This window comes from Lytechinus pictus, unplaced genomic scaffold (assembly GCF_037042905.1).
Source record: "Lytechinus pictus isolate F3 Inbred unplaced genomic scaffold, Lp3.0 scaffold_19, whole genome shotgun sequence".
Classification (NCBI taxonomy): domain Eukaryota; kingdom Metazoa; phylum Echinodermata; class Echinoidea; order Temnopleuroida; family Toxopneustidae; genus Lytechinus; species Lytechinus pictus.
In genome coordinates, this window is record NW_026974140.1 from 16,156,073 (window position 1) to 16,225,281 (window position 69,209).

A 69,209-nucleotide genomic window follows, 5' to 3' on the forward strand; every position below is an offset into this window, starting at 1 on the left:
GACTCAAGTTTTTTAAATCAATTACTCAAAGAAACATCCATTTATTTTTATTACAGTATAAGAAACATCATGTCTGCTCCATAACTGCTACAAATTAGCGATTAACAAGATTATATAGGCTTAACTATCATGTCTTCAATCTTCAATGCATTGTAAATATAATGTCTTAATCTCTTGTCGTTACCAATTACCATACCTGTTCAAAGTTTATTTAATTACGTGGATACCACTTCAGAACACATTGGAAAACATGTGCACAATTCCTCTCTTTAATTCCCTTTCACGTTTTTATGTATAGGACATAGATAATTGCATTTTGGAGTACAAGTATTTCAACGATCTTGATATCTTAACTTTTAGTCGATTTGACAGTCCCATAGGCTCAGTACACCAACCTAGAAATGTTCTTTCCGATGAAGTTTTTTTCTTGATTCATGTTCCTATGGGGTCCTAGAACAAATTCAGCTTGGTTGCCCAAACGGCAACTTTGGGCAATTTTGCTAATTTGCATAAATCCAAAATGGCCGCCAGATACCAACTTAAAAACTTAACTTTGGAGCCCCTTGCACGAAAATGATGAGGAATACCTCTTTTTAGGGGTTTTGTGGTGTGAAGAATCCATATCTATTATCAATTTTGCTATACAAGGTAATCTTCAGGTCAAATTCAAGATGGCCGCCGCCAGACGCACTCTTGAACAATTAAATGTGAACCCGTTGCCCCAGAATGATGAGTAATACTTCTTTTTAGGGGTTTTGTGGTGTGAAGAATCCATTTCTATTATCAATTTTGCTATATAAGGTCATCTTAATGTCAAATCCAAGATGGCCGTCAGATCGACGCCATTTTAGGAAATAAATTTTAGAACCCTTTGCCCCAGAATGATGAGCAATACCTCTTTTTAGAGGTTTTGGGGTGTGTAGAATCCATTTATGTTATAACTTTTACAATATAGGATCATCTTCAGGTCTTATTCAAGATGGCTACCAGGTGTCATCTGGAAAGCTTGAGCTTATGACCACTCTTCCCAGACTAATATATAGCAGCTCACTATAAGATGTTTCAGTGATGTGTAGTATTCCTCTCGAATAAGTTCGATCAAGGTCGAGAAGTTTACTCGATTTCCACTCGACCTCAATGTATTCAGGGATATCTTCTTCCTCGTTGTCTTTACCATCCTGATCTAAACAATGCTCAAAGACCTCTCCCTTGATATTCTCCATCTCGACACTTCCATTATTTCCCCATGGTGGCACTTCCTTAGATCTCATCTCACTTTCCCAAGGACATTTGAGTCACTATACAGATGGAAGAAATAAGAGTGCTCTTTTCGACGTGTACAATAACATTTCTGTCAAGGATTATGAGAGAATACCAAGAGCTGGTGAAGTTATCATAGACCATAAGTTCTCCATCAGTGATCACCAGTAACCTGCCTACGAGAGATATCATGAGGAGCAAGAACAACAAACGGAGGCTGGCAAGCTTGTTGAGTATGCCTACCATCAGTCTAGGCATGGATCTAGTGGTATGTCCATGGTCTAGGGTAGCACACAACAACGGAGATACTTGCTGATGGTGTGCTTGCTCATGATGAGGTAGATATCACCTTGATCTCATATGTCTTGCAGCAAGCTGTGGTCAGAAGGTGCTTTGTGTGCTTATAGCGATGACACATACATTTTTGTCCTGCTTGACTATTGGGTTAATCAGGCGGAGCTATAGTGCAATGTACAAATCGAACGGTGAGATGGTACAGTACTGGATATCAATACAATCTGTGTTGACCTGGGACCAAAATGTTTGCAATTGCTTGGTGTTCATGCCCTCAGTGGATGCGACAAGAAATCATCCATACAGCAAAGGCAAGATAAGTGCACTCAACACACTATACTTGCCAGGGATTGTCAAGGTTTGGCTAAGATACTTGGAAAGGTAGGGACCACTCTCACAGATCTGATGGGAGCAGCAAAACCCTTCTGTCGTGCTATGTATGGCCATCAACCACCAGACGAGTCAGCTCGCTTCCCTCTCTTCATCAAGAAGAAAAAGAATCCTAAAGTAATGGCCCTACCTCCAACATCTAATAACATGTTGCTGCATGCGCTTCGAGCTCTTTTGATAGCTGTAGATCAGTACCAGCCCCTTGATGAGCCCGGGGATATAGCTCAATTTGGATGGGAGATCCGAGATGAAATCCCCATTGCTGTCATTGCTCTAGGTGTCCCTACTCCACCTGAACTGATTGATGTAATTCGCTGTCAATGTACATGATGTAGGTCAGAGGGTAAGAGATGCAGCACTGAGATATGTGGATGCCACAAAGAGCATTTGTCATGTACGACATTCTACAGTTCAGGTAAAGTGGAATTCTGCAATCCATCCACTATCGTTCACAATCATGACAATGTCAAAACTGGAAATGACGAAAGTGTCGTGATGGAGGATGTCGAGGAGGAGATTTTGAGCCTTGTTTAGATCGGGATAGTGAAGACCGTGAGGAAGCTTAGATGATATCCCTGAATACCTTAGGGGCGAGTTGAATTAAGAATGATCAAGTTAGCTTCCCGAACTTGTTCAAATTAGGAATATGTTTTGTTTTTTGCTCAAAGGCTGTACAAAATTAATATGTAATTTCGTGACAGATGTTCAACAAATTTTGAGCGACAAAAAGTCACGAGGAAGTGTTTACCGCTGTTTGAACCCTTCCAAAGAGGTCCTATCAGTCTCCGAAAAGTGATTTCAGTAATATTTTTTAGCTTAGGTCTGTCAGCCATCTTACTTTACGTTATAGGCCATTTACCCTGCAGCAGACCATCTTTTGAAAAAGAGAAAAACTTACAGAAACACCACCTAAACCCCTTATTATAAGTTGTTATATAGTACTCTGGGATTAGTGATTCAAAAGCTCAAGTTTCCAAAATGACATCTCGTGGCCATCTTGAATTAAACCTGAAGATGATCCTATAATCAAAAAATTATAAAATTAATGGATTCTACACACACCAAAACCCCTAAAAAGAGGTATTGATCATCATTCTGGAGCGAAGGGTTCAAAAGTTAATTTCTCAAAATGGCGTCGACCTGGCGGCCATCTTGGATTTAACCTGAAGATGACTTTATATTGCAAAATAGATAACATAAATGGATTCTACACACCCCAAAACGCCTAAAAAGAGGTATTACTCATCATTCTGGTGCAAGGGGTTCAACTCTAATTTTTCAAGATGGCGTCTGGCGGCCATCTTGGAGTTAGCCTGAAGATCACCTTATGTAGCAAAATTGATATTAAAAATGGATTCTACGCACACCAAAACCCATAAAAAGCGGTATTCCTCATCATTCTGCTGCAAGGGATTCAAAAATTCAGTTTTTAAGTTGGTATCTGGCGGCCATTTTGGATTTATGCAAATTAGCAAAATTGCCCAAAGTTGCCGTTTGGGCAACCAAGCTGAATTTGTTCTAGGACCCCATAGGAACACGAATCAAGAAAAAAAACTTCATCGGAAAGAACATTTCTAGGTTCGAAAAATGTCTAATCGACAATTTTTAACTAGCGCGTGGAGGAATCATGTATGCTTTGATGTACTGAAACTTTGTAATAATCTGATTTGGTCGTGTTATGTATGTTTTTGTATTTCGTTAAATCTCATGAAAAAGGAACAGAACACAAATCTTATTCTAAATCTAAATGAATAGATGTGTCCACATGGTCGAATACTCTCTTTTCCCTCCAACACGCCTCTCATTCCATATTCGCCCCATTTTCATTTTCACTTGCGTATGAAGAAGAAGCGTGTTTTTTTAGGGGGGGGGGTAGTGGTATCTCAATGAAATTTAGAAAAAGGAGGGGTTTTTAAAATCTTTTTCTTCAGTCTACGCATCTTTTGTACCGATTTTCCTTGCATATTCGGCTGATTGGGTTTACCTTTCTATGTTTTTTATCATGTCATTTCAATAAAGGAGGGAAGTATCCCATTTTCCTCTACAAGATATTTTTATGTTCCTGCACTATATTATGCTTGTTTGCAAGTCTTCAGGAAATTTGTTCTTTATCTAGAACAACAACTTCCTTAAGCTGCTTGGCTGATATTGCTGCAATTGTTCATTTATTTATATATTTCCCATCCTCTTTTGTCTTACTCTTTCCTCACTACATCCCCCATCACACACTCTCTCTCTCTCTCCATCTACCTTTGTTCTCCCTATCTTTCTTCATTCTCCATCACCATGTCTTCCATTCTCTGATGTCTATTTATTTCTTCTCATCTCTCTTTTCATTCCGAAGCAGATGACATCTTAGAGCTAGCTGCGCATCTCCCTGACCTTGTCCTCCAAGCTAGTAACAGCATCCAAGATTACCCTGCCGTTCAGCATGTTGAGAGTGTTGTCATGTTCCTGGATATCTGGGGTAAGTTTTTAACTCTTTCTGATTCCATGAAGTTGGCTCCTGCAAATGTTTCTCTTATATATCAAATATAACGTCAAACATATAACTTATCCTAGCCTTGACCCATCACATGATTAAGCCAAACCATGTCACCATTCTACCCTTCAGATGGGGGCAGTGATTTTTGTTTGACGAGTCTATGATATTTACTTATTTTGGTTGATGTTTTTACGTTGGTGTTGATGATGTTTTTACTATTCTTAGTTTTCTTTCAACTTCACCTTCTCCGTCTTATTCCCCTTTTCCTTCTTCTTGTTCTTCATTCCTCCTCTTCTTGTTTTTCCTGTTCTTGTTCTTGTTCTTCTTGTTCTCCTTCTTCTTCTTCTTCTTCTTCTTCTTCTTCTTCTCCTCCTTCTCCTTCTCCTCCTTCTCCTCCTCCTTCTTCGTCTTCTTCTTCTCTTCTTCTTCTTCTTCTTCTTCTCCTCCTCCTTCTTCTTCTTCTTCTTCTCTTCTTCTTCTTCTTCTCCTCCTCCTTCTTCTTCTTTTTCTTTCATGTCTTGTAATTGTGTAACATACCCTTGGTTATTTGTGTCATTACAATGATTTGACTATAATTATGTTAAGCCAGTTCATTGGTTAGTTATAGTTTTGTATGTATTTTTATTGGTATTAATTTTTATTCTCAAAATAATGGGACAATGCAAGAAGCCCTTGTCGGACATTATCTACCATCTTAGTGAAATGCAAGCCAATGAACACATACATGACATATAGCTCCAGAATGATCGAACTTTGTTCCAAATATACCCCTCCCGATGCCCCTGGGCTAAAATAGAACGAACAACAATAACATCCCAGCAACAGTTGCTTTACAGTTGACATGTTGTGTATTGAAATCATCTCAGAATAGAAACGTATAACGACAGAGGTTAAAAAGCTATAAGAGTTAAAAGAAAATATACTTCTATTCCTGGATATTTTGTGGTGCCTCTGTCGCCAAGCTGTTGCTTACGATAAAATGCATTTGGCGGAAATGTAGAAAGACGAGACGATAAGATAGAAGAGGTCCTCTGAAGGGGAAAAGCACACCAGTCCATGGGTAGGCCCACTGGCGGATCCGGGGGGGGGGGGGGGTGGCAAAGCTGGTTCGTGCCCCCCCCCCCCATTTTGAGAGGTAAAATTAGAATTTGTAATGTAAAAATGCCGTTAAAACGGAAGTGTGCCCCCCTTTTAAAGTGAAGACCTTCTTTTTTATTTTGCTTGTAAAATTTTTTCGTGGACGAAATGTCCTTATATTTTTTGTTGAAAACCTTTTTTTTTGTTTTGCTTGTCATTTTGTTTTCCTCGGGAAAATGTGCCCCCTTTTTGGAAAATCCTGGATCCGCCCCTGGGTAGGCCTACCCCTCCTCGGTGTCAATGGAAATATGTTGTAACTTGAAGAAGGTCTACATCTAAATTACATCCTTTTGTAAACCATGAGAAGTTTCAATAGTTGCATTTTGGTATCGAAAATTAATTATGCGTTTAATTCAACTCAGAAATCAAACTTGTTTGGAATTAGATATATTCAGGCAGAGAATGTCAGATTAAACGAAATCGTTGATAACCGCTATTAATAATCCTTTTCTTTGCCGTGAAACGATTTTACCTTTCTTTTCCCTCCATTTTGATCTTTATTTGAATGGCATATTTTAATCTTGATATTTGTCCTCGAAGTGATATTTAGGAAAGATGACATTGGGATCTTCTATTTGGCAGAATGTATTAGCTTGCCAAATTAAAGATATAGGTCTTAAGGGGGAAAAAAATCAAGGATATATACAGGACAATTAGAAAGGGGTGCAATACAAACTAAAGGTGACGTCACTTTCGTTCTCAAAATGAATAACGGAGTACTAACCAGGCCTCTCTTTTTGTATACTTCTTTCTTCTTCGCTCCCTTTTCTTCCTATTTAATTTCTTTTCTCCTCTGATTCCTTATTCACGCATTAGTGAGGTAAAACAATTGAAAGAAAAGATACCAAAAAGTCATTTTCTGAGGGGGAAGGGGTATCTGAATTTCAAACAAAAAATATCACATGTCCAAAAAGTACAATATCTGATCTTTACTTTGATACCTCAATCACAGAAAATGGTAAAGAAATAAGAAAGTTCTGTTTCTTTGAAATAAGGCTTGTATTTTACATAATTTCATTTAAAAAATATGTTATCCCAGATTCCCTATTGTACCTGTAGCACAGTTAACAAAAGACTTTGTGCATGGCTGATCGTCAACAAAACGGATAGCTAATTAAGTGCGACAGCTAGCCTGTAAAACGTTTACATTTTATAAAATTGTTAAAATTCAAGCATTATTTTAAATGAACAGAACTCTGTTATTTCTGGACTTTTTTCTGTGATTGAGGTAGCAATTTAAAGAACAGATATTGTACTTTAAGATATGTGATTTTCTTTTTGAAAGACAAATTACTTCTTGTTATCCTTTCTACAGAGTGTTTTACTCACGCTCGCGTGAATAGAGATTCTTGTGAGTGATACCAGGTAAAATACTAAATTTTAAGTTTTACAATAATATGTGATTTGTCTGTTGTATTTGTGATAACTCGTGTTTAAATCGTCGACAATTTTCGTTTTCTTTTTTTTTCTGGGACGCACTGTATAGTCAAGCGTTGGTGCGAGCGTTGGTGATCCGAGCATTGGTCCATATCTGTCATCATGTGCATTAAGTTCACCGAGTTAATTATCTGACAGACTAAAATAAGGAGAAGTGACCATGAAGGCGTTTAATCAACATTTAACAACTTACAAGTTGTCAGATCTAACTATTTTCCTTCTTTTTATTGGTTGAGAAGCGCAGGTGTCTTGCTGTTACTATGGTAACTGTGGGTAATGACTAGTCAGTGCTGATGAATTTCATAAACAGTTTCCTGGAATTGTAGACCAACACTTTCTTTCTATACTTTTTAAATGATGACGATGATGATGGTGTTGCTGTTGTTATTGATGATGATGATGATGATGGTGGTGATAATGATGATGGTGGTGATGGTGATGCTGTTGATGATGCTGATGATGATGACGACGACGACAACGACGACGACAATGATGATATGTATTCAGAAACAGAACTGAAACATGATTATGATTATCTCTATCCATTAATCTCTTGCTAATTCTTGCTTTTACTTATTTCCTTGATAATCATCCAGGTTTTACCTCACTTTGTGAGAGACATACAAAGCTCAATCTTGGAGTTGATATCCTGACCAAAACCCTCAATGACTATCTAGGTCTCATCGAGAATGCTATCCTCAAGAACGGTGGCGATGTCGTCGAGTTTGCAGGTAAGAAAACGTTCGTAACCTTGTCCTAATAATGTTCCTTCTTAAATAAAACATGGGGGTGGGTCGTGTGGCTATATGAGTGCTAGTGATTGCATAAAGACTGTAGGTTACTAATTTTTATACGATAAAGTTGTTCATGTCAACTTTACCGAAGTGCAGCGGATAAAAAAACAAGGACCATATTCAACATTTTTAAATATGATATTTAATCAATTAATTAATTAATTAGATTATGAACAGCTCAGTGATTGTACTCCAAGGGGGGGGGGGCATGCAGGGGCATCCCTCAGTGTGAAATCCCTTGTACTATGAGCACATGTATCATTTGAATATAGTATTGAGAGATGTATGATTTGAACTTTAACATCAGTGATGTTTATTGGTATTAAACTAATGATGCCCATCACTCGAATGCTGCACGCGAAATAATACTAAGTGTAATATTAGAGAATTGTATCAATTAAAAATGAAAACAGTTCCGAGCACGTCCTGTTGACATTTTAAAGCGAGTGTTTGTTCTCGAAAAGAAAAATCACGATTGGTTGTTTATCTGACTGTTCTACAAGGATGTTATGGAAAGCATTATAATAGATCACATAACAGTCGTGTTTCAAAACGAACACATCTAAACCATCAAAATAAAGAGTGCAAATGTTTACATTATAATAGGCCTACATCATCATTCTTAAGGTCTATCAATGTAATTCTTTGTAGGCGTGTCTGCAATAAATTGGTCATTTGTGAAATATTTTTCGAATTATTTTATTGATTAGTTCTAATCACTTTGTGTTTAAGGCGTGCCTAGAAGATAAGTTATAAATGCTGTTATCTCTTTAGTTATTATTGTAGCTCCTGTAGACTGTATAAATTTAGTTTAATGTATTTCATTGTAAAGCGCTCAGAGAATCAAGTAATTATTATTATGCGCTTAGTAAAACTAACATTTTTATTATTACTAATTATTAACAAAATATTTTAATATTCAATTATTTCCTAAAATTCACAATGTCATTATTAATTATTTTGTGTGTAATTCATAATTTTGCCACATTGGCTTGCTCATATTTTGCTATAATTACTAGCAATGTATTGTTATTGCTTTATTTTGTACTTATTATTTTTTTAAATTAATTTTAGAAGGCACAAATATCAATCAAGAAACGATGAAAGTAAAAGTATGTGTAAACTGTAATCATTATTGTAAGCTATGTGAGTTAGTGATAAAAAAGACAATTATTTTGGTAAAACTGAAAAGGTCGAAGTCTATTTAGATTTGGATCATTAATATTGTTGGCGAACAACCAGAACAGGCTTATATATTAGACAACGTGGAACAAACGCATATTATGTTGATATTTTAAATATTGAGGCAAGAATGGCAAAGGATTTTATTGTAACAAGACACAACGTCAAATAAAATGAATAAAGGGGAATTCCCATTGCATTTTGTGTCTCGTTATATCGGAAAAAGGATTATCGGCTTTCATGTCATTACGTCTATTTGTACATTTTCTGTTTGAAAACATGTCCTTGTACTTTTTTTTTTCTAAAGGAAGATCTTATCTTCTTCTTATCAGTTATTAGTATAGCAAGTCCCTTATTATCATTCTGTGCAAATTGTACAAATCTATTCATTTTGTTTTGATGATGATTGGCATAATGCCTTGCCTGCCTACCTGTTTATATCTCGACATAGTAATGACCAATTAAGGACTCATTATTGGTTGGAAAAGTTCATGGGGTATGGTAGATATGTGATGATCCTAATAATATTTCTTGATATAAGAGCGTCTTTTGTATGTATTCAGATTATGTTGTCAAACTAATGTAAATGTCAAATAAAAGTCATTTAACTGATCAAATTAGCGTGATGCATGACAGTTCCTACATCAGAAGAGGGAGAGAAGTAGAGAATGGGGAAGAAAGAGAGGGAGAGACACACACACACACATAGAGAGAGAGAGAGGGAGAGAGAGTGGTGGTAAGATAAGGGGACAAGATAGAAGAGAAGACATTGATAAAAAAAAACAAGAATATGACTATTGACATGCAAATAATTTTATGACTATTTTGAAATTATTACATTTCCATTAGACTTCATTATGCTTGCATACATGCATTGCAAGACATGAGTCTTTGAGGAAAGGTCATTTTTACAGTGGATATTACTATACTGGCAGGTGTTTTACCAAAAGAAGATGCACGTTTGAAAGAACCAATTTCGTATTTCATGGCCCTAAAAGAATTGTACGGCTATATTGTAGCATAACGAGGTGATGTGTAGAATTATAATTATCATCGTTCACCTTCTTTTATCCTCACTCCCTTTCTTTCTTTCTTTCACTCTCTCTCTCTCTCTCTCTCTCGCTTTCCTCCCTGTCACCCCCCTCTCTACCCCACTCTCTCTATCTCCCTCCTCAACATTTACCTTTCATTCTTACAGGTGATGCCTTACTGGTAGTATGGGATGTTGATTTATATGGCCAGAGAGCGGCCATGGCTCGTGCTATACGATGTGCAAGACAGATACAGAGGAAATGCCATGATTGGACAACAGACTCGGGCATCTCATTGGCCCTCAAGATAGGTAAGGGTAGCGTTTCATGAATAGTCTGTGATTTTTGATTGGCCAAGAGAAAATACGTCTGTGAAAATCACTCACAAAACTCTTCATGAAAATAATGATCCAATTATTAGTCTTAAATCGATGCTAAATCAAAACCTTTGTATGACCTTTCATTTTATGATGTGTGCTTTCATTATTTTTCTATCTAAATGTCAATGGTAATGGAAATCGAATAAAAAATTCAGGTTATAAAGTTTAATCTGAATCCTCAATAGTTCAGGCACGCCGTTGACCTCCTTATAAATCCGATTATGATATCAATTAAGGAAATTTACGATTTTGTTATCTGAAATTGATATACATTTGAAATAGAATATCAAAGGCGTAGATCATTGTGGGTGTTTCCCCCAGATGAAAATGAAAGCAAAAATTTTCAATTAACAAATTTATAAATTTACATACCAAAATCTCAAACTCGATGCTAAATTCTTTTTATACCTCTATGTTATATATCTGTCAAACATTTGGATCCACCAAGTATACGATCTATCGAGAATAACTAATCCTAATGTTTACTTTTTTGGTACACTTTGGAAATTAAAAACGTTACATAAATTATACTTCGGATAAAAAGCAGATCTCCAACATATTCTTTGTGGTAACACCTAGCTGTGTAATTATACAAAATTAACTTAGGAATGGCGTTACCTCTGCGTTAATCGCTTTACCATGCATGGCGGCGCCCATTTCATTTGAGGATCGGAATAATGTTTTGAAGGGGGGGGGGACTTTTCCTTCACCAATCTCAATACTCGCACATCATTAATCATTATCTCTTTTTCTGTAATGTGTTTCCTGCTTGTTTATCTATACACTTCCCATCTTATTTTTCTTTCCTCTTCCGCACAGCTCTGGCAGTAGGTCAAAGTTTCATCACTTACGTTGGATGTCGCTCGTGTCGTCATTACAGCACTAGTGGGCCAGCCGTGAATGAAGCTAATAGAACAGAGAAGAGATGTAGTAGAGGAAGTATAGTCCTAAGTCAGCAAGCATGGGAGGCCTGTCCCGACAGAACAGCTATGAGTGTGGAAGAATTACCCGAAGGAGAAATAAAAGTATGATGATTTCATGTCCACAGAGGGTCTTTTTCAAAATTGTTATGAATATTAAGTTGTACGAATACTTACTCACCCCCATCAAACCGAAGAAAATCGTATAGCATTCTTTTAAAATGTTTAAAACATTTTAAGTAGACTATACTTTTCTCCCTTTGTTTTTATTGTTATGAATGATAATCCCACCGCGGTCTATAGCGTCCTCTGGCAAGGCGTTAATCCACACTTTGTCACTCTCGACCCAGGTGCTAAATGGGTACCCGGTAGGATGCGAAAGATAATGTATGTTTGAATTTTTTCCAGCGCCATAATGAGGAATGCTCCCCAGGGAGTGGAAATTGTGCACTTTTCGTGCTGGATTGAAATGAATCCAATGACCGGGTAATAATATGCTGTAACGCGCTTTGAGCCAATCTGGGAAAAGCGCTTTATAAAAAAAATTGGATATTATTATAACGCTTTTAATAAACATGAAAAAAAATAGTTTTATTTTCAAACGATGTTGGGACTACAATGAAACCTATCTTTTTAATAAAAAAAAACACGATAATGTAATGTATAGCCTGTTAACGTATACGCATAATGGGAAATGATTATCACGATCTGTAAAACACTTTATATTTATTTTTTGATTAAAATAATTTGCAATTTTGAGATGGGTTTGTCTAAATAACTAATTTATTAGTGAATATCTATTTGTGCAACCTAAAATATACCTCGAGTTTGACGAACATGAATCAAAATTTTTCCAAATTATTGTTTAAAATTGACTATTTTTTAGAATGCATATTCACCAACACATTGATGATTTTGATCATGCTTTCTTATTATAGGGGCATTTCAAATTTATAATTGTTTTGATTTCATTTCCCAGCTTTTGTCTGTCGAGAAAGAATGGGCTGAAACAGAACTTGATCCAGGTATATATGTATTATTATTTTTTATATTGTATATAAAGATTTATTCTCGATTTTGATTTGCTATTCCTACCATAAAATTTGCTATTTTTGGCAATTTATACAAAGAAATGATCTTTCGTAATTTCCTTGCGATTCGAAAATTATTAAAGGAAGGTGGAGGGGGGAGGTTAAAAACCGTCTTTGGAAATTCAATTCCCAAATTCACTTAAAATATACTATCCTTCAATAAGTTCAATGTCAATTAAAGAATTTTCGAAAATGTCTCCGTATTCAATTTGATCTCTTCGTTCCCTCACTTCATTATGTTTTTATACAATTCATTAATTTTGCCCCCCCAGAAATTTCCTGCGTACAGTCGTTTGTAGCATTATATTTATCTGCATGATTATTATGCCAACTTTGCATCAAAATCAAATTTATATATCACCTATTTATGAAAACGTAGCATCGTACTTTTTCTCAGAAACATCGAGGTAAAATTTTTAACTTAATAAGTGACGTCAACACGATCCATTTGCAAAACAATAAATAGTTATAGGAATGAACTTTTGTACTTTTAGACTATATAGGTTCGGTTTTCTTTTCTCTATTTTAGTCCGAAAAGATTTTCAGACGCTCCATGATGCCTTGAAACAGGGACAGGTAATGAACTTATTCCTCTTTTAAACACTTTCTATATCCCTTCTCCGAAAACATCAGCTTCTGCTCAATTTATTTCCAATATACCCTAATCGATTGAAACGCGTTTTATTGATACAAATTTCTCCGCCCCTAATGAAGCGAGATGTCTTCTTTGAATTGCCGATATATTGGATCCCTCTGGTAAATGTATCGACCAAAATCTCATTGAAATAATGTACTTTTTATGAAATAACTGTATGTTCACGATTTATACAGAAAAACACACAAAATTATGGCATGTTTATCAAATTAGGATGTTACATTTTTAATGTTAAAACAGAAGAACGATCGATTTTAGAAATCGTGATTCAGCTTATGATATTTTGCTTATTATGTTATGTCAAATCTTTCTCTTGGCTTACAATACCGATATGTCAGTTTAGCCTACAATCTTGGTTTAGGGAGTGGTTTTACGAAGAGCTGTGAAATTAATAACGGGGCCAAGAATTGATAAAGAAAATATACCTCAGTTTATATTAGATCCATAAGATTTACATCATTCTCATTTCTTTATTCATCTTTTTGGACATAATTCACATATTTTTCAACTCGGATCATTATACACCACGTACCTACAAAAGATACCCTTTTTCGGAATTCTACGAATCAATGACGTATATGATAGGAAACGGCATGAATTTAACGGTATTGTTGTTATGCAATTTCCAACGGACAGTTCTCATATTCAGCAAGCTTTATTTAAATAATTCTTCATAGATGCTTTACATTCTAGAAGACGTTATCGTGTATGATGTTATTTTGATCGTAATATTTTTCTATAGAAACTAGAGCGTGAGCCTCGGATTCGGAAGATTAATTTCAAATCTGTTCATCGATCCAAGATGCGTCCCTTCATTGCACCTCCAGTTCTTAGCAAGGTATATTAATATCCTAAAATGATAATCATTGGAAGGAGATTCGGGGTGAGATGAAAGAAAGAAACACAAAAAGAGGAAGGGTGTGTGTGTTAAAGAAGTAAATAGGAAGGAGAACAAGAGAGAGAGAGAGAGAGCTTAATTAAATAAATTCATTTTTTGTACACTTATACAAGTCTTGACTATGAATTTTATCCATCATAATATGAAAAAAATATTGTATGGAATGAAGACGCCCGCTTTGCTTCAGACTTAATTGAAAAAAATTGAGTTAATGCTATATTGCTATCTTCAGTAGATATTAAGTTATTATGAGCGATCTTTTTAATTGTATTCAATCATAAAATCGCCTGGGCCTTATCAAAATTTCTTTTAAAAAGTTTAAAGCAAATGAAGACTCCTTATTTATTCTTAATAATATTGCAAGGACAGATTATTTTTTTTGACAATATTTCGCAAGATGTGAGATCACTTTTGACCCGACGAGACTGTTATCAATTTTCTGGTATTTTAGTTATGGAACATCATGCTTTTCACTTTCAGTTTGATGAGAACCAGTCTCTTGACTACCTATGTGAGATGCGTGAAGTGACAGTCGTGTTCATCAATCTTCACATGGACTCTGCGCATGACCATTCTACGTGTCTACAATCAGTATATGATAAGATACATACATCAGTATCACAGTTTCAAGGTACATACGAGTCTATTCATGCCATGTATCATTGTATGTCTGTCTCTCTTCCGCATCTCCTTTTTATGTCTTTCAACTACGTTCCTTATAAATATGCACAACGTTCAAGTAAACGCACAGTTCTCTCATTTGCCTATACATCTCTCTCTGACCTTTCCATCTTTTGATTGTTCCCTCCTATTCTCTTATTCTCGTTCTTCTTCTTAGCATTGTTATCATAATAATCATCATAACCATCATCATCATCATTCTCATCATCATCATCATCATCATCCTCATTATTATTGTTATTGCCGTAATTATTTTTATTGTTCTCATAATTGTGATAATCATTATTATCTTTTTTATTCTTATGGTGATGATGATGAGTATTATAAATCCATTATTATTTTTTAGAATTATCTTGGATTTTGTTATTATCATTCCTCATCATTCATAATCATCATGGTCATCATTATATTCTCTCTTTTTTATTTCAGTGCTTTCATCTTAGTTGCTTTCATATAAACTAGAGATGTTCTTTTTATGAATACAATGAATAGAAATTGTTTCCGTTTGTTTATCTTTCCAGGAATGATCAACAAGATCTTTGAGTTTGACAAGGTTAGTAAAAAACATTCAAAATTTCAGAAGTCACATTTTTATTAATAATTCGGAACGCAAAATGACAGAAATAAGCCAATTAGATTATAAAACACAAAAAATAATGTCGTCTCAGAAGGATCAGTTCTCTTGCTCATAAATGCTGAAAGTTATCATTTACTATCATGAAGGTAAAGCATAAATTCCAAACGTGTAAATTGTGTTTGAATCTACTACTTTCTTTATTACAGTATATTCAGTCCACAAGTCTTCTTATCCATGTTATCACTCTCATATCGATGCTTGCCTCTAAGTCCCTTGATAATGTTCATATCAGGCACCTTCTCGCCTTGTAAACACTCTCTCCATGACTCTTGGCAAATAAAGTCACTCTACATCACAGTCTGGCCTTGCCTTGGCTATCACTTTCACCAACCTCTATACACAACCAACATAAAGACATTCTATTCTTAAATGACGACCAAAATTAGAAATTCGATTTATTGAAATGTGATTTATCGGTGCAAACGTGCTTGCTTTCATCGCGAGCACGGCTACACGCGACCAATCGTTTGCTCCGAACTCGACCTAAATTATAAGAAGCGCCATTTCAGGTCTGAGTGTATTCGGAGGGTAGATTGAGTGAAAGCGAGATAGAAAAATTGGCAAGATGTGGTAAGCTATGACGTCAATTGACAATACCCAATCTCAAGATCCCGAGATCCATATTGCTTGAATATGTCTCCGTCTTTTTATTAAAAGCGGGGATTTAACAAAAATTCCCCAACCGTCATCTGGATGAAATAGATAAACACTAAAAAGCGCGCGGAAATAAAGTACAGCCAATCTTAATATAGATTCTCGTCTGCGCCGTGTCTTTTTTATTAAGCTCTCACAATAAGGATTTATTTTTGTCAGGTTGATGGATGTAGTGGAGGCACTTTTCTGTATTTCTTTCAGGGTACGAGTTTCTTGGTATTATTTGGTCTACCAGGGTTTAAACACGAACATGAAGCTTGCCATGCTGTTCAATGTGCAGGTCAAATCAAAGATGTTGTCAGTTCAATGATTGAAGTCAAGTAAGTTGACCGTCGTATCATCAGTCTTTCTTCCCCCTCCTCCTATATCATATTATTTCTATCCCTACTGCTCTCTGTAACATACATAGCATATACATTGTGGGATGCTGTTTAAATCATAATTTTTCAAAACTCACAAGAAAAGGTTTCCCTGAATCTTTGGTTCTCGTAATTAATGAAACAATGAGTCAACTCGTGTTATAAACGGTACGTAGAACACAAAAATACAAGGACGGATAAAACTCCCTCAACAGTAGCCCCCCGTAAAAATAAAATTATCCTGAATCCACCATTTATCTTTATGAAAGTGTTGTTTGCAATATCATTACCATTTCGAACATAATTTCAAACTCCACGTTAGATGGGTTGAAGTGATGAAAACGAAAAATAAATATAGAAACATGAAAAGACAAAATTTATCAAAGATGTTTTTGTATGTGCTAAAAATAAAATTTATCATTCTTTTTGCTGTTTTAATTTGCCTCTTTTCTAACAGGCAAATCTCTATAGGTGTAACTACTGGTAAAGTGTTCTGTGGAGTCGTGGGCCACAATGAAAGACACGAATATACAGGTGAGTGGGACAGAGGTTCAATACTTTAGGAAGCAACCTAGAGTTAGATTAAGTAAAGTCATCATGGACACGGGATGGTCGCGTACTGATACTGGACAGACAAAATAGGAAACATCTAATAAAAAACAAACATTGACCTTGATACTCTTAAAGTGTGAAAGAATATATCTCCTGGTTGCAACTTCGGCTATGAATGAAATTTATTTTGAACTGAATCTGAACTTGAAATAATGTTCTACTTGTATTCATTTTTTTTTAATGTAGTTTTGTTGTTAAAGTTTCTCTTTATTAATGTATTGTAGTATATGTCCTCCTTTAGTGAAGACCCAGTCGAATATCTGTAAACAATATCATGTTGAATACTGTGTAACTTGCAATGCCTCAACAGATGTATGTATATGCTTCCTTGAAAAATTTGTTTCTTATTATGATAAAAACTTTTTAGTAAAATATAATTCGCATAAAAAACATGGAATTCTTAAGAAGCCTTGGATGACAACAAAAGTCTTAAAAATAGTTAATAAAAAGAACAGAATGTATAAATTATATTGTAAACATCCTTCAAATAAAAATAAAATGAACTATAATAGATGTCGAAATAGTGTAAAAAATACATAAAAGAAGTCAAAAGATCTTATTGTTTCAATGATTTCAATAAACATAAAGGTAACATGAGAAAAACTTGGAATGTTATTCAAAATATTCTTGGTAAATTTAAAAACAAAACACCTGCTAGTTTCAGTGTAAATGGGCATGATATATGTGATAATAAAGATATTTCTAATTCTTTTAATAACTTTTTCATAAATATCGGCCCATCTATGTCTAATAATACTGCTCCAGCTGAAGGTAGTGAACTTTATCAGTCGTTTTTACCAACTCCATGTGTAAATACATTGTACTTTAAGCCTGTTACCGAAAATGAATTGATTAATATTGTGAGTAAAATTAAGAAGAGTAAAAGCACTGGTGTTGATAATATAAGCTCTATTGTTGTAAAGAAAGTCATATTTTACATTGTAAAACCCTTACTTTATATTTTCAATCTTTCTCTTTCAACTGGGGTAGTTCCTACAAAACTTAAAATAGCAAAAGTAATTCCAGTGTATAAGAAAGGAGACAATCGAAATATATTGAATTACAGACCTATTTCTATTCTACCAATATTCTCAAAGATATTAGAAAAGATTGTATTTACACGTGTTAATGATTTTCTTGATAAAAATGCAATTTTAAGTTCATGTCAATATGGATTTATGAAAAATAGATCAACTGAAATGGCATTAATTGATTTGCATAATTATTTGATTTCCTGTATTGCAGAAAAAAATCACACAATAGGAGTATTTTTAGATTTAAGCAAGGCTTTCGACACAATTGATTATAGTATAATGCTTTATAAACTGAAAAATTATGGATTTCGTGGTCTTATTCTAAACTGGTTTGAGAATTATTTAACAAACAGAAGTCAAATGGTATTTTTTAATGATGTTAATTCAAGATCAATGAAAATTCTATGTGGAGTACCACAAGGTTCAATTCTAGGTCCGCTTCTTTTTCTACTTTATATAAATGATCTCTCCAACTGTTCATCTCTTCTCAAATTTGTACTTTTTGCCGATGATACAAATATTTTGATTAGTCACCATAATATTATAAATTTACAGCTTAAATGTATCTAAATGGTTTAATTCAAATAAACTATCTATAAATGTAGAAAAATCTGTATACATGTATTTCAACAACTCTAAAAATAACAGTCATGTGGATAATCTGCTAGTTCAGATCAATGGACTTGATATAAACCATGTTACTTCTACCAAGTTTTTAGGCGTGATCATTGATCAAAATTTGACTTGGGATAGCCAAATTCTTGCCGTAACTAAAAGGACTTCAAAAAATATTGGTATCATCGGCAAACTACGTTTTCTCTTACCTAGGAATATTCTTATTTTGCTGTATAATACACTTGTCTTGCCTTATTTAAGTTATGGAAACATTGTCTGGGGAAATACATATCCATCAAAGTTAGACAAACTTCTAAAACTACAAAAGAGAGTAGTTAGATACTGTACTTTATCTGATTTTCATGCCCACTCTAAACCTTTGTTTCTCAAATTGAATGTACTTGATATATATAAGCTTAATAAATTTCTAATAGGATTAATCCTCTTCAGATATGTAAACACATCTTTACCTGAAAATATTCAATTATTATTATCATTCAATAATGAGATCCATAATTACAATACTCGTCATAAAGAGAAATTTCATATATTCAGATGTACTAAAACATTTGTTTCATTTACTTTTAAACATACTGCACCCCTATTTGGAACGCACTTCCTCAAGAGATACGTCAAACTAGTAATTTCAATGGTTATAAAAGAAGATTAAAGTCATATCTGTTAAAGTTAACACATACCTAATCCCTATTTATATACTTTTTCATACGATGATAATTCAACTTTTCACTCCCTCTTCACTTCACTTTATGTTTATTTTGTAAAATTCCTTATTTTTGTATTGTTTTTTATAATTATTTACCTTAAACTATCCATTGCAACAATGTTTAATTCCAGTTTGGGACACAGCCTTGACAAGTTCAAGTCCCTTTTTGAACTTTTGCAGTGACCCATTTCCATTTGATTTTTTTCTGTATATGTGAAATCAATACCATTTCTGTGTTTGTATAAATTGTATTGTATCCAAATGTAAATCTTGTAAATTTGTATGTAAATCTTGTAAATTTGTAAATTTGTATGTATGAATTGTATCTTTTTATCGAATGGAATGAATAAATCTTGAATCTTGAAATTGATTTCAAGCTTTAGGGTGAGGATTGTTAGAGGGATGATGGAACGAATATATGGGATTACTATTTTCTATATATTAAATTTTGCAAACAGGGCCCATAGGACCTAGCGAATGCATAGTATATAATGATTTAGTATTATATTTTTCTGTTTGAAATGAATACAAAGGCATTTGGATTTCAATTGTAATAGGCGTGATGATAATGTTGTACTGCATGTGAATCTATTTCACATAAATATTAATTGGCTATGAAATAGCTTTCATTTATTTAGAATCATATTCTTGTTGGAAATGATGCAAAGATATTTGAATTTGAATTGTAATCGGGGTCAAGAAAATGTTTTATTGCACGTAAATGTTAATATTTGACATAAATATATTAATTGCTTATGAATTGGATTGAAGTTATAATGTCTTTAATTATTCAGGAAGTGGGAGATCGAGAATGTAATTGAAAAAGACAATTTGCTATCCATATATTTATATCGCAATCATAAAGCATTTTTATTTGATTCATTCCCATTTATTAATGCAAATATTTTAAACTGTGAAACGGACAACTTATCCTATTACTCCCAAACGTCATCTCTTGCCTATCTATCATGTCGCACTTCATCTTATCTTCCTTAACGCCATTCTTAATCCATCTTCATTAGTGATCGGACCTAAAGTCAACATGGCCGCTCGTCTGATGATGCATTATATCGGGAAGGTCACGTGTGATGAAGTTACCAAGAAACGATCAAGGAATGACTCTAGAGGGTTCATCAGGGTTGCTAACAAGGAACTCAAAGGCATCAATGATCCAGGAATGGTTTGGGAGTACACAGGAGCAGGGTGAGGGATGAATGCATTTTATGATAAAAAAGATATAGAATAGGAGAAGACTATAACTATAAGATAAAAGTATGTTGTATAAGATGGTTATAATAATGATCAAGTCTGCAAATGCTCAATAGATAGTAGCTAGTGATACAAATTATGTGCTATACAAAATAAATTAGTATAATGAAAGTTCTTTCCGAAAATTAAATTGTCGCTGCAAAGGAATCAGATAATAGTGGGCAAAGTTAAAGGATACATATATTAATTCATAAGAGAAAGGATTTATGTTAATGTTGACGTAAATGATGAAGAATTCGGATACCATATTTCAAAAATGAATATAAATATATCTTTTTATATTATAAAGCAGCTATTTCTATTTATATGAGATTCTACTTGTTATCATTATTATTTCTTTCAGGAATGTTGACAACTCTATTCCAGAGTATGGACATCCTTTACTATGTAAGTTCAACCATTTCCTTAAGCAATTCAAAATTTTCAGACTCGTTCACAGCAATTTTTCAACTTTGTAAAAGAAGAGGGATTTTTTTTATAAGTTCAGTCACGTTTCAAAGTTGTATTGCTATACAGGGGCGGTGATACTGGCAGAAAGGCGAGGAGAGAGTGTCCCAACAGTAGATTTTTAAACATAAATTGAAGAAAAATTGGAAGAACATTTAAAATGTGGAAAGGAAGGATTTGAGAAGAGATGGCTTGTTTATGTAACTACGCAATACATGGTTGTTTTTGTTTAAAAAAAACAAATCAAGCACTACCAATGTGTTATCTTGCAACCCTCTTTTTAAAATATTCTCGCGCCACCCCCGTGGTTATAATATCTGTACAATTTTAAATCACATTTTTTGTTTCGAACAATGTTATCAATGTGATAAAATTGAATAATGTATGCTACTGAAATTGGTATATTTGTTGTATAAGAACATGTTGTTTTTCTTCATCAGCATATGTGGAGGAATTTGAGCAGTGCTGGAAGTCACTATGGAGAATGGCTTCCCTAGCAACGAATTCATCGAGTACTATCCATCAACCAGCTAGGTTTATAGTCATTGGGGGAGACCCTGGGGTCGGGAAGACAAGACTACTACGATCTGTCATGGATACAGCGAAGGGAATGAATATGGCGTAAGTATAATGATGAATGAATACATATAAATCTGTTAATTTCTCTCTTGATGATTTTGGTGAATTACCTCAGATTTTATATGCCTTAGAGGAAATAGATCAAACTCGTCTTAAAAAACAAGATTAAAAAGATATCATAAAAAAGGGAAAACTATGAGGTAGATTTTATCAAGCAAAATCATTTTGCCCACGTTTTGCACTACCCCATCACCGTGTGATGCGGTCTCTCTCAGCACCACCCGCATGCAATACAAACTTATTTAATCCTTTACTCGAAACATATAGGCCGCTAGCAAATTATCATACATGAGTATAATAATTTTGATATAATAATTTTATATAAACTATAAATCAGTGAACTTGTGAAACAAAGCCATAATCAAAATACTTTGAAACAACCTTAAAAAAGTCTTAAGCTCGATACAATTCTTGAAGATCTTTTCCTCCCAACTTTTTACAGAGTATACACATGTCGACCTAGCGTTGGTCAGTCAAGTACACCCTACCATACAATCTGCTCTGTAGTACTCCAACTCCTTGATCTCCAGGATATAGGGAGCCCTCAGGAGAGGGAGCATAGGCTCCAGGAGAGATTTGAAGACACAGAGCTTTTCTGGCATCTTTGTCTTCTTAATGACCTACTTGGAATCCAGGTATTATGACACAAAGTTTATATCGATATTCCAGAATTTAATTTTAAGTAATATAGTAAAGGTCTGTGAGTCATGTTTCTAATACTATAATACTTTCTCACCATTAAAGAAAATACACCACAAGGTATATACTTCAGTAAACTCCCAGATGTTTTCATGCCACATTTTGAAAACTGATCCTGAAACTCCATGTCTCTTTACATGTCTATGCCAGTTGTTTGAAGACATCACTATTCTTGTGTTTATCTATATAATTACTTTACAAAATGATTCTCATTAAACTTCCTCAGATCCCAGTAACAGATGAGATCGCTGATCTATCTCAACGAGAGCGGACTCAGGCTCGTCATGCCGTCCTTGCCTACATCGTATCAGAGGCAAGGAATAGAGATAGCGCAGGAACCCTCATTGCCATCGACGACGCACACTACATTGACCAAGATTCATGGACTTACTTAGAGGCACTGCCATCCAAATACTGCCTGGTTGCTTTAGGTAGGCCTTCCTTTAGGAGCTAGAAAACTATGTTATCCTCTCACAACATTAACTTTAAAATTTTTACGGTGTATGTCGTTTGATTACTCTTTGAATCAGGTATTTTCTCCAATAAATCTGGGACTCGGGTCTGGGACAATCAATATTGTCAGCTTCAGATTTTCAATCGCCAACAGACCCCCCAAAATCGTTTTCTTTTATTATTGAATATTTCACATTCTTCACCCTTCCAGGTGATGCTCTTTTTTACAATTTTAATTTAATCAAATTTATCAAAGTTGATTGTCTCGGCACCTTACTTTGGCTCAATTGGCCATGACTCTATATAATTTGAATGATTGTGAATGCCAGGGTTAAAAACAGTTATATTCAAAACGAAAGAAAAGGACTTATCATTACAAATGATAAAAACGTCATATTTGCTAGCTTTCCTTCAAGGTTCTTGATTTCTTTGATAAAGAACATGTGAGGATAGGTGAACAGAGCTCCTTATATTCATGGTTTTGAAAGAAGCATTGCCGACAATGTCTAATCACGTTTCTTTTCTTTGTTCTCCTTCTTTTTCTTCAGCTATGGGAAGTTTCAGACGTGATGCAGAGGTACCTATCGCAGCCTCCAGGATCCTTCAAGCCAGGAGCACCCTCCATATCAAGCTCCAGGGCTTGGAGCCACAGTGCATGGAGCCTTTACTGTGTCAGCTCCTGGAGATGAATAGTGTTCCAAGAGAACTTACCATGTAAGTAGACTATTATATCAAGGGCTTCACTTTAGTGTACAGTATATGATTCTTGGACCTCGATGAAGAAACAGAGCCATTATATTGATAGCTCTTAATAGAATGTTTCATTGACAGGTATTCCTTTCAAGTCATGATATTCATGTTTTTGTTTAAATTTTTATTATGGTAAATTAAATCACATAGAAGGAAAAGAAATATAACCTCTCTGTTAGGCCATTATTTGGCTATTCTCAAACTATGATATTCGGAAATAAATTATACATTTACTTTGCAAGTGGCCACAATATTTGTAGGAAAACCTGTCCAGTTGTGAAACATTACTTTCCAAATCAACATGAAGACGTATTGGATCTGTTTTCTTCAGATGTTCTTATTGGATACTTTTGCATATAACTTTGATGTATTATTGTAATTATTGGGTTGACTAGTTTAAGCATTTGATGATAATTTAAACATCATTTTATAGTATTCATCCTAGGATATTATTATATGATTCCTTTAAAAAATATTCACAATTACATGATAAATAATTTTCAACGAATTCATCTTTAAAAAAAATAAATTTCAGCATGCTAACCTCCCACCAGCCCAATCGTATCAACCCATCTTGGGTAAACCAATGTGTATTCAACATGCTTCATCATCAACAATTAGAGCTATACACTGAAGGAGAGAGAACAGTCTGTCGGGTAGCTAAGGGGGTCAGGCTTATGGAACTGGATATCCCACCTTCTCTTAGAGGTAGGTCTTTTCATTTATCATTCTTTGCATGAACAGGTACCGTAGCTTGTAAATTAATTTTAAGAAAAATGGGAGTGATTCATCAACATTTTCATCCATGTTGTCAGATCTGACTTTTCTTGATTTTGATTTGCCAAGAATCCCTGTTACTAAGGTAACTGTCACATAAATTGGACTTGTCAGATAAAACATCTGACAAGTCGTTTTATAAAACGCTCCCCAGATCGCTTAAAAGTTTATTTTCATTGATTTAAATTCTTGAATAGAATACTTCCTATCATATTTTTAATGCAGAAAGAAATATATTATAATGTTTTCAAATGAAAAATAACACATTTTTGTTCGTTTATAGGCTGTATGATAGCATTCATTGACCGTCTACCCGAGCTACAACGAACCACAGTCAAGATCATATCCGTGGTCGGAACATCCTTCACGGCGAACATCATAGCCCACCTCATGCCCAACGTCATCCAAGAGAAGATAAACCCTACCATCGGATCACTCCAATCTGCTGGCATCCTGGTCTTCGGCAGCGGCGGAGCGTTGCCGACGGTGACGAAATCAACGACGATGACAGCAGGGTCACTTAGGTTCCAGTCTGTGACACTCCAGGAGACAGCTTATGCACTCCTGCTGGAGAAACAAAGAAGAAAGCTCCATGAAAGATATGCTACCTACCTGGAGAATAATCATCTATCTGGTAGGAAGGGGGAGATCAGTTCTCCTGGTGGTCTCTCTCCTGCTGGTATCAAGAAACTACTTGGTAGGTCATGTTTCTTACAATATGATAGCATAAAGGCATTGTTCCTCAAAATATCAATTGTCCTGAAAACTGTGCTCTATCAAAATAAGTGTAAAGGCTATAAAGGAGAGTATAATAATATGATGCGGACAGATAAGTATTCCTGGGGATCGTATCGTCAAAATTTTTAATCTGACAACTTTTCAGATCTGACTACTTTCTTTGAATTTGTTTGGCTGAGTGCTATTCCTGTGGTAACTGTCAGATTCAGCAAGACTTGGTTGGATAAAATATCCAGCAAAGTCCTTTCATGAAATCCTCTCCTGTAATCCACACATACAAATTTGAGAAAGAAAAAAAAACCGAGAGTGGAAACGTCATGGACGAAACATCACATTACATTTTTGGCAAGCTGAGCAATTTAAAACCCGGTGACATTACAATATCTAGATATTTTAGAGAGAGTGGTTTTAACAGAGGATTTAATTGACATCTGATTTTTCCATATTGTATGAAAACATGATATATAAATTATATAAATGTTATCTGATTGCCCCTTTGCAGGAATAAAGACCGACTCTAAACAAAAAGATGACAACAGTAACAAGTAAGTAATCTAGGGTTCTGATTTTAAAGGTGAAAATAATGAAATTGTATGAAATGTTCCCATTTCAGTATTAATATCAGGCATTTGCTTTGTAAAAATGCAGTAGGTGAGGGTCAAAGAGTTTGATATCAAAACACTTTCCTCTGCGACAATTAGGAAAATATATTTTCCCTTTGAATGGGCAAGATATTGCATTCCTGGATTTCCCCTTGCTAAAAGTTTCACCAAGTTTTCACAAAGTTTTTTTCCCCACAATTTGAAGTAGTCAATATTTCTTTACTTCTCAAGAACTTCAGTGTTTAAGCATAGACCCGATCTCTTGCAGAGAGATCAGATGTATTCTAAATATAAATAACTATTATCGCTTTAAATAGGAAAGATGACATTCATGAATCACAAGACGTCTTTTCAGACGGCATGTAATACTTCATTTCAATTGAGGCTATTTGAATCAAAGACGCACTTTTTTTTACAAATGTATATCTATCTTGAAATAGCTTTTAACAACTTGAACTTCTAAAACGCAATCTTTATTTTCACTTTCAGCATACTTTGTAAGAATGACGAACAATCCTTACAGTCTGTATATCCACAACTAGTTACACATTGGAAGAAGGCTAACAATCTACAGAAAGCTATTCAATACATGGTCTATGGAGCAGAGTCGGCTGTGGCACTCGGATACAACATGCAGGTAAACTGAAAATAAAACTTTTCGAATCCAGATTTCAAATTATGCTCCAAGATATTTAATTTCAGTAAAGGTTTTATGCTATATCCCTCAAAATCAATAGTTAGGTAATATGATAAGCAGTTGAAAAAAGTATGACAACTTTTATCAGGAAATGACATGAAGCATCAGGATTTGTATCTTTGTTTTTCTCCTGCTAGCTTCTTTGATGAAAAAAAATCCATATATTTTGGGGGGTTCTAGATGAGAATTTATACTGTCAAAGAATAAAGCATTAGTGTTTGTTACTCTACACATCATAATATGGTCAGTTTTCTTTTTGTGACAGAGACAACATATCTGCCGAGGCAACACCTCCATGACTCACCTTCATAACTCACCTTTATGATTGATTAATTATATTATTTTGTTTTATTTCAGGCAATATCATTCATCTTTCAAGCTAAAAAGTTAAACCCATCACCAGTGCAACTGCGACGATTGGATGAACTAGCTACCAAGGTATTTATTTATCTGTCCAAATCTGATTTTAAGTTTTAGGGGTATTACCGAGCCATTTTGCACGAGCATCATTGTGTTGAAAATGGGAGAAATATTCTCACTTTTTAAAGAGGAATGTCAAATCATTTCAGCCATTAGGAAATTTTCATATTTGACAGTTGGGTTGGACTTCAGTTTGTGGTGTAATAGTTAGTTACATACGCCTATAATAAAACTTTCATTCGTCTTGCAAACCACCCAGGATGTCCATTATGCACTGTCTTGAGAAAATAACAGAAACTTTAAAATGTCATATGTTTATAATTTTACAACCAATATTATGTGTTTATGATTATTTGATTTTTTTATCATTTATCTCTTTTATTAAACTAAACTTATTGCAGGGGGTAACTTGTCATTGAATAATAATTTTACATCAATGTCTCTTTTTTCCCGAACAGGCCACTGCAAGTCTCCTCTTCACCAAGAGAAGGCGCTCTTCATCTCCTGGTGTAAGTATATATTGATGATCGTAGGGATATGAAAAAAAGTTTTTGTGTTATCAACTGGGGTAAACATATTCACCAAATGTATCCCATCTTTCTATTTCTAATTGCTGTTTCAAACAAGAAAATATGGATTTTCATTTTTTTTTTCTCGATTCGTAGGTATTTTTTATTTTCATAGTTTATTTATATGAACTTGTCAGCATACATTATTCAAGTAACAGTCCAAACCAGAATCAGCATTTACATTGAAATATATTGTTTTCCCTATAAAAAAAATTGTTATTGCACAACAAAGTCATAATGACAACACAAAAATAGAATAGTAACTAGTGGAAAGAAAGATATAACATTCAGTTGAGAAATGATCACATTCTGGTCACTTCTTAATCTCTGAATTTCCATGATTTGGTAAAAATACAATTTCCTTTTTGTCATACAGGGAGCAAAATTCAAGTGGAGGAACATGGCTGTGAAAGCAAGAAACTTTGAACGTTCACTCTCAGTTGAGGAAGAAGAAACAGACGACAAGGTCGATGTCGGAGGAGTGGGCATCGTTGACGTCTCTCCTGAAGAGGAAATCATCCCGTCTGATCGCTATCAAACCATCATGAAGTCTGCACGCCCTGAATTCACCGAGGAACCTCCACCACCACCACCCAGCCGCCTCGCAGACGACATCTCTCACAGATGCAACGGGAATGCAGATACGCATGCGCACTCTATGAATAAAATGGCGGGAAAACTGGCGAAGCAGACGGTGACGACATATCGAATATCCAAATATTACATCTATGCCGTCTGCTCAGTGATTGTAGCTTTCTGGGCATACCTTATCTTGAACAGAGCAATATCTACTGAAAGAAACTCAACATGACCAAAATGAAAATAACTTTGATCACCTTCTTACAATGGCTGAATGATAGTATATGAAATTATTTTAATTTTGTTGTAAATATAATGTAAATATCAAAGCAAGCAATATAGAAATTGTATATTTGTTTAGTGTCACATTTTTTCAAATGCAACCACTCGGTCTAATAATATTTTCCTTGTGCTATGAATGCTCCTACAATAATGATCAGATACAATAGATCAGGGCCCCGTCTTACAAAGATTGATTGGATCAATTGCAACTCTATGGAAATCTATCAGTGTCATAATTTTTTTACAGGAAATTTGTAAAATGTCCTTTGTATACAAAGGAGAACACACCAAATTGTCAAGAAATCAATGAATTTAAGGATATACATTCATATCTAGATATTTTTTTGAACAAACATGCATTTTATATGTTGACTTTGCTAGCTTTCCATAGTTGCGATTGATCGGATCAATTGCAACTCTTTGTAAGATTGGGCCCCAGATTTTAAATTGCATGACACACTTTCATACATAAATAGGTGATTTCAAGTTGGCTAATACGATGGGTTTGGGCGTTAAGGGCAAGAAAGTAAGCTGCTGAACCAAGTTCCAAAACAGCCATTTAGAAGATGACAACTAAATGTTTTTTCAAAGCTAAATACCACATGATATCAACCCTTCTAATGCTTGTTATACACCAACACCAGCATTCAATAACATACTTGAAATCCCCCATTTCAACTAAATTAAAGAAACTCCAGGTGTTACAAATAAGATTACTCATAGACCATTTCAAAGTGATTTTTTCATACTACAAGAAATCCTGATTGGCGATCCATCTTGAAAAATTTTAAATGCAAGACTGGTAAACATGTACATTCTAACAAAAATATATCCTGTCTTTATTTTGAGGGTTTTTCATATAAAAAAGCTAAGAAAATCTAAGGGTATGAGGATTTTAAGCGTCAACTGTATGTTAGTAGTATTCAATCTTGACAAATGGCATAACAAATGGTCCAATTACATTTCTATTTCAAAAGACAATTGAAAAATAGGAAATTTTTTTGTTAAACTGTGCTAAAATGGACATAATTACTTCATTATCATATTGATACGTTTCAGTGAAAATTTAAAATATGTATGTACTTATTGCACTGTGTGCTTTTAGGAAACAATATTTGTTTCATGTATATATAATGGCACCCTGAGAGTAATATATTATCCCCTGCAAGTATGTCTTCCATTAATGCCAATCAAATATGATATTTCATGTATTGAACCTGAATGTGTAAATAATTGTTTTTATTGAATTCAACAGGAATTAGTTATTCATTCTCTCTTCATTATTGTATTAAACCAGATTTTAAAAGTGTATTTTGAGATACTGCTTTTTTTCTGTCAGTTGTTTCCCATTATGTACCAAATCCCTATCATTTTACCATGATGGTATTCTCTATTATATAGAGTGGTACATCAAATTCTTAAAGGTACTTTTTTCACTCCTTCTGGTTGAAATAATGGAATGAGGAGAAGAGTGGTCACTAACCAGTATTCATCTTGTGCAGTCCATATCACACTATTTTCACACAAGTACCATGGAGATAGGAATAAAAAGTTTAATATTACGTTTAAATCTTACTTTGGACTATAGATGTATAATGTTTCATTATCTATTTCTTATCCTAAAGAGCACAGAACAAATTGAGACCTTGGTCGTATTTTCAAAATACATTACATTGTTCAATTTTATTCCAACATATATCATCATAATAGACATGTGTAAAGGCACACTTGCTCTGTCTTCTAAGCATTTTCAGAAAATAAAACATTCTCATCACAGAGAGTGCTGAATGTTCAAGGAATATGGCACTGACAAAATATGCAATCATTGAAACTTGGAAAATGTCTTAGCACACACTATCAAATATCACTACCTTTAAATTCTAAGAGACATGATTAAATCTGGTTCTGGAGACTTTCATCAACATTTGTCATGTGACAGCTGGTCAGTTTTCATGAATTTCCTTGATTTCAATTGGTTGAGAAGCACAGGTGTCCGACTATTATTTCTTATAATAGTGTTATGGATCCTCGTCATCTAAAATTTATCTTGTGGCCAATCAATTATCTTAGCTGAAAGACAAATTCACTCAGAACAATTTCAATAAATAAAACTATACAGGCCATTCATAATAAGGGTGAATATTCATCACTGTCACTCCAAACCCCACCCCCACTAATAGGTATTATTACTATCTAAAAATCATTGACTAACAGTGTATATCAGGAAACAAAATTATAAATATGAAATCATATCAAGATGAGAAAAAGGTAGATAAATATAACCGAAAACTAAACAAGGAATGACCATTAGTCTCTAACTTAATCAATTACAAACAAACAAAAGCAATAGGCACTGTGAACCAATAAAATTTCTGCTCTTCAAATTTATAATAGTTATGATATAAGCTTGGAATCATCATTAACTTCACATTTTGTTGAGATACAGAATAACAAGAATAGTATTTTTACATCTACCATTCAGATTTTATGTATCCTTACTGAAAGACAGAGGATGACATAATATTATATTACAGATGTAAAAAAAAGAAGGTATTTACAAATTCTTAAAATCTACATATAACAGGTTTATCTAGCTTGAAGTAAATATTGAGAATTCATCAAGGTGAAAAAAATAAGGGGGGGGGTAAAGAGAGAATTAAGGGGGGGGTGAGCATGATTGGGAGAGGAAAGGAATGGTAAGGCAGGAAGAAAGGCATAGAAAAGGTAAGAGAGAGAGAGAGAGAGAGAGAGAGAGATCAAGGTAGGGAAACAAGAGAAATAAACTAAAAGAACATGTTGCACATTATGCAAAAACATTCCAGAATCAAATTGATATGTGAGAATGCAATATTGCAGGAATCGACAAATCCAATCATGCTCATGACATACTCAACATATTAATTAGGTCTTATATCGCCAAGAGGATAGAATATCATCTAGATATCTAGAATATTTTGGATACAAAGTGTTGAGTGAACATTCTAATATCATTAATTTATGTTCACTTTAAATCAGTTGTATAAACAATTAATTTTAGACTTGCAGAAAACTCTGGTTGTCAAATAATGTTGCAATTAATAGCAGATAATCTTAAGAGAAATTGATAATAAAAAGAAACAATGAAACCAAAAAGTAGTGTCACATAAAAGAGTGATGTGGGTGATACCCCCCCATTTCCTCTTTACATATTTTTCTTCTTTTTTAAAAAGTGATATAGATAAGGGTAGCCCCCTCCCTAAACCTAAGTGACTAACACACACAAAAAAAATCTTCATAGAAGTCACATAGAAAATAAAATAACCAAGCCCATGTACAGCGTGAATACACAGAGACAGACATCATTATATTATAGTTTTGATTTCTATTTTCCAATGGTATTACAACAGGCTGTTATGAGATTCACTTGATCAATGTTTTCATAAACAAAAAATGATTTCATTTGCGGCATAATCACATGTCAACATTAGTTCCTATGCAATTACATCAACATAAATGAATTAATAACCAACAATTTGATACATTATGATAAATCTGCCAATTTATAGTGTAAATTAACAAAATGCTGACATGATATATGATAGGTAATCATCTTTTATGATAGGTAATCAATGTGGAGCAATGTCTTTGTCACTGACCTACAAGTCTATATAAACCATATTCAGAACATTTTCCATTTAATCTGTCAACCTGTAATCCTTCTCTACAGAATTACATTTCAAAATCTTTAAAAAAAATCATGCTCTGTAAACATGTGAGAGGTAATACATAAACATATCTTTTGGAAATAATGCACTTACCGGGTATATATTTTGCACATTTATCGGTAAAACAATAAAGCACTTGCAATTTCCTGAATTCGCTTCTAGAAATAAGGAGTATCATACCCCTTTTCATGAACATGAAGTAGCAGCATTATAGATGATCATATTCAAGTGAAAATGATACCTTTTTTATACTGTATTATGAGGTGAATTTTGGCATACATTGCAAACTATTCAGATCTCATTATCACCTAGCCTGGAAGTACAAAAACAAACATGTTTTGTATGAAATCTGTTCTCATGTAGAGAAATTACGAACCATACAGAATGACAACAAGATATATTCATTCATAATGTACATGTATGTATATTCGATTATCAAAATCATGAAATGTTTCAGAATACAAGTGGGTAAACCCAAAACTCACCCTCACGGAGGAGCCAAAAGACATTATAAATGTCAAATGAATCACTAAGATGGATATAAAGCATATTGGATAGAGAAAATGTGGATCATACAAAAGAGAGTACAAATAAATTTCATTCCAAATGGGGCCAAAATCAATCAAGACCATTTTTTTTTCAATCAAAAGATTTTAAAATAACTGCACATTTCTAGATTCTCCAATGCCTGATCCCTACATTTATGATGCCATGGCATCATCTTTGTTACTGTCGGTCACTAGAACGACAGTCACAACCTATGAAAGAAAACTGTGCGGACTCACATCAAAGTGAGGTTGTCTTGAAGAACAGCTGCTTTGACATTTGATGCATCTAATTTAGCAATGATATCAATAATTCAATCAATTCTTATATTTTCATTTGCCTGAATTAGATATGATTTCAATTGATCCTGAAACAAAGTAAATTGAAAATATTTCAGCCTAACAGTCTTTCAGCACACATCAATATCTTCTATGTAATAATCAGTACTGGTCCTGTATCAAAATCAATAGTCACTGGGATAAAGGTGTCATAATATCACATTCCTTAATCCTTATATTACTGATATAATACCAGCATGCCCATCGACATTAAAGGGGTACTCCGGGCTGAAAATAATCACATCTAAATAAATTGATTAAAATTTTCAAGTAAAATGCTAAAAATGTCATCAAAATGTGATAAAAATAACTAAGTTACTGAATTTCAAAGTTTAGCAAGTCATCATGAATAGGTGGGCTAAGGATGTCACATCCCCATTATCCTCTTTCTTATGTTATTGTATGACATCATAATCAGTTCATATTTTCATACATGTAAATATGATATATCTCCCTTATAATAATATATAAGTTGCAGCAATAAATATCTACTGCATTAAATTATTTGTCAATCCATTTTTGTGTGTTTTTGGAGGACAAAATTTGAATAAACAAAATTTCATAAAATAAAATACAACAGAACAAGTGGGGATATGACATTATCAGTTTGCTCATTGACTACTCTTGAAGACATGGATAGAACTGTTTCACAGAAATAATGTACATCTTTAAAATGTCATAACTTTGTTCATTCAAACCCAATTTCGATGAAATTTTAGTGTTAAGTTTTTCTGATTTTTTTTATCCGTTCAAATCATATTATCCTCAGCCTGAAGTACACCTTTAAATCATTATATGTATATAAGGGAGTAACTAAAGAATTATGAAGTAGTCTACAAACTGAATGGAAAAAGATTATTTGTTTAGCTTATTCCCAAAATTATCTCTTGATATAAAAGGCATTTACTCAGTAAGAAACAGAATAATGGAACAACATATTGGCCTTCTGTAATCGACTAACGGGTATATACATATTTTTATACTTCTAATAAATAAAAAATTGTACATCTGGTCCTCCAAAACATAACCAATACTTACAAAGATTATGCTTTATAAAAAAAGATGGAATATTTATTAGACTTTCTCTTTTAGTAGTCAGACCATCTAATGATAAACTTTCAGCAAAAATTCTTTCATTTTCATCTTCTGGTCTGTTTTCAGTCTGGCTTTGTAGTTGGTCCATCTCCTTTGTCTTCGGTTCCTGGTCTAACTTTTTGGGATCCTGGTTCTGGGTGTGGTTGAACCATCTGTTGAGGTAACACTACTGAGTCCTCCTTCTTTGCTCCTGTAAAATATAGGATGAATATGGAGCTTACAATTAAGATCCTTTCTAAAATATGTCATATCTATAAATTTGACAAAAGTCCTAGGAATAAGGTTTTTCAGAGAGACTGACATTTCAACAAGACATTGTACGCATATCATTACATTTAGGCTTTAGATTTTGTACTAATTTAAAGTCTTTGGCCTAGATATAAGAGGAGTTGGTAGCACAGATTTTTTTTTTTTTTTTGGGGGGGGGGAAAGGTCATATGAATAATTCTTGTGAGTGAATTTTTATTTTAGTCTCATATGCTAAATATCTTTGATAATAAAACAAGTGGAATGCCTCTGGCCGTCTCACCTGCATCACGCGATTCAATATAGCAGCAGTGCTGATTTTGAAAACTACTATAACTCGCACAAGATGTTCAGTGATACTTGGTTACTCTTATTTCCACGTTTTATGAACTAGACCAATACACTTATAGAGATATGATGGCAATTCAACAAATACCCCCAACGTGGCCAAAGTTCTTTGACCTTACATGACCTTTGACCTTGATCATGTGACCTGAAACTCGCACAGGATGTTCAGTGATACTTGATTACTATTATGTCCAAGTTTTATGAACTAGACCAACACACTTTCAAATTTATGGCTGTAATTCAACAAATACCCCAATTTGGCCAAAGTTCATTGACCCTAAATGACCTTTGACCTTGATCATGTGACCTGAAACTTGCACAGGATGTTCAGTAATACTTGATTACTATTATGTCCAAGTTTCATGAATCAGATCCATAAACTTTCAAAGTTATGATGGTAATTCAACAGATACCCCCAATTCGGCCAAAGTTCATTGACCCTAAATGACCTTTGACCTTGGTCATGTGACGTGAAACTCATGCAGGATGTTCAGTGATACTTGATTAACCTTATGTATAAGTTTCATGAACTAGGTCCATATATTTTCTAAGTTATGATGACATTTCAAAAACTTAACCTTAGGTTAAGATTTTGATGTTGATTCCCCCAACATGGTCTAAGTTCATTGACCCTAAATGACCTTTGACCTTGGTCATGTGACATGAAACTCAGGCAGGATGTTCAGTAATACTTGATTAACCTTATGGCCAAGTTTCATGAACTAGGTCCATATACTATCTAAGTTATGCTGTCATTTCAAAAACTTAACCTCAGGTTAAGATTTGGTGTTGACGCCGCCGTCGCCACCGCCGCCGTCGCCGCCGCCGTCGGAAAAGCGGCGCCTATAGTCTCACTCTGCTATGCAGGTGAGACAAAAATCTACCAACCTACCATAACATTTGGAACGCTGTCATGCCAAATAATTGTTTTTTCTTGGCCTCTAGAAGCTAACAACCGAGGCAATAAAAATCATGTTCAACCTTAATGTTACCAAAGTATTCATTTTCTATGCAACAGGCATATGGAAATAAGGTCCTCTTGTTCTGAGATGCAAATTTCATACTCATATTTGTCTTTTCAATAAATGAAAATTAAAAAGCAGTAATTGTGATAACAAATAAAACATGCTATTTCATCAGTAAGGAAAATGGGTGAAACTACAACAAACATGTCAACATCTGTTATAAAATCTCATGATGATTACTTAACAAACAAATGTTTAAATGGTCTGAATGATTGAATAATGATGATGACCAACTCATAACAATGCGATAAACCTTTTCTGTCTTCATTTGTTTATTTGCATGCAACATTCAACTTTTGAGTGAGCTCAGTAAAAATTCTGACTTGCATGCTGTTGCAGCACATTTTATTTGAAAAAATATGGAGATTTTGCTTTTCGGTTCATAAATTCAATGGACATAATGCATGTAACACACAGTGGAATAAAATAATCAACAAACTTATGATTCAATAGCCAGTACTTCTCAAAATATACAGTACAATGTATGTGCTTGATGTCTCATTTTTTTCAGCATTTAACACACAAAAAACAAACAACTTAAGATGTAATAATATGGTCTGCAAATGTTTTGCTCCATAAAAAAAAAAAAATCAAATTTGAACCGACCATAATGAATACATTAAAATAAGCAAGATAAACAAAAATATAGCATCCAAGCATGAAAATGATAAATTGCCCTTGAAACCAATGTGGAATTTTTTTTGGGGGGGGGAGTGGGTTCAATTAATAAATGGAAGCAAACAAGGTGGTTCACGAACCTCGGGTCTTGCCTGATTTCGCGATCAATAAAATATGCAATATGATCTTTTGACCCCGAGATGACCTTTGACCTTATCATCCTCATGAATATGTGTGTGGTGTTACCCAATGATTATTTGTACCAAGTGTAAAGACAATCAATGCAGAAATGAAGATATGATAGAAAGTTGAACGAAAACTCGAAAAAGGGATGGACATGACCTTACATCATTTGACCTTTTGACCCCTAGATTACCACATCATCTTCATGTACACACATGTAGTATTACCGAAGAATCATTTGTACCAAGTATGAACATAATTGATGACGAAATAAAGAAATGAGTGCAGGTTGAACCAAAACTTTAACATTTTGTAACAGAACAACAGACTAATAGGAAAAGTGATCACTAGGTCTCCGCCGAACTTTGTTCAGGCGAGACAAAATAACTCCAAAGAGAGTCCCATCACTTCATTTCTTGAAAAGCTTTGAGAAAAAATATCAACAATAAAACATACATGACATGAGTAACACAAATATGCAATGCATTACCAAAAATCTGTGAATCTTTTGCTACATTCTGAGAAGAGTTAATCAGTACCAATGATATAAAATGCTACTAGTGTCCATCCAAAATGAAAGTGCAAATAACAAATTTTGTTTGTGCATTAAATGCTACCATAACCACCATGAACATTGCTTGAATTGAAAGTGAAAATGAATAAAAGAGAAAATAAATGAAATAATATGAAATGAACCTACCCAAAAGAGGTTAGATATAGTTGATACCAGAATGGAATGAATAAATGTTAAACAGTTGTTTGGTGTCTGCTGAAAGAAAAAGGAAAGTTGAACAGATTGAGATGGGCTTCTGAAAACAGATAGGCGGTGAAAGACAAAGAAATTCACAGAAACACATTTTATTACATACTGCCTCCAGGCACTTCAAATTTATTTGTACAGCATCAAAACATTTTTCATTTTATGGTTTGCAGATTGGGATGTTCTGGATGAAAAATACCATTTCCTGTTTAATCACATTGATCATTTAAATGAATCAACAAGATTTGTTTCCTTCATTTCTTCAAGGTTGCAAAGGTAGCATCACCTGACTGATAATTGATAGGTAAGTATAAACTCCATGGTGAAAATAATCGTAGCACGAGAAGATCTATGTCCACCAACTTTCTGTTAGAAAGAATAGCAGAAACTTTTTTGAGAAGGTGACAGGAAAAGTGAGACCCTCTGTTGAGAGGGAGTGTGATTTGTGCCAGTTATATGAAAGGCAAAATGAAAAGATAAGGATTTGCTTTTATTTTATTTATAAATATTTTGCATAAAATTAACTGCAATTTTTCAAGATCTCAGAAGAAATATTTATATGAAAAAACAGCATAGAAAATATTGCATACATTGTATAAATAAAATCCTGGAGACATAGTACCATTGAAAATCAAAAAACAAAATGATATTGCTAAAATTCATATTTTTTGGCTATTTTTTTCTCAAGATGACTGCCATCCATTTGAAAATGGTATGGAACTTGTTGATTTTCATATACTTGCGATATTTGCTGCATGATCAAGTATCATCATTTTTTGTTTAGTAGTCATTTTGTATTACCCAGGGTAGCATCGGCATAATCTACATTGCTCTGCATGGAGGGCCTGAAACATATTTTCATATCAAGTTAGTTCATTGCTTTTAAATCCGGTTTTAAGAGTTGATATTAGTTCAGTGGTTTAAAAAAACAAAACAAACAGGGTTAGTGAGTGAGATTAACTGATAATTAGAAAGAATAATACTAGATTAAGTAAATCAGGGTCAGGTGATCAGCAGAGATCAAATCTGATGTGACAATACAAATAAGGCTGTTCTGTAATAGACTGAAAAAAAAATTGTGCCTTACTGATACCAGCTACTAAACATGCATTTTTAAAAAGCATTGGTTAAAAGTGAAGGTATTAATCAAATCAATTTCCTTTTTTTTTTTTGAGTAACATATCCCGGAGACCACGCTGGAAAACATGGTCTTTGATCTGAAAACAAACCACTGTCACATCTTACTTATTTCCTCAGTGAAAAAAAATGGAAGAAATAATAGAATATCTAACTAACCCCCAAATCCCCCAGATAACTGTGATCAATAATCTCCACACCACACAAGCACATACACAAAAATTAATCATTCCTTTCCAACACAAAGCCAACTATCTAATTTCAAATGGATTAGTGAGCCCTCTACTGCCCAAAGCATTACAGTATCACTAGACACACAGAGGATGATCTAGATCTTACCTTGTTTTCTGAGCTGCTACCATCCAATTCCTAACATACTCTACTAATACCCCACCTAGAAGGATCTGGGTGGGATGGTAGACTAAGAGAGGTATAGAGATGAGGGACAGATGATCATAACCAGCAAATACTATCTTCAACATAGGTATACCTGATAAAGAAAAATAAAAAAAAGGGAAAATCAAAATAAAATTTAAATTAACTGAAAAGGATAACCAGCAAATACTAATATATGATCGACAAAAATGAAATTTATTCTTTTTAAATTCATATTCAAAAGCCCAGTATCATTATATCACATCAGATTAATATCCAAATGTGAAAATAATTAAGTAGATCTAAAAGGTAAAAATGAGAGCGATTTCATTTGATTAAAGATGTGAGAAATGATATCATAATTGATGTAAAATAAGCATGGATTGACGCCCACTTTAGCATTAAACTTCAATGTATTGAAAAGAGCTTATGCGTTGAATTTCACAGTCTTTCAATATCCGTGCATTTCTTTCCTTACTCATTAATTCATCCCATTGAGGGATTACTATGACCGGACTTTACCTGGTCTTTAGTAATATTATGTTCTAAACGATTCAAAACAGCAATCATCTCCCTAAACAGAAGACTCAGCGATGCTCTGGAATTCCCATGCCTGAAATTTTAAACCGCTCGACATCGAGCCTGTGACACCTCGTGACATAGCGCCACCTAGGGACTATCCCTTGTACATGGAGATTGGAAAAGTTTCATCAGGAGTAGCGGTTGGTCTATAGCACGACCCTCATGTAAAATGCAATGGCTTGGAAGATGCAAATCACTTACCTAACGTTAATGATTTATGCGTCGAACAGAACATAATGGCTACGCTGTCGGCCGGGCTGAAGCCAAAGAAGGGTAATTGTGAAGATAGGAATGTGAGGAGAAGTAAAAACAGCTGCACCAATAACACTGAATGGGAAGAAGATGGAAATACGGAAATACATCAATCATTCAAATAGAATGGATGACAAGGAATCATCTTTTTTGAGCTGTTAAGTAAAAATAAGAGAACATAAATGAACTTTCTGATGTAAAATACAGCATTCAGAAGTCCACCTGGATGATGTAAATGGTGATATATTGATATTTAAGAGTCTATTAAATGGAACAATAAGAGTATAGAATAAGGGTAAATAGTCCCTTGGTATACAAACACTAAGACCATCTTTTTTCATTTTGTCTGATCTGACATGGTCTATTACCAGTTCACCTAACAACCATTTGGTCTAATTACCATTTCATCCATTTACCATTTTGTAAAATTTGCAAATATATGGTCAAGCACCTCTCAGTCTACATGATTAGAATAACTGTTTATGTAACAAATTCATTTGATGACGTATAAAACATCAACTAGACAAAGTGGAAATTCAAATATTAATTAAACTAAATGACATTAAGACCAAGTGAGCATTAGACCAAGTGATATTTTGGACCAAACAGTAAATGTAATGGTTAGACCAAATGGTAATTAAACCGACTTGGTAGTAGACCAAGTATATTTTACTTCATGAATTGGTTTGTAACATAAACATATTTCTTATTTTCCACAAAATTCATTTTCCAGACACAGGCTACTAAGTGACAGACGGGCAATTCCATAAAATGATCAACCTTTTTGTACATCTGACCCCCATTTTTCTCAAGTCTTACTTCACTTCATGAATGACCAAGTCATGGTCAATGAGAGAATATTACAGACTGTCAAAAGAACAAGAAATCAGAGACAAAAAACTTCCAAAGGTCCAACATATAGGGGGTCGGATGTACATATTTTATGGAATTGCCCAGATCTACTTTAAAGACGAATTCCACTCTTACAACAAGTTGATTTGAATAAACAGGGAAAAATCACACAAGCATAACACAGAAAATTATTATCGAAATCAGATGTATAATAGGAATGTGCGATTGTATAAAGAATGAAATTTTAAGAGCTGAAGTCACTTTTGATAAAATTGAATTACAGAAAAGAGACCATACATGCAGTTTTATAACCAGATTTGAAGTCAAGTATTGACCTAGTTTGAAAGTATAAAAAAAAATAATAAAAAATTCTACCATCAGCAGGGAAATCTGATAAACCTGAAATTTATCTAAACTTAGCCCTTCTGTACAAAAGGTATTTTTTAAAACCTGATGAAAGAGGGATGTATCATGTTTCACTTTTCTGCAAACTCTGAAGCTGAGATGGTGGATTTGGCTCCTTTTTGTATTAAACTCTCCATATTCATATTCCTGTTAATGACATGAATGACAGACTCACCTACAACTGCTATTGCAATAAGGCTGTAGTGGTTGATTTGAAGAGAAGGGTTTGAGAATGTATCGCAGAATGTACAGTAAATAATTAGTAGTAAAACTCCTTTGCCCATCTGGCCAAATGGAGGCTTGGTCCTCTCTAACCAATCCTTAATGAACTGCCTTACAATCTGAAGAAAAAATATAATATCATAATTAAGATTGAATACATCCTGTAGTGAAACCTGCCTATATAGACTACCCACAGAGATAAGGATAGTGAAATTTACCAGCAGATGGCTTTTATGGACAGGTTAAATGAATAATATGAGAAACCTTTGAAAGGAAACCAAACTAGTGGTCATTAAAGACAGGTGGTTGTTCTGTACAGGTGGACACTACATAGGTTAGAGTAGATTTGACTAAAATACCATATCAGGGGCCTGTAACACAAAGCTTAGCAATCATTGTAAAACAATTTTTATGATTGATTGCATTGACCCTGATGTACAATAAATTATTAAAATCAAGCATACAATTAATTCCTAACCTTTGTGTTACAGGACCAACAACTGCAAAACCCTTTTTACCATGAATAATTGAAGAAATATCAATTTCTTTTTAAATTTCATACATAGTTCAATAATTTACCTACAGTTGGTAAGGTTTACACAAGCTTGGTGAAGTTCAATGCAATCATCTTTACACCTATTTATCACTTAAATCTAATGCCAATATATCAAAATGAACATCTTTATCAATTCATATAATTGAATATTCTTCACTTTGATGCTCTTGTTTGGTCTTTAATAGAACTTGTTTCACAATGATAAAGTTGCTTTCAAACAGAAGTCTTACCTGCCCAGCTATTACAGGCACTACTACAGTCATTGAAAGTTGACTTAAAATAGAACTAAAAGGCACAGAAGATGATGATCCCATCTGAAATGAAAAAAAAAATAAAAGAAAGAAGACTTTATACTTTCATTGCTAAGTAACATGTTAGTACACTTTCAAGTGTATGAATCTTTGATAAAAATATGAGATGAATATTTGTTATGTATTCAGGGGTAGCAGGAAAAAAGTGCGAGAAAAGCAGTTCTAACACCCTGGTCTTCAGCAGCTCATCTGCACACCCCAAATTCATCTGCAAAAATCTTCAATAATGAACAAACGAGGCAGATTAGGATGAAGTAAAATAGAGAGAAACAATAGAAGTAACATGAAACAAGAAAAAAACTATTCTTCTTTATCCTTCTTCAGTTAAAGCAAATCTTCCTTCACTAACCCTTTAAAAATAAAGAGATTGTCATCTATCACAAAATGGGGGTAGCTGAGTTATGTCATGTTCATAATCAATTGGAGGTAATAAAGCATGAATAATGCCATTTCTAATAGATGAAATTGCACTCCAGGGGATCACTCATTTAATATTCATTGGGAGGTTTGCACAAATCAACCCAAAACACACACTCTTTTTTTCAAATCCTGTTGATAAATTAACATTTTCAAAACAGTCATCTATATGATATGACATGTTGGGCAATTCAAATGAATTGAAGACTAAACTTGAATGCTTGACCAATTTAGAACCTGCTCAGCACATTACATTAAGCTTCTTCATGTATGTTTGATTTCCATTTGCAGTTGTAACAATTGCATTATTTAACATTTAGTCTAATTGAATCATGCCAACTGCATACTAATGAATATTACAAGACAGTGATATATATTGTGACCAATTTTATTGGAAGTGATTATCTTGAACGTTCAATTCCAACAAAAAACCAATCCCTGCTCTTTAAAAATGCAGAGATATCAATAATCATACGACACACATGCATCTCAAATACATGTTAACTTTGATAATCATGACTGCCTGGAAAAAATAAATTGAAAGCGGTCTGCGTTTTTTTTCTTCCAAACATGGTAGAAGAGATCTATACCAATCAAGGTCACATGACTTTGAACGATTAAACATTGAAGCATTCCCAGTGACACATGGCAAAATATGATGTCTCATTTTCTGATAAATCATAATCACTTGCACTTATGAAACCACATAATATGAAGAAGTGCCTCGTTATTTAGGTCAAGGGAAAATCTGTGAAGTAATGCGCATCAAACAATCCATGTTTGACGCATTTGCTCTGTAGTAGAGATGAAATATTCAACCAAGTTATTAACCTTCATGAATAATAAGATGCTTTCTCAGCCTTTTTTCAATCCTTTAGCTCTACTAGAACAAACAAAGGAAAATCAAGACAAGGAGGTGATGTAGAGAGTAAATCGGTTGCTTGACTGTAGGCATAGTAATCTAGTCAGCCAACAGCTTCACGCCACGCTCCCTCAAACTTTCATGAATTCGGCATGTAACTTTGATGCTATCATATATAAGTCAGCAGATTCTGGCCATAGGGACTGAACGCAGATTTGAAGGGTGACGGGACATGAGAGAAAGAAGGGACACAAAACACTCTCATGAAAAAACATTACCTCGCAAGATTGCTTTCAAGAGAAAAAAAAGGGTACATATAAATATTTCGTTGCTTTTTTTTGCTTTTCAAACAAAAAATCATATACCTTGCTAAAACAAGGTATATGATTTTTTGTTTTAGCAAAGTGGGTTTTTCTTTTCTGCATTTTTGATTAAATCTAATTTTAAAATCCTTTATAAGAATCCAGACTTATGCTGTCAACCTATTCCCACACTGGCAGTGAGGGCTTTTTATTTATGTATGTCCTTTCAAACAGATCAATATTTGAAGAAATATTTTCCCAGTCAATGAAATGGATCGCATTGAACAATTCAAACAAGAATCATTTATTAACAGACAAATGTATATCATAATTTAAACAGATGTATCAATATTTGAAGAAATATTTTCCCAGTCAATGAAATGGATCGCATTGAACAATTCAAACAAGAATCATTTATTAACAGACAAATGTATATCATAATTTAAACAGATGTATCAATATTTGAAGAAATATTTTCCCAGTCAATGTAACAGATCTCATTGAACCAGAATCATTTATTGACAAAGAAATGTATATCAGCATTAAAAATATATATATATCTTCGAAGAGTTCAACTCAGAGTCATTTATTAAAAAATAAATTCAGAATCATTTTAATAAATTGAGATAATTTATGTTTTTGAAAAGAACATATTCATAAAAGCTTTATGTAAAATCATATATCTTATAGCAATTTTCAATATTTAATAATTCAATATTCAATAATTGTCAACTTATACATAATGTAAAGAATATCAAATTTAAATAATTTAGCATTCTTTGAAATTTATCAATAATTGTAATACTTACAAATATAAGTAACAAGATAGGCGTCACAATTATGCCCTGTAATAAAAGTAAGAAAGTAAATAATATGAATGAAAATGAAATAGGAAATATTAATGGCATATATTTCCGTCATTCAAACTGCTTTGATATTAATTGGCGAATATGATTGGTTATCCAACGGAAAACTTCTTCTCTGTTGGTGTTTTACCTATTCTATCAATTTTTAAACTCGATATGAAAAAAAAAAATTCCCATAGACACATATTTCAATCTTTAAATGATTTCAAACACCATGGAAGAAATTTACAAACAATGCAACATCAACATCTGTGTCTTGCTTGTAAAGGGTTAAGCTTCAGCAATCTCTGTGCCATTTGAATGGTGAGCTTCCCCTTCTAGGCTCCACACAGGCACTTAACTATCACTATAACCCCAGGAGGATATAGCTGAAATTGGGAGCCACTGGCGATCGCATCAAATCAAGACAAAGATGCCGAAAGAATGAGAGATAAAGCAGAAAACCTTAGACAAAGGGGTGAGATGAAGGGGATGGGAAAAGGTTGGAGTTGAAAAATAAGAAACGGCAAATATATAATATAACTCCTTATATACACTCAAGACAAGACGAGAAAGGATATTATTAAATTCTTTGAAATGTTAATAATGATATACTTATGAAAGGTAAAACACAAAATTATAGACTGCAAGATTTCAGCAGGAATATAAAGAAATTCTTAAATAATTTACTGATTCCAGAGTTTACGCAAAAGAAATTCAGTCACAAAAATCAAAGCCAATCAAAATACGAAACCTGAAGAAATGGGACAAAAATATCGAGCAAATTCAACCAAGAAAAGGAAAAAAAAATAACTAAGAACCACAAAAATCACAATGCCACAGAGCTCCCGAAAAAACAATATAAAGAAATATAAAAGCAATGAAAGTTTTTTATAAGGATAGATAGCGGTACACAAGAGAGAAAGGAAATAAATAGTGAGAGGTAAAAGGAGAGAGAAGCTAAAACGATGTACTTAAAGTACAAGGGTCCCACTTGTGACACTGACACCGTCTTGCGTTTAAGTCGTGCTTATCGGCATGTAATGAAGCTACAGTGACAAGGGTGCCACTGAGCCCCCCAATACACATGCAAGATAGATGAAGGGGCATCAAATATGGATGCTAGTTGCTCCCGATGGACATCGGAGGAGAAAGACCGAGGGGGTAGGAGTAGATGAGCACACCACATGTCAAACTTCAAGCAAAGGAATGGGGAGAGATCAGCAGAACCTCTTCAGAAAGACCACTGGATGATGGAGAATTGATGTGAGCCTCTGTAGAAAGGTCATCAAACTTGAATCAATGAAGATCATTGAATTTGAAGGTCATAGATATCATGGTTCTAGGTCATGAAAGCTGAAGGTCATGAAAGTTGAAGAAGGCTGAATGTCATGAGATTTGAAGGCCAGGTAAATTTGGGTAACAAGAACTGAGGATCATGATATTGAAGGTCACAGGTGTGCCCATTGGATGAATACAGGATTTGAAGGTCAAGGGTTAGGGAACAACACAAAAGAGGGTTGGTTACGGGAGAGCAACAGCTATATGTGGATGAGAAATAAGAAGACTGAAATAACTATCTGCACATTTCACCAATAAAAACAGAGGGGAAGCAACATAAATGTTTGACAAGCTGGGATAAATGAGAGGGGTATATGAAAGTCATGTTAAGAAAAAGACAGAGAATGGAGGATGGGTCCTCATGGTGGATTGAAGGCCATATATCATTGGCTGTCTCTAGTATTGTGACATCTTCTAGTATGGGGTGCGGAAATGGTGAAAAATGTTGTGTGCAACTTACCAGAAAACTGCCAAATGCTGAATTGAAAATAGCTGCCGCCTGTGAATAGATAGAAATATGATATATCACTAAAAGGGCACTTTAGTGAAAACAATATTAAACAAGTGGAATGCCTCTGGCCGTCTCACCTGCATCACGCGATTCAATATAGCAGCAGTGCTGATTTTGAAAACTACTGGAGCGTTGTGGCCCAGTGGATTAGTCTTCGGACTTTGAAACAGAGGGTCGTGGGTTCGAATCCCAGCCATGGCGTAATTTCCTTCGGCAAGAAACTGATCCACAATGTGCTGCACTCAACCCAGGTGAGGTAAATGGGTACCGGTAGGAAGTAATTCCTTAAAAAGCTGTGTGCGCTATGAACGCCTAGCTTAGCCGGGTAATATAGGAGCGCCTTGAGCACCTAACAAGGTGGATATGTGCGCAATATAAATACCCTATATTATTATTATTATAACTCGCACAAGATGTTCAGTGATACTTGGTTACTCTTATTTCCACGTTTTATGAACTAGACCAATACACTTATAGAGATATGATGGCAATTCAACAAATACTGTACCCCCAACGTGGCCAAAGTTCTTTGACCTTACATGACCTTTGACCTTGATCATGTGACCTGAAACTCGCACAGGATGTTCAGTGATACTTGATTACTATTATGTCCAAGTTTTATGAACTAGACCAACACACTTTCAAATTTATGGCTGTAATTCAACAAATACCCCAATTTGGCCAAAGTTCATTGACCCTAAATGACCTTTGACCTTGATCATGTGACCTGAAACTTGCACAGGATGTTCAGTAATACTTGATTACTATTATGTCCAAGTTTCATGAATCAGATCCATAAACTTTCAAAGTTATGATGGTAATTCAACAGATACCCCCAATTCGGCCAAAGTTCATTGACCCTAAATGACCTTTGACCTTGGTCATGTGACGTGAAACTCATGCAGGATGTTTAGTGATACTTGATTAACCTTATGTATAAGTTTCATGAACTAGGTCCATATATTTTCTAAGTTATGATGACATTTCAAAAACTTAACCTTAGGTTAAGATTTTGATGTTGATTCCCCCAACATGGTCTAAGTTCATTGACCCTAAATGACCTTTGACCTTGGTCATGTGACATGAAACTCAGGCAGGATGTTCAGTAATACTTGATTAACCTTATGGCCAAGTTTCATGAACTAGGTCCATATACTTTCTAAGTTATGCTGTCATTTCAAAAACTTAACCTCAGGTTAAGATTTGGTGTTGACGCCGCCGCCGCCGTCGCCGTCGCCGCCGCCGTCGCCGTCGCCGTCGGAAAAGCGGCGCCTATAGTCTCACTCTGCTATGCAGGTGAGACAAAAACAGTTAATTAACACAACTAAACTAGAAAAAAAAAATTAGTTCCACATAAAAACCTAAATATGTCTATATATTGGTCATGATTTCTTTGTTTCAGATAGAAATTGTATGAGTGACCTAAATTATATTGAGAGCAATGGTTGATATAGGATTTTTGACAATGTTAGGCTGAGTCTTTCTTGCGGTCACTGGACAATGAATCAAAATGTGTATGTGGATGGTTGGTTTTATGAGGTGTTAAAACACCCCAGGACTCAATTGACATCCTACCATACTACCATCTTCCATCCCTCATCTTCTCATTCTCTATCTCTTATTCTCTTCCTCTTTCTCTCATTCTATTTCTCCCATCTGCCAAGATCATCTATCCCTAACTTTTTGTTTTATTATGGCTTTGGTTAACCCAATTTTTAATCACTTCTGTATGTTTGTTCTTTCAACTTTGCATACATGACCCCTTGTCTATCCCTACCTATCTCTCTCTTTCCTAACCCATCTCTATCCTCTCAATCCCGTTCCCTCTTTCTCCTCCCTTATAGATTTCTTTCTCTCTTTTACCATCACAATGATTTATATATTTGCATTTTATCCATCTTTTTCTGCTTTTTTCCCCCTTCCACTTCCACATACATGTCAATGGTTGTATACAATGATTTTCAGTTAGAACACGTCTAAAATTTTATATGAGCTTGTTTTCTCATTCTCTCTCTCTCTCTCTTTGTTTCCTCTTATCTCTCTTTCATATTCATCATTTCCATTTTTTCTCACTCTATCTGTGATTTCATTGCATGTGTGTATAGCAGCAGGTTCTTTTCCACCCTACATTTTAAGTTTAAAATATCCCCTTTAAGATTGACATTTAAGTTTTCTACATGTAACCTGTATTGTGGATAAAGCAGTATACACATTCAAAATTTCATAATATTTATTTCCAATTCACTCCTAAAAACAAATATTTCCAAACTGAATTGTTAACCAAATGTTCATCTGAGTATTTTCAATTCCAATATTTTACCTTTTCATAACCCATCAAGTCTATCAATCTTCTAACATTCTTCAACTTCTCTGATCGATTTTCTCTCCCTCTCTTACCATCATTCTCTTTCTCTTCTCCTCTCTGTCTCTCTCCCTCTCTTTCCCTTTCTTCCTATCCCCCCTCTCCCCATCTTCAGGGCACATTTTCTTCTTCTGATGGATGATAGGGTAGTTTGGCAGGGCTGTGCCGGGGCATCGCAGTGCCTACACTAGCGGCCTAACTACATCTAGCACCTACCAAGCGTGAAGAGCGGAAGAGTCTCTCTTCTTGTCGCTGCTCTAGACCCAAGCAAGCGTGACAGGGTCCCCCCATGCATATTTCAGCCATCAAAAGCGGCAAACATGCTCCGACATCAAGCGTGTCCATATTTCATGCCAAGGCTGGATTATCTCAATTGAAACATGAAGCCAGTCACTGAAATTGCTTCATCTTCCACAAGTTTTAACCATCCCATTGTATCATAAAGATACCACTTGCATCTCTCTTCTTTTTTTCACTACTTGGGATCTAACTTAAGGGCACCCTTCTTAAGTTACCCATGAATGCCTGAATTCAATTCGTTCGCTAGCTTCAGTTGATGTAACTGATAGTGTAAGAACAACAATGGTCTGTGAAGCTAGCCTTCAATAAATGTATTTACCAGCACCATCAAAGTTTGATGGGGTAGGGTGGTTAATAGATTCTGGTTAATTATATCCTCATGCCATCCCCATCCTAGAGGGACCAGTAGAGTATTCACTCCTCCATAAAGCTTAAATGAGATGATGATGGAGTCTCTTACACCATGCACTTTGTTTATTGATATGGGGAAGTCATTTATATCAAATCATGTCATTGGGTAATAGCCTCTCAAAAGATACCCATAAATTACAAAAAAAGGGCAATTATATTGCAGACAGTGCCGAGACCATGACAAACTCTTTCCAAAATCCTTTCTCAGATAGAATTTTGTCTGAATGGAAATGGAAGGTGAGGAGTTTCTCACTCATGGACACCTCTATTTTTTTAACAAAATAATTTACAAAAGTTGTAACTACAAGTGTATATCAAATTTATTGAATAACATACATGTACATTTATGCTCTTATGATGCACAACACTTTAGAATCATAATCATCATATTCGTAATCATCATCATCACCACCCCCACAATCATTATCATCATCATCTTCATTATCATCAATATCATCACACACATTGTTATCATCAAAATCACCACCATGATTAGAACTTCTTTGATCACCATTATTGCCAGTAACTATAGTTAAAAATCCACCATAATTATCATAATTAATATCAGATCCTATTTTCTCTCAGATAAAACGACACTCTTGGAAAAAGTCATGTTTTTTTCTACACATGGATGTACCTGTTTATGTATGGGGGGTATCTTACTAATCAAATTTGTTATATTATTACTAAAATAACCACCAGAACCACCACCACTATCACCACTTCTTCCAATGATGGTAGCATTCATTAACTCACCTCATTTCCTCCAACAGCTTTAGTTAGGATGACAGCTGATGATACCGGTGGGGGCATGCATCCTACTACCTGTAACCTGTCAATTTATCAGTAAAAAATAAACAATGGAAATCACTCACTTTGTGTTACATTTGGTATAAGTTTCTCTCAGAACAACAGAACCAATTTTTTCCCTCTATTTAAAAAAAAAAGTTTGGCAACTTCATAAATGACCCCTATAATGGAAACTTACATGTAACTGACGCTACAGGGACTTGCTTACTAATACTATTGAGGGATAGAATGTTATTTTAATAGTGTAAAATTACATAAAAAGAGAGGGAGATGGAGAAACAGAGAGTTGGTATTAACAGTTTCTAGTAAGGAATACCAGATAAACAGGGTAGCAGCCCATGCTTGCACTTTTAAAACCAACCAAAATTTTAAAATGTAGGTTGGTTTTCAATAAATTAAATCATTCAACTAATTCCATAAAATCTACTATATTTACTTTGGGTCTTCTTTGATTATGCTTTGAGCCTTTGGTTTTCAATTCTGCCCAACAATTAAAAAAACATATTCATAATCTATCCATAAATAATGTTATTCTTCAATCAAAAGCACAAAGATCACATCTTTAATTTGTTCTTTCTCTCTTTTTTTTTGACTTTCACGAACACATCTCCATCTAAACGCCTTAAAATTTACCATGAATACACTTTCCAGTTTCTCTCTAGATAAGATCAAGTGCTATTCATTCAATTATCTGATATGAATCTATATTGCTATTTGCATCAAAAATCAAAAGACTAAAAACAAAACAATTTCATAGGAATGATCAGTGAAGCACATTGGTACAAACAATAAAATGTTTTAAACTCCTCTGCACCAACTTCAATTAGTACAATCATATTTGTATATTAAATGTATCGGTGAAATGGAGCTGTCAAAGCATGAAGGATATCTATCATTTCAAACACCAAAGCAACCTCCACTTCATCCCTAATTTCAATCATACTTTTTTTAACATCTAAATTGTCTTTTCTAATTATCCTAAAGGTTAGATACATGTATAAAAATGAAATCATGCATTTAACAAATGAATTTAAAAGGATGTGAAAGTGAAAACATCACAGACTCAATTTTTGGAAATGAAAAAGTTGATACAAAAAGTGCATGTATAATCAAAACACAATCCAAGAAGGGAATCATCATTCAGTAATGATGATAGTCTGAGTGTGAGAGAGATAAAGATGCATCTAGAGAGAGAGAAGAATTATCAAAGATAAGATGGAGTGAAAGATAGATAGATAACAGAGAAAAATGGATGGATTGAAAGATGAAAAAAATCCATTCAAGAGACAAGTAAACTAGCCAAGCCATCAACCCAAAGCTCATTAAAAATTCTGTTCATTATCAAAAGTACTCACAGACTCTCATAGAAATGTGGAAATTAATGGGTCTCCATAACAAATCCCATACACTTCAGTGCTTTCAAAAAGAACAAACAACGAAATTTCCCATCACAGCTAAATTAATTGGATTCTACCTCCATGCTACCTGTTGGCCTTCCATAGTACTCAATCCAGTCTCAAACATGAATGGCAGTACACAATCGTTTTTTCATCGTCTATCATTCATTATGCAACACCGCCTTGTTACACTCCCTTTCCAGCTTTCATCAATTTTTGAGTCTGGGTATTTTTACTCAACTTCATGGAAAATTCATATTTTGATAACTACAATGTAGGCTGGGGGTTTCTCACTGCTACACATGAAGTGATTTTCTAATCTATTTTTCATGGGCAGCAAAGTGGGAGAGATCAATAGGAATTGTATATGTAGTCAAGTGTATAATAGAAAGTCGATAATAATTAATGAAGTTCAGATTTGTTCTGTCTGTGCTCACTATTAACTGATTGCTTGTTGAATATTGCAGTGAGCTAGGATGTGATTACATGATGCAGGCATGCAGAAAACAAAGATTTTTATTTAATCTTTGATTCTGGACCGCCCATGTGTATAATCAAAATCCTATCAACACAAAATCTGTTGTGTACAACACTAAACATATAAATATCATACACCCCTTACCTTAAACATCATGTTTATTGTATCATGTATGGTATATGTTCCAGGACAGCATGTAGACCAGCCAATAATGTTGTAATGATGTCATAAAAGAATATTGTATAAAATTCATACTGTTCATCACACATTCTGATTATATTTAGGTCAGATTTCAAAGGAGTCATTTATTGAACATGAGTTCTTTACATATTATCAGAGCTACACAATATCCAAGGTTAGTAGGAACTGTTTAGTCTGATTCGTTTTAACACAGCAATAATTGATGAATTGCAGGTTTACAATCTTCACATGTAGTAAGGTGAGAGGAGGGACTTTCAGATCTATTTTACTGGTCAGAGGTTTGTTTGTCAATATAAGATACACCATTGGAAGTTACGACCACTGGAGAACACACCACAGATTTGAATTTTAGTCTATTAAAAAAAAGGCTTCAAGTAATGACAATTATGACTTTATGAAAAATTAGAAAGCCCAGAAGTTTTAACTCATGAATTATAAGGTCATCTCTATCTCAACAATAACAAAATCAGACTCAGGCTTAGTACCAGAGGCTTTGCATTGTACCAGAGTACCAATGAAAATTAATTTCAGTATTCAGGAAAGTTCAGTTATCTAAATTAGATGTGGACTTACTAGAAAAAAGAAACAAGAGGGAGTATGGGTAATTTGTGATATTTTTTTATTGCACACACTGTACATCTACCTCCAATTAAAATAGACCAATCAGACTTTTTATAGAAACTAGATTTGATTTTTCAATTCAATTCGATTAATAAATGGTTCATTCAAAAAAGCTTCTCAGTAAAATGCTGAATAAAAACATGTGTACAATTAACACCAGAATGATATAAATGGAATACACTCACTTCTTATTATAATACAAGGAAATCAATTGTAGAAAGTATAGAAATCATACATTGTATTGAACATTATAAATGTAAAGTATGCAAAGTATAACCACTACATTAAAGACACATTGTATGAATTGAAAGTATAAGAAAAGAAGAGATGGGGAAGGATGGAGATGGGCATAGGAAGACAGAGAAAAGGTAAGTAAAGAAAAAAAGGAGATATACATGTAGATAGAAATTACAGAGACGAGGATTGGGCCAGAAAGATAAAGTAGTGGCAAAGATTAAAAACAAACAAAAGCATGCATGTATGACAATAAATAAAGTATAGAGTAGACTGAGTGGGGCAAAGTTCTCATTTAGTAAATTAGTCTATGAAGTAGGGGATGGGACTATTTCGGAATCGGCTGGTTTTGCATTTAATTGGTTGAACTTGGGGATTTTCCTGAACAAAATTTCTAGCCTTTTGGGTCGGGGGAGCAAAGTTCTGCAATGTGGATTGGTTGTTATTGGCAAGACTTTTCTTCCTAGAATCCAGAGATTTGAGATTGAATGTTTGGCAAGCATCATTTTTAGAAATTTAGTGTCATTTGTAGCCTAATCTAAAAGTAGGCACAAGTTTTGTTGTGTTATCTAAGTTAGATGTAGACTAACTATACATTTCTTGAAACTAGATCTGATTTGAGAAATAGTGGTTCAATTGTATAGCATGTCCTACATTGAGGCTAGGTTCGATGTAGCTATAAAGGGTGTGTATACTATAATGTTGATTTTCAAATTCAAACAGCAACATGAATCATGACTGAAAACTCAATTACAAATCATATAACACAAACACGATCAGCGGTGCACTACTCAGTTTCAAAAGTATAGCCGTTTGTAATATGTGTTGATCGTCTTTAAATTTCTTGCTTTCATTATCGCAGCTTTAGTGCAGTTTGACCCATCACAAGAAAGGTCAGTTCTGTTACCTCTTTGTTTAGGCTTTCAATATGTGAGCAAATTGAAAGACATTTCAAAACTCAATTTTGTTCAATGTCGCATTCATGATGCTCAAGGTCGTAAAATTTGAGCTGATTGCATTTACAAATGCATCTTTTTAGAAGTTTAAATTTTTCTCCCAATCATGATTTGAAAGACGTTTACTTTTATGACCGGGAATAGAGGACATTGAACACACCCTTTGTTTCTCATTATATCCACGTTTTGTAATCACGTTTTCAATCCTGATCCATATTGCCGTTTAAATTCAGAAACCGACATTGAACACACCCTTTGCACACTTTCAGAAAGTACACTTGAAGAGAAATTATGGGTCATTGTGACAGGCCATGGATTTGCGAACTATGCAAACTGACCATGACCTCTTTCCCAGGGAAAAATATAATCAAAATGTCGGCAATACTGCCAGAATGTAGGCCTATTTCTTTTAATAAAATATACATGTATTCAGTGATCACCCACTTAACACTGTAACTCAACTGAAGACCAACAAAACAAGATTGTAACAGCATGGTTGCCATACAGTAGCTGCCGTGTGCACTTGTTATTTTTATAATGCATAACTAAAGGGAAATCTTTGCACATTCATTTGAACCACTACATGACCATGCAGATTTTTTTTGTAATTTGAAATGAGGAATAAGTTTCTTCACCACTGTACTATCCTGAGCCTTTGCAGTAAAGGTATGCCGTAATCAAGCGATATCATGAACATAATTTATACCCCACCCCATTTAGTGTACCCATAAATCTCAGGTCCTCGGAAAGTTCACCCTGAGGAAAGTTTATTCTAAACAATAGCAGAAAAATAATAAAAAATATCCATGAAGGTTTGAGGAAAATTCATTAAAAATTAATAAAATAATTTAAAAAATAGATTTTTAGAATTTTGATTTGTAGCATCATTTGCGAGCAGCTCCTCCATATTGTGTAGTAATAAAATGAATATTATAAAAAAAATTGAAATGGTTTTTCATACCTTAACTATATCAACAGACAAATCATATTACACCTGCTCCTGAAATATATTTTTTTTAGTCATCATGAAGCATTAAAAAATTGAAATGGATGCAACTATCATAACATATCCAACAGCTGCTGGTATGATGTCGCAAATCATAAACTTAAATTGTAAGTTTTCTTAATCTTTGATGGATTTTTCTCAAACATTATTTTTTTGTATTCTTACAACAAACTTTTGAATCAGGATGAACTCCTTTAATGCCAGAAAGGTTGAGATATGGAAAAAGCAAAAGAACATCAGTCATCTGATATACTGGACTTTTGCTGGTATACCTGCAGTTGAAATGCTGAAACATTGCTTCACAGAAGTTGTAATATATAAAGCATGTACAGAGTAATTTGCTGGTAAGATTAGCCAACTCTCTTGTCTAGCACTAACTGAGTCTAACAACTAAAATCTGGCCACATTCCAAACCCATAATGTAATGTTCTGTGCATATTCATTTTTATGTGTGTCAGTGTAGTCTTGATGAATGACGGCAAACTAATTCAATACTTTACATTCATACCACGATAATTATGTTACAAGTAACAAAACAAGTATTTTCCCTACAAAACATTACAGGATATTTTTTTCTCCTCTGTAGCAGTAATTTAAGACTAGCTTTTAACAACCCATAGCCAATAAGAGACCTTGTTGGTTTATAGTTCGATCTAACTTTAAAAGATCCAAGCAACACCTGAGTTTCTCCTTCATTGCCTTGAGTATGAATAATTTTGAAAATCACTTCTCTTATGATCAAACAATACTGAGACAATATGTACATCCATCGCTACAATGTATGTCAAAGGTCAAATCCGGTCACATCGCTGAGGAAGGCTGCAGTTAGTAGCTGAAAATTTCAAGGTAACTCTTCAAGTTTTCTTTGTGTGTTATGAACAAAAGTTCAAAATTGTCTTAATACTGAGATAGTTCATCAACTAATATCCTTATAATAAGTCACAAATATTGACAAGAAAGTAAGAAACAGAAAACTATTCTTGAAATAAGTCTAACAATTTCAAGTCAAGAAATGTAAAAGGGTAAATCATAGAGGAAGCCAGGAAGAAGACAATTAAACAGAACAAAAAAGAATTAAAAGATGTACTTAAACAGACCCCAAAACAAAGAACAACTTAGATGATTGCCTGAGAGATTGAAAAACACGAAGAATGACTGATGTCTTTTACTACACCATTTTTCTTCTTTTTAACATTTCCCTGTCTCTCTTCTGATTGCCAGGAAATGTGTCCAGCCTTCTTTTTTTTTTTTTGAAGAGCACTTGTTAATGAAGTTGTCCCATTTGTGGTAACTGCAACTTAGTGCATTGAGCCATGCAGTTTTAACTTCATTAGTATTAATAAGGTATGAGGATCTCACACGACTATTAATCTTGTCCATTTATGGCCCATTGCCTTGCATGCTGATGTACCAAAGTGTAATCTTTTTAAGATTCATATCCCATCCACAGCCTATTCCCCCTTGAATATATATTTTAAATTTTTGTTTATCTCTTTTGTAGGGGGTGTTTATCATTTTGCGATTAAATACCATGTCCTCGTATATTTCACCAATTTCCTTGGTTTTGTTTTCTTCTTAATGTCCTGCTCACCAACCTATCTCTGTTTGTATTCTGTCTTTGTTCCTATAGTAATGTAAAAACAATAAAACTGATTGTTCTGTTTGATATTCAATTCTCTCTTTGTTCTAATCTTACAAACTCTCCTAACACATTCTTACTTTATGTAGATCATGTTAATGAATCATTCCTCTTTTATCATTTTGAATTTATATTTTTTGAAATTCTATTTTTTTTTCAATTTTATTTCATTTTTGGAAAATATTGTAAATTTCTCCCTCTTTTTTCTTCTTCCTTCATTCCCCCCCTTTGCTTCACTGTACTCATTCCTATTGTTACTTCATTTCTTATCTTGTCTATCATCATACATCGTTATACTCTAATATGTTTCCATTCCTTTCCTTCCTGCATAGTCCTTCTTCCTCCTTTCTCTTTCATCATCATCCTCCTAAAACTGTTTCCTTTCACACCTCCTAACCATCATTATCTGGGAATGGGCAAGTATTTTGTGAGTGAAATAATAAATGAGAGCAAAATATCGCCCCTGGGTATTGTACGTGTGTATTATTCTATACCCATCCATATCCTTGCGGGCTTCCCGCTGCTCAGGCCAGCTACGCCACCTATCATTCTGTCACATGATTTAACTATCCTTTCAAGAGTTCCCTCTTGGAATGTCCTTATTTTAGCCAAGCTGACCAACTGTCCTTTCAATCATAAATCTTGGGTTACAAACAATATCTAGTCTAATATCAGAGAGGAAACTGGAAAGGCCTGCATTTAAAGTTACTAATAGGCACTAAAGGAGGGTTAAACAAGAATATGATGGAGGGGGGGGGGGGGCTCAAGATATGGGGAAGGGCGAGAGGGGGGATGGAACAGAAAATAGGAGGCCATGTGGACAAGGAGTACAGACAAATTACTTGAATATCCCATGAGTTATTATTATAGGCATTATTACGGTACATCACAAGCAAGAGATCAGTTACATCAAAGGGTTGTATAAGGGCCCATATTCTAGTAAAAAAAACAAGTTATTACTTAGCTATGTTCTATGGGCGATATAAATATTTTACAAGCCACTTAATAAGGTTTTATCAACGTGAGCCTTGTTCCATTACAATACATGCACATTTAGTCCTCGAACCAGGGGGTATATTTCAATCAGTATATTTTTCATCTTGGAGGGGAAATATTGGGATAATTATGTACAAGTAACGTATGGTATCTTAGGCTAAGGTCACAACTCCAAAATTTAGCCTGCTCGGCGACCAGGCGGCGAGTTTTTAGCCAATTTCGCCCGGGCACCGACCAGCGGCCGTCCGGGCACCACTGGTTTTTGGGGCATCGCTCGATCGCCGCTCAAGATTTAGTGCGGAGTTAAAATTCTGGCGTCGCCTGCTCACTTTTCACCTGCCGCCCGAAATACGCTCGGCGCCTGGTTGGTCACCGTCCGGGCATCTGCATTGGAGCGGTCATCAACCGGTCGCTGGTCGCTGGCTGGTCAGAGATCGGAAGATGATCTCGCGGCGAATTCAAGATCGGATGGGCGATTACCTAAACATAGGCCGATAGCCAGTGGGGGACCGCCCGGGATTCGGTGGGTCGTCAGCCGATCACTGCTCGGACGCCAAACAGATAAGTTCCCTGATTTTTGAGTAATGGGTATCGACTGGGATTTGCTCGGCCAAGTATTTTTATACAGCCCGCTCGACTTCTACAAAAACGAACCGTGGTGCCTATTACAGCGGCGCCCGAGCAGGCTACTAATCTGTTGGTCGCCGCTCTGAGTTGTGACTTAAGCCTAATGCTGATCAATGGATGAATCCCACCCAAGCTGTCCATTTATCACACCAGGATAGAGAGAGTCAAATTTTCATTTACTGTAATGCTCAATACTACTCATTAACAATATGAAACCTACAATGTATACCAGCAAAAAAATAAAGACTGCATTGGAAAATTTCAATCCGACCATATATTAAGTGGCATTTTAGAATCTGACATTGCCCATCAAAATGAGTCCCCGCTTTCTTGGCATTGATGTATGTCAGTGGTACTATACTACAATTATCTCGAATTCCTGGGCACAAATGCTTGATTGACAAAGTTTTACCAACTACTCCTACTTCAACTATTACTAATACCACTACCACCAGTGGCATAATAAGCCAACACATTTCAAGGGTACAGCGCAGCATATGGGGCAAAATTTCTATAACAAATGCAAAGTGCCAAATTAACTGATGAAAATTTTGATGATTTTAAAATGAAACAAGGCAAAAGCGATTTTGTGTCTCGCCCACTTATGAAAATAACCAGAAATATTGTGATTTGCGAGGGCACGCAACAGAATTGTATCGAAACTTCATTGTGAAATGACTGGGATGGAATAACACTTGTCATAAGAGCCTTGCACGTAAACTTTAATATTGACCTGAAAATGACCTTTGACCTTGCCATGTGACATCCGACTGCAGCATAACATGCAGGTTGCCTAAGTACATCTACCATCCAAGTTTTGTTGAAAAGTGACTTACGGTTGCGGAGTTAGGTGTCATAAGAAAGTCTTGCATGTAAACTTTAACATTGACCTGAAAATGACCTTTGACCTTACCATGTGACCTCCGACTGCAGCATCACATGCAGGTCCCCCAAGTCCATCTACCATCTAAGTGTAGTTGGAAAGTGACCTACGGTTGCGGAGTTAGGTGTCATAAGAGAGTCCTGCATGTAAACTTTAACGTTGACCTGAAAATGACCTTTGACCTTACCATGTGACCTCCAACTGCAGCATAACATGCAGGTCCCCCAAGTCCATCCACCATCCAAGTTTGGTTGAAAAGTGACTTACGGTTGCGGAGTTAGGTGTCATAAGAAAGTCTTGCATGTAAACTTTAACATTGACCTGAAAATGACCTTTGACCTTACCATGTGACCTCCGACTGCAGCATAACATGCAGGTCCCCCAAGCCAATCTACCATCCATGTTTGGTTGAAAAGCAACTTACGGTTGTGGAGTTATGTGTCATTAGGTTTGTGACAGACGGACGACGGACTACATTTGGATCCTTAAGTCTTGCCTCACCTCTGGTGGGCGAGACAAAAATTATAATTAATTATAGGCATGATAGTGTGTTAGGGTACATGGTATCCATTATGAAGCCTGCTGTTGAGGAAGATCAACTACAACTCTATGCTGATATTCAAGGATATATGATTTATGGAGGCACAATTCCCGCCAATATTGTAGCAACTATCGAAAGGCCGGACATAGTTGTCGTAAACAATGTATTAAAGAAAACATGAAACTTTAGGCGAGCTCACTGTCCCTTTTGAACCAAATATAGATGCAACACGGAAAAGGAAAAATGAAAAGTACGCATCTCTTGCATCCGATATTGAAGATAGGGGTTTAAGATGTTCACTAATTTGCTTCGAGGTTGGGTCGAGAGGTTTGGTAACAAAAGAAAACAAAACTTAAATCTCTAAACTTCTAAGGTCAACTGGTCACTCTGTCAAAATAAAGAACCACTTTAGATTGATTTCCAAAATTGCAATACTTACCTCATAAGCAATTTACAATGCTAGATCCGAGCCAACCTGGACCAAGACAAACTTACTTATGCCATAAGATATTCTATTATAAAGCCAATACTTGCCTATTGCAGGAACGTTATTGATATTAACTACATACTTACCCTTTAAACTTAATGTAAATTAATTTAATATGTTACCGTACTTACCGTTAGGACTTGAATGTAGAACACCCCCCTGGAATTATGCTACCATTAAGCCTTATTCAGCAGCGAATGTTCCTGCACTTACCTTAATATTAATAGCAGATTAACATGTGAGAGAATGTGTATACTTTTAAGCTTTGCCGTGTTCTTATTCTTACCATCTATCTCTTTCTCTCGTCCCCTTTATCTTACTCTTGCTCTCTCAATCTCTCTCTCCCCCTCTCTCTCTCTCTTTCTATCTCTTTCCGTCAATCATTCTTTACCCTTATCCTTTGTATCTGCCGGATGTCGATTTTTACTGTATAATGCAATATGTATAGATTAAGTTTAGATTTATGATCATTACTTGTAAAAATGTACTCAAATTTATCTGGCTCACATTTATAATTAATTGAATATCAAAATTGTTCAAATATGCAATGATTTTACAGTTTTCCAATGAGTTTCTTCCTGAATTGCGCACTTCACTCATGTTCGGTTATTTGCATAATGTTTATACTTATGTTTCATTCATGTATCTGTTACGTTATGTTCACACCTATGTCATGTATGCTTGTTACCCTGTATCTCGTTCGACAAGAACTGATATCCCGGATTTATATGTTTATTACCTTTGTTATATGATTTATCAATAAAGAGGTGATTTATATAAATATTGTGATAGATTTCTGATTTAATATTTACCCTTGTCTATTAATTACCCTTTGTCCTTTTTTCTCCCTTTAAGAGACTTTTAGGGTCTTGTGCACCTAACTCCCCCCCTCCCCCATCCCCAATCCATATGCCTGTGAATACCACCATCACCACCCCAACAAGACAACCTCTGGAAATTAAGGATGCCAAAAGGAAAAGCTGTATTTTTCCCAAATTCCGTCAATCAAAATAAAATTAACACTAGATTTTAATTTGTCATGCGGACGAATTAGGTGGTCTGTCGTATAGATAGATAAACAGAAAAAAATATTTAAACAGATATTAGATTGAAAGATAGATAGACAAACAGACATACATATTCAAACAGATACATATAAGATAATTATATACAATGTATATAGATGGATGAATGGATGGAGTGATGGATGGAGAGATAAATGATAGGTGTTTAGATAGACAGACAGATATTATTATGTAGAGATAGATAGATAGATATGTCATGTAGGTAGATAGACAGATAAATAGATAGAAAGATAGATTTATACATAGATAGTGGATAGATTTAAACGTACATGTATATGATTAGATAGATATAATATGAAAAAAGTAATTATAATCTGTTTTATTTTGCAATATTTTAACTATTATTCATTGGAATTCTTATAAATGATCGTGCGCAAGATAGTAAAAAAAAAAAAAAAAAAATCATGTTCACCCTCGGACTCGAACCCCTGCCCGCATGACTGAATGAGATGCAAGTCTGACGCCTAACCGATTGAGCTACAATATTTCCCATAGACTTTACACGTATGCAAAATACGAGAATCTCAAATCCAATTTTGCAAGTGAGATACAGGCATGATCCCGGCATCTGATCGGAAAATGAAGGAACATTTGCAAAAGCTTAGAATCTCAGCTACAACATACATGTACTAAAAGCTCAGGGAAAACTGACTAGAAAAAATGGAGATATGGCTCACGAAATAGAGGAATGTAGAATCAAGTTTTGAGAAAAAGTCATGTCCCATTGAGATTACATGCAAAATGAGTAAAAATGACACGCCTTTATTATTTGCAATTTTTCAGGATGATCCATTTATAAAAATGAAAAATAAAGGCAATAACTAAGGAAGAGTAAGACCTAAGCTACAAAAAATCCAAAATTGGGCGAAAATTGATCAATATTCACGGAGTTAGAGCTAAATTTGCATAATTATGATGTTATCATATACGTTAGGGTCCAATGAGACATGAAATCATATGTATGATTCATACTCTATCGAAATATGAAGAAAAAAAATGGGGGTCCCCGTTCGTTCTGAAGAGCTACAGTGAATTTTTAATAGGCATGTTTTTGCCCATATAGAGCCTATGGAAAGAGCTCGCACGCACGTGTGCTGCAAACTTTAATGGGTGCTCATTCCCTCATTAATGATCGTAGAGAGCAGATCGAGGTATCAATTTGATCAGAATTATATCATTAATGGATACACATAGAAAAAACAGTGAATTTAAGCTCCATAATGCCGTAACGCACAAAAACAACATTTTGCGCGCGCGAAATGACCTGAAAGTACCCAAAATTAATTATAGGCGATTTTGAGCATTTTTCAATTTTGACGAGCACGTACGCGCGCGTCATGACCTCTGTAAGACCTTTGATAACTTCGAAAGTTGACCTTTGACCTAAAGTTTATTTGATGTAAATATGATTGATTATTGATGATCCGTTATGTAGATATGATGAAATAAAGGATTTTACAAAATGGCGCGTAGATGATGTCATCATGACCAGATGACTCTGAAAAGCTTAGTAGAGCGTCTCTATGACAGACTTTATATGACGAAAAAATTCAGCGAAATTGATACAGCCGATTTGGAGAAAAGTTACTGACAAACATAGGTACGAAAAATAATTAAATAAATAAAGAAAATTCTGACAAAATTAAGAGGTGATCTGTCAGAGACAGACCACCTAATGAATGTTATCATGCTATCAAATACACAAGAGAGACAAACATGATTGTCGACTCAAGAGATTGTTATGAAGGCACAATCTTATCATGTGGATTCATAAATGGGGTCTAAGTCTACAATCTAATACATGCATTTATTAAACATAATAAAGGGTTTTCCTATAACATTTCTATTATCTACAATCATGTGTGGCATTATCCTTAGAACATCCAATATTGAATATAATTAAATTGTCAATCAATTCAATATTTAACCAAGATAAATGTATGTTTATATAAACAATATAAATTGGGTTGAATTTCATTGAAATTGAAAGAAGCATGGGAAATGGATTGGAATATTAGTATCATGCGATAAATATCCTCCTGGAAACAAAAATAAAAACAACAATTTAAAGAATATTTCCAACTTACCCTTTTAGGAGCCAGCTATCTATATCTGAGACTGACAAGAATTTGATAAGAACCCATATAAAGCAGGGAACAAATGCTAGAGTGAAGAGCTGTACATAGCAGTGCAGCTTGACATGTAGCAGTGCACTCTTCAGGTCCTATAAGATAAACAATATCAGTGAATATATAAAGAACTTCATCTATTAATTAACAAGTACATGTACAGTCAAAACTAATCAACTGAAGAAATATTTGATAATGCCATTTTGTAGCTCAATTAAACACCAAAATTTGTCTCTCAAAATAACATAAAGGATAAAAACATTATATAGAGAAATAACTCGAGATGTATAAAGTGAACATACAGGTATCTGCTAATGAATCTCTAGGTTCACAAAGGAAATTAGACAAACTTACCAGTAAACAAGAACAAAAATCAAAATGCTATAAAGAGAGTTGTTCAATCGCGAAAGAAAACTACTCCCTGAACACATGTAGATTGTTCATTAGAGACAGCATATATCTTTGAATGGCAAAAACATATCATCCCAGTATGCGGGAAATTCTCTTTTAAGTTGCATCAAATGAAAGAGGAAGAATTAAGCTCTAATATATACGCTAGTCATGAAATGTAAATGTGATGTGGTTTATGATAAAACATAAATGATACATTTGTTTTGTTTACTTGGGATGCATTGTATTTGTAAAAAATAATTGATCAGATACCAGAAACCATGAATGGTGTAGAAGTTCAAGTTGATCCTGTCATTCAGCCATTTTTAGGCTACACCCACTTTGTCTTCTTTCCAATTGCCACTTGGTCTAAACCCTCTTTGTTTACTTTCCATTTGGTCTAATTCCATATGGTATAATCCTAGTTCTACTACCACCATTTTGTCTAATTTTTATACCCATTCCATTTAATATCCACTTGGTCTAACACAACTTTGTTTATGATTAGATGAATTGAAATGAAACAATCTGGGTATGTGAATGATTATTATAAACAAGGCACTAGACCAAATGGGTATTACATGTAAACAAAGTGATGGTTGGATTAAAGAGTACTTAGACCACTTGATAGAAGACCAAGTGGGTTTGAATAGCCATGATGGTGTTAGCAAAAAAAACTAAACTTTCTTATCAGACTATTTTTAATACTAAATGGTACTGCTGCTGCTACTACTCATCTACTACTACTACTACATGTACTACTACTACTACTGCTACTACTTTTACTACTACTGCTTTTACTACTACATGTACTACTACTACTACTACTACTAGTTACACTACTACTACTACTGACACAAAAACAAAACAAAACAAACAAAATAACATCAACAATAATAATAATATTGTAGCATAATGAGTTATACCTTTAAGATGTATTTCATAGTTTAATCGTAGAGGGCGATATTTTAGTTGTGATATGCTTTGCGATTATTGGAGAAGTACGTCAGTTTGCTGGGAGCTGCGGTGGCGTGCGGTTGTAAGATGTAAGCTCCGAATAAATCAAGTTGAACTGTATATTGAATATCTCCCAAGTTGCTTCATTTGCATGATTTAGGGTGAGTGAGCGGGTGATTCGGTGTATTGCAGAGGAGCGAGAGAGTGTACCACGTTGCACAATATACTTTTGTGAGCGAACCTGCCCAAAAGAGATATATAAGTGAGGAGAAGCGTGGACCGGGTTCTGGAGACTGCGAGACGGCAGAACGCTACCCCGACAGAGCTCGGTTACGCCACACTGGTGGCAGCGGTGGGATTGAACAACGTGGTATTGGAAGCTCAGACAACTTAGGCGCCTGTATTACAGGGAGCGCCACGTATATCGCCTATGAAGATTGCCTGGAGAGAGGCAAGAAGAGAGCGCCTATGCACGTTGGTGAATAGCGCCCTGGATGTGTGTGGCGGAGATAGTGCCTACACACGTTGGTGAATAGCGCCCTGGATGTGTGTGGCGGAGATATAGTGCCTACACACGTTCGTGAATAGCGCCCTGGATGTGTGTGGCGGAGATAGTGCCTACACACGTTGGTGAATAGCGCCCTGGGTGTGTGTGGTGGAGATAGTGCCTACACACGTTGGTGAATAGCGCCCTGGGTGTGTGTGGCGGAGATAGTGCCTACACACGTTGGTAAATAGCGCAGTGGATGTGTGTGGCGGAGATAGTGCCTACACACGTTGGTGAATAGCGCATTGGGTGTGTGTGGCGGAGATAGTGCCTACACACGTTGGTGAATAGCGCCCTGGATGTGTGTGGCGGAGATAGTGCCTACACACGTTGGTGAATAGCGCCCTGGGTGTGTGTGGCGGAGATAGCGCCTACACACGTTGGTGAATGGAGCTTTGGGTGTGTGTGGCGGAGATAGCGCCTATACACGTGGGTGAATAGCGCCTATTGAGTCGGTGTGTAGACGACAGCGTGGATAGCGCCTATACATGTAAATGTATAGCGCCTACGACGAGTGGCTATGAAGAATGGATCTGAAATTCCTTGCAGGATAAGTGCAGCGTGGAGATGGGGATCTCTGAACGTCGAAGAGAAGTACTTGTTGGATATGCAGATACTAGCAACGAGGGAACTGGAGCTGTCTTATGTTGGGAAGGAGCAAGTCATATCCTATGCTAGTGGGGTACTGCATTCAGAAAGCAGAGAAAAAACTACTATGGGGCTCAAAAGGAGTCATGGGCCATGGTAGTATTTCGGAGCTGCAACAGAACTTCTATGGGCGGAGATCAGGAAGGATCATCGGGCACTTGGATCTTTGCAGAGGCAAGGGTGGTTGCCGTGGAACTTGACATCAGCAATGAGCAGATACCAACAGAAAGAACCTTCGATCAGGTAGATCTTGGAAGCAGAGCATCAGTCAGTCGACCGGCTCGATTGGTCAACGGTGGCTTCAAAGTCTAGTGTGGAGAAGTCCTATTGGAGGATGCACAGCTGGAGATGAAGCAAGACATACTCTACAGGAAGTAGGAGTGTGACCAAGGTCGGAATGTAACATGGCATGTGATGTTGTTCTTCAGATAGATAGTTCGAAGGAATTGCGTTGGATGCACATCCGCTGATTGTTACGACAGGGTAACGCCTTGGCCTCCAAAGAAGTCTTTATAGAGAGAGATCGAGATGATGAAAAGTAGTTCTAGACATGCGCTTTGAAGAAACCCCAAGAAGAAATCCTCTAGCACTTAGAAATCTGCAGAATAGATATTGGACATAACTTTCGCTATAACTTTGTGCCAGAAACAGTAAAAGACTCTGATGCATTTGATTTTTGTATTCAAAATGTTGTTTTATGCCTTGATGTATGCTTTATTTTTTGTTGCTTCGATGTTTTCCCTTTCCTATTTTCTTACCTTTCTTATGTAATTCTCATCTTGACGTTTTCCTGATCAATACAACTCTGTTTGCTCTTTCTATCTATTTCTGTATATAGATTGTTTTGGTTGTTAATGTAAGAACGGTATCCCTTTATGTACTATGCCAATGTATATACCTGTATACTTTTAACGATGTTTTAATGTTTTATTTTCTTCTTTGGAAGAGCGAGATAACATTTGAAGAAATTCATTTTTATGTTTTGTTGTTAATATACCTGGTCCGAGGACAGCCCAGACTTGGGGAGGGGCTGTGTAGCATAATGAGTTATACCTTTAAGATGTATTTCATAGTTTAATCGTAGAGGGCGATATTTTAGTTGTGATATGCTTTGCGATTATTGGAGAAGTACGTCAGTTTGCTGGGAGCTGCGGTGGCGTGCGGTTGTAAGATGTAAGCTCCGAATAAATCAAGTTGAACTGTATATTGAATATCTCCCAAGTTGCTTCATTTGCATGATTTAGGGTGAGTGAGCGGGTGATTCGGTGTATTGCAGAGGAGCGAGAGAGTGTACCACGTTGCACAATATACTTTTGTGAGCGAACCTGCCCAAAAGAGATATATAAGTGAGGAGAAGCGTGGACCGGGTTCTGGAGACTGCGAGACGGCAGAACGCTACCCCGACAGAGCCCGGTTACGCCACAATATGATATTATGAAGCATTTACAAATCCTATTACTAATATAATTGGGTAAATATCCACTCAGGAATTTCAATCTTGCTGAAAACTGCATGTAGTTAGTGGCTAGACGATAGCTTACTAAGCTTGTAATTTGAATAGGTAAGCAAAAAAATATATCAAGCAGGTGCTATTAGCCTCAAAATGGATAAATCAGTGATTGCAGCAAGCATAAATGGGGGGGGGGGGGGTGGTATACATGTAGGCGTGCCGCGTGCGGATTACAAAAAGGCTTGAAACCCAAAGATGTTTTCTTGCCCAACTCTGTACAAATTGATCTTGTGGTTCTTGATCCACAAAACAAGAAAGCCACATATATAAAAAAAAGATGAAATCAATGTTTCATTTTATAAGGAAACTTAAGCAGAAAACGGATCTATACGTACATCTGATACTGATTTGCTGTATATGCATACTCCACCAAGTCCACTTACATGTACCTTGACAGACTACACATGAAATTTAGGTGCAATAGCAGTCATAAATTATAGTGATTTCATAAAAATGTATATCTGAGATGTAGTTCACGCTAGTTTCTTTTGGTATGTACATAGCTACTTACCTCTGTTTTTAGTGAAAGACCACTATTGAAGAATATGATGGACACCGCCAGATATTTGACAGTTATCTCTGGTAGAAGAGGTCCTGAAGAGAAAGAGGAAACCCAATTTCTTGTACTTTTCTTAGATTTTGAAGCATGCAAACTTTGAAAGCAATATAGTACCTCATACTTGGGATGCTTTCTAGACATTTAGTGATATAAGAGAGACGATTTTCCATATCACAGACTTAGCTTACTAAAATTTAAACCTTGATTATGAATAATTATTATTTAATAATTATTTATAGTCAATGTTCAAATTTTATTGTTAAATAATCATTTTTATCTATAAATTGTTTTTCAAAACGGCATTTTGTAACATCGCTTATCGAAGCTACTTCATAACGAAGCGGTTCAAGCCTATTGTATTTGTGATGTTTACGAATGGATCGAGGAATCTACTTGAAATCGGTTTGGTAAGAAACCTCATTTTTCATATTTATACATATATAGTTTTTTCGTTCCTTCATACGCCTAATGTGTATAGATAAATAAAATCCAACAAATTTAGGTGATTTATAGCTTTAATTATGGATTTCCGAGGGAAATCCATTCATGTTTATACGTCCCGCTTAAGCAAGTATGGGGAGGGTTTCAAGGCTCCATGATGATAAGTATATGTAAAAATATTTAATATATTTCAAGGCTAGGCCCCCACCCCCAGGGCCTTTTAGTTTAATTTATGAGCCCCTTCAACCCTGACAGACTTGTTGTCATAATTAATGTGAAGTCTGAAGACTAGTTTTAGAGGTGGACTTCTTTCAGTGTAAATATATTAAACATTAGTACTAAACTAAGACAAAATGACAAAACCAAAATCAAGTTAAATCAATTTTGACAATCAAAACAAGGGCTAAATATTCACTTGTTTTTTGCGGATTTAACAAGTCAACAGCTGGGCATAGTAGTATATAAATCTATTTCCCTTTTCTACTTAAAAAAACAACTTAACAACAATTGTAATAATGATTAATGACTGAAAAAACATGAAAAGTCAAGATTGAATTTGATTCTGCCTGTATTTATTTTAATAATTGACATTACAGATATTTACATTTAGTTGATTTACAAATACAATTTAGCATGTTTATGAAATTTTGATATCTTCTTTTTTCTATGCTTACCGCCTTTCTGTCCAATTGACGGCTCTGCTCTTGCAGCAAGTATGACAACTATGATCCCTATCAAAAACCAATTTTCTTTAAACTTCTCAAGCAACCCCATTTTTTGGTCCTTTCCTCAATTAGTCAATGCCACTTCTCTACATGCACAGTACACGTACGTGCATAGCGCCAACTTAATGTGTTCCGCCATCTTGCTTGTTGGTTGCCGATAAAATGCGCATTTTCAGATTTTTTTACACTCAGTCATTAGCCGTGACTGAAACATTGACCAATCAAAAACTAAGATTCTACAAGAA

At 34.9% G+C, this 69,209-nt stretch overlaps 2 protein-coding genes across 2 annotated transcripts; one reads left to right on the plus strand and one right to left on the minus strand.

Annotated features, from left to right (window-relative positions):
• The first annotated feature begins 4,290 nt into the window (after positions 1–4,290).
• Positions 4,291–29,502, plus strand: LOC129260461 (adenylate cyclase type 10-like). Its single transcript, XM_054898436.2, has 24 exons — positions 4,291–4,411; positions 7,600–7,734; positions 10,178–10,321; positions 11,210–11,415; positions 12,290–12,335; positions 12,931–12,977; positions 13,799–13,894; positions 14,435–14,585; positions 15,157–15,188; positions 16,128–16,246; positions 16,743–16,819; positions 20,293–20,473; positions 20,883–20,926; positions 21,427–21,607; positions 22,068–22,260; positions 22,551–22,755; positions 23,326–23,491; positions 24,063–24,235; positions 24,588–25,001; positions 25,545–25,587; positions 26,134–26,281; positions 26,699–26,779; positions 27,220–27,270; positions 27,707–29,502. Exons 1-24 carry the CDS (start codon positions 4,393–4,395, stop codon positions 28,139–28,141), a joined length of 3,387 nt encoding a protein of 1,128 aa, XP_054754411.2. The 5' UTR covers positions 4,291–4,392; the 3' UTR covers positions 28,142–29,502.
• Positions 29,503–29,855: 353 nt separating this feature from the next.
• Positions 29,856–51,407, minus strand: LOC129260805 (sodium/bile acid cotransporter 7-like). Its single transcript, XM_054898776.2, has 9 exons — positions 51,382–51,407; positions 49,854–49,929; positions 45,974–46,012; positions 44,137–44,172; positions 41,666–41,749; positions 40,833–40,998; positions 39,350–39,475; positions 38,531–38,681; positions 29,856–34,064 (listed from the first exon to the last, which is right to left on the minus strand). Exons 1-9 carry the CDS (start codon positions 51,405–51,407, stop codon positions 33,986–33,988), a joined length of 783 nt encoding a protein of 260 aa, XP_054754751.2. The 3' UTR covers positions 29,856–33,985.
• Positions 51,408–69,209: the final 17,802 nt, after the last annotated feature.

What these genes read in the sequence shown, in the direction of transcription:
- LOC129260461 (XM_054898436.2), top strand. An exon ending in ATGCCTTGAAACAGGGACAG is followed by an intron (nt 12,978 to 13,798) that starts GTAATGAACTTA and finishes ATTTTTCTATAG; the next exon opens with AAACTAGAGCGTGAGCCTCG. An exon ending in AGATCTTTGAGTTTGACAAG is followed by an intron (nt 15,189 to 16,127) that starts GTTAGTAAAAAA and finishes TATTTCTTTCAG; the next exon opens with GGTACGAGTTTCTTGGTATT.
- LOC129260805 (XM_054898776.2), bottom strand. Translation starts at nt 51,407, where the DNA reads ATGGAAGGCCAACAGGTAGCATGGAG. An exon ending in CAGCATTTGGCAGTTTTCTG is followed by an intron (nt 44,173 to 45,973) that starts GTAAGTTGCACA and finishes CTTTTATTACAG; the next exon opens with GGCATAATTGTGACGCCTAT. An exon ending in TGCCTGTAATAGCTGGGCAG is followed by an intron (nt 40,999 to 41,665) that starts GTAAGACTTCTG and finishes TTTTTTCTTCAG; the next exon opens with ATTGTAAGGCAGTTCATTAA.